The 71,257-nt window shown below is 40.6% G+C and overlaps 4 protein-coding genes and 1 non-coding gene across 6 annotated transcripts in view; 1 reads left to right on the top strand and 4 right to left on the bottom strand.

Moving 5' to 3' along the window:
- Positions 1–15,783: 15,783 nt before the first annotated feature.
- On the top strand, positions 15,784–19,360 carry LOC149948417 (protein SERAC1-like). 2 transcript variants are annotated; one of them, XM_090173419.1, is made up of 12 exons: positions 15,784–15,920; positions 15,996–16,120; positions 16,191–16,367; positions 16,434–16,558; positions 16,619–16,735; positions 16,798–17,098; positions 17,162–17,318; positions 17,374–17,664; positions 17,726–17,823; positions 17,894–18,079; positions 18,135–18,278; positions 18,340–19,360. In XM_090173419.1, the coding sequence occupies exons 1-12, from the start codon at positions 15,823–15,825 to the stop codon at positions 18,531–18,533; spliced, it is 2,013 nt and encodes a 670-aa protein (XP_090029545.1). In that variant the 5' UTR covers positions 15,784–15,822; the 3' UTR covers positions 18,534–19,360. The 2 variants fall into 2 exon arrangements, with proteins under 2 accessions (XP_090029545.1, XP_090029546.1); XM_090173420.1 differs by lacking the exons at positions 18,135–18,278; positions 18,340–19,360 and having other exon boundaries at positions 17,929–18,064.
- Positions 18,546–20,092, bottom strand: Dhpr (dihydropteridine reductase). Its single transcript, XM_090173422.1, has 4 exons — positions 19,760–20,092; positions 19,364–19,694; positions 19,110–19,302; positions 18,546–18,990 (listed from the first exon to the last, which is right to left on the bottom strand). Exons 1-4 carry the CDS (start codon positions 19,847–19,849, stop codon positions 18,891–18,893), a joined length of 714 nt encoding a protein of 237 aa, XP_090029548.1. The 5' UTR covers positions 19,850–20,092; the 3' UTR covers positions 18,546–18,890.
- Positions 20,093–20,526: 434 nt separating this feature from the next.
- On the bottom strand, positions 20,527–23,221 carry LOC149948419 (5'-3' exonuclease PLD3-like). Its single transcript, XM_090173421.1, has 8 exons — positions 22,949–23,221; positions 22,709–22,889; positions 22,522–22,645; positions 22,113–22,447; positions 21,619–21,758; positions 21,400–21,559; positions 21,232–21,334; positions 20,527–21,175 (listed from the first exon to the last, which is right to left on the bottom strand). The coding sequence occupies exons 1-8, from the start codon at positions 23,170–23,172 to the stop codon at positions 20,997–20,999; spliced, it is 1,446 nt and encodes a 481-aa protein (XP_090029547.1). The 5' UTR covers positions 23,173–23,221; the 3' UTR covers positions 20,527–20,996.
- A 17,238-nt stretch (positions 23,222–40,459) lies between these two features.
- Positions 40,460–40,532, bottom strand: TRNAT-GGU (transfer RNA threonine (anticodon GGU)). The gene has a single exon. It is a non-coding gene; the product is annotated as a tRNA-Thr (tRNA).
- Positions 40,533–48,908: 8,376 nt separating this feature from the next.
- The window catches only part of LOC149948421 (matrix metalloproteinase-21-like), a 25,545-nt gene continuing 3,196 nt past the window's right edge, over positions 48,909–71,257 (bottom strand). The window contains exons 2-10 of the mRNA XM_090173423.1: positions 68,151–68,466; positions 62,217–62,526; positions 56,938–57,087; positions 56,751–56,872; positions 55,257–55,434; positions 51,387–51,683; positions 51,067–51,315; positions 50,495–50,673; positions 48,909–50,421 (exon numbers count right to left, since the gene is read on the bottom strand). Of these exons, the coding sequence (XP_090029549.1) occupies positions 50,113–50,421; positions 50,495–50,673; positions 51,067–51,315; positions 51,387–51,683; positions 55,257–55,434; positions 56,751–56,872; positions 56,938–57,087; positions 62,217–62,526; positions 68,151–68,363 (2,007 nt within the window). The 5' untranslated portion in view covers positions 68,364–68,466 and the 3' untranslated portion in view covers positions 48,909–50,112. The remainder of the gene's footprint in view (positions 50,422–50,494; positions 50,674–51,066; positions 51,316–51,386; positions 51,684–55,256; positions 55,435–56,750; positions 56,873–56,937; positions 57,088–62,216; positions 62,527–68,150; positions 68,467–71,257) is intronic.

Here is a 71,257-nt window from a genome sequence, read left to right on the forward strand (position 1 = left end):
ATTAAATAAGTGTTAAATAAATAAGTATTAAATAAGTATTAAATAAGTGTTAAATAAATAAGTATTAAATAAGTATTAAATAAGTGTTAAATAAATAAGTATTAAATAATCAAGTATTAAATAAACAAGTATTAAATAAACAAGTATTAAATAAACAAGTATTAAATAAACAAGTATTAAATAAATAATTATTAACTAAGTGTTAAATAAATAAGTATTAAATACGTATTAAAAGAGAAAGGTTTACCGTTCCGAAAATGAGATAATGAATCTGATATCTTATCTCATTTGCGGAACGGTAACAGCCGAGATTTTATCTCTGCTTCCTTCCCCCTTTTTCCTCTCCCCATTCGCTGAACGGTAATCGCCAAGATTCTCTCTCTGCTTCCTCTCCCCATTCGCCGATATATAATCGCCAAGATTTTTCCTCGCGCAGATTTCTGGAGGATGGAATTTACCCCTCTCTACATATCTCATTTGCGGAACGGTAACAGCCGAGATTTTATCTCTGCTTCCTTCCCCCTTTTTCCTCTCCCCATTCGCTGAACGGTAATCGCCAAGATTCTCTCTCTGCTTCCTCTCCCCATTCGCCGAAATATAATCGCCAAGATTTTTCCTCGCGCAGATTTCTGGAGGATGGAATTTACCCCTCTCTACATATCTCATTTGCGGAACGGTAACAGCCGAGATTTTATCTCTGCTTCCTTCCCCCTTTTTCCTCTCCCCATTCGCTGAACGGTAATCGCCAAGATTCTCTCTCTGCTTCCTCTCCCCATTCGCCGAAATATAATCGCCAAGATTTTTCCTCGCGCAGATTTCTGGAGGATGGAATTTACCCCTCTCTACATATCTCATTTGCGGAACGGTAACAGCCGAGATTTTCTCTCTGCTTCCTTCCCCCTTTTTCCTCTCCCCATTCGCTGAACGGTAATCGCCAAGATTCTCTCTCTGCTTCCTCTCCCCATTCGCCGAAATATAATCGCCAAGATTTTTCCTCGCGCAGATTTCTGGAGGATGGAATTTACCCCTCTCTACATATCTCATTTGCGGAACGGTAACAGCCGAGATTTTATCTCTGCTTCCTTCCCCCTTTTTCCTCTCCCCATTCGCTGAACGGTAATCGCCAAGATTCTCTCTCTGCTTCCTCTCCCCATTCGCCGAAATATAATCGCCAAGATTTTTCCTCGCGCAGATTTCTGGAGGATGGAATTTACCCCTCTCTACATATCTCATTTGCGGAACGGTAACAGCCGAGATTTTATCTCTGCTTCCTTCCCCCTTTTTCCTCTCCCCATTCGCTGAACGGTAATCGCCAAGATTCTCTCTCTGCTTCCTCTCCCCATTCGCCGAAATATAATCGCCAAGATTTTTCCTCGCGCAGATTTCTGGAGGATGGAATTTACCCCTCTCTACATATCTCATTTGCGGAACGGTAACAGCCGAGATTTTATCTCTGCTTCCTTCCCCCTTTTTCCTCTCCCCATTCGCTGAACGGTAATCGCCAAGATTCTCTCTCTGCTTCCTCTCCCCATTCGCCGATATATAATCGCCAAGATTTTTCCTCGCGCAGATTTCTGGAGGATGGAATTTACCCCTCTCTACATATCTCATTTGCGGAACGGTAACAGCCGAGATTTTATCTCTGCTTCCTTCCCCCTTTTTCCTCTCCCCATTCGCTGAACGGTAATCGCCAAGATTCTCTCTCTGCTTCCTCTCCCCATTCGCCGAAATATAATCGCCAAGATTTTTCCTCGCGCAGATTTCTGGAGGATGGAATTTACCCCTCTCTACATATCTCATTTGCGGAACGGTAACAGCCGAGATTTTATCTCTGCTTCCTTCCCCCTTTTTCCTCTCCCCATTCGCTGAACGGTAATCGCCAAGATTCTCTCTCTGCTTCCTCTCCCCATTCGCCGAAATATAATCGCCAAGATTTTTCCTCGCGCAGATTTCTGGAGGATGGAATTTACCCCTCTCTACATATCTCATTTGCGGAACGGTAACAGCCGAGATTTTATCTCTGCTTCCTTCCCCCTTTTTCCTCTCCCCATTCGCTGAACGGTAATCGCCAAGATTCTCTCTCTGCTTCCTCTCCCCATTCGCCGAAATATAATCGCCAAGATTTTTCCTCGCGCAGATTTCTGGAGGATGGAATTTACCCCTCTCTACATATCTCATTTGCGGAACGGTAACAGCCGAGATTTTATCTCTGCTTCCTTCCCCCTTTTTCCTCTCCCCATTCGCTGAACGGTAATCGCCAAGATTCTCTCTCTGCTTCCTCTCCCCATTCGCCGAAATATAATCGCCAAGATTTTTCCTCGCGCAGATTTCTGGAGGATGGAATTTACCCCTCTCTACATATCTCATTTGCGGAACGGTAACAGCCGAGATTTTCTCTCTGCTTCCTTCCCCCTTTTTCCTCTCCCCATTCGCTGAACGGTAATCGCCAAGATTCTCTCTCTGCTTCCTCTCCCCATTCGCCGAAATATAATCGCCAAGATTTTTCCTCGCGCAGATTTCTGGAGGATGGAATTTACCCCTCTCTACATATCTCATTTGCGGAACGGTAACAGCCGAGATTTTCTCTCTGCTTCCTTCCCCCTTTTTCCTCTCCCCATTCGCTGAACGGTAATCGCCAAGATTCTCTCTCTGCTTCCTCTCCCCATTCGCCGAAATATAATCGCCAAGATTTTTCCTCGCGCAGATTTCTGGAGGATGGAATTTACCCCTCTCTACATATCTCATTTGCGGAACGGTAACAGCCGAGATTTTATCTCTGCTTCCTTCCCCCTTTTTCCTCTCCCCATTCGCTGAACGGTAATCGCCAAGATTCTCTCTCTGCTTCCTCTCCCCATTCGCCGAAATATAATCGCCAAGATTTTTCCTCGCGCAGATTTCTGGAGGATGGAATTTACCCCTCTCTACATATCTCATTTGCGGAACGGTAACAGCCGAGATTTTATCTCTGCTTCCTTCCCCCTTTTTCCTCTCCCCATTCGCTGAACGGTAATCGCCAAGATTCTCTCTCTGCTTCCTCTCCCCATTCGCCGAAATATAATCGCCAAGATTTTTCCTCGCGCAGATTTCTGGAGGATGGAATTTACCCCTCTCTACATATCTCATTTGCGGAACGGTAACAGCCGAGATTTTATCTCTGCTTCCTTCCCCCTTTTTCCTCTCCCCATTCGCTGAACGGTAATCGCCAAGATTATTAAATAAATAAGTATTAAATAAGTGTTAAATAAATAAGTATTAAATAAGTATTAAATAAGTGTTAAATAAATAAGTATTAAATAAGTATTAAATAAGTGTTAAATAAATAAGTATTAAATAATCAAGTATTAAATAAACAAGTATTAAATAAACAAGTATTAAATAAACAAGTATTAAATAAACAAGTATTAAATAAATAATTATTAACTAAGTGTTAAATAAATAAGTATTAAATACGTATTAAAAGAGAAAGGTTTACCGTTCCGAAAATGAGATAATGAATCTGATATCTTATCTCATTTGCGGAACGGTAACAGCCGAGATTTTATCTCTGCTTCCTTCCCCCTTTTTCCTCTCCCCATTCGCTGAACGGTAATCGCCAAGATTCTCTCTCTGCTTCCTCTCCCCATTCGCCGATATATAATCGCCAAGATTTTTCCTCGCGCAGATTTCTGGAGGATGGAATTTACCCCTCTCTACATATCTCATTTGCGGAACGGTAACAGCCGAGATTTTATCTCTGCTTCCTTCCCCCTTTTTCCTCTCCCCATTCGCTGAACGGTAATCGCCAAGATTCTCTCTCTGCTTCCTCTCCCCATTCGCCGAAATATAATCGCCAAGATTTTTCCTCGCGCAGATTTCTGGAGGATGGAATTTACCCCTCTCTACATATCTCATTTGCGGAACGGTAACAGCCGAGATTTTATCTCTGCTTCCTTCCCCCTTTTTCCTCTCCCCATTCGCTGAACGGTAATCGCCAAGATTCTCTCTCTGCTTCCTCTCCCCATTCGCCGAAATATAATCGCCAAGATTTTTCCTCGCGCAGATTTCTGGAGGATGGAATTTACCCCTCTCTACATATCTCATTTGCGGAACGGTAACAGCCGAGATTTTCTCTCTGCTTCCTTCCCCCTTTTTCCTCTCCCCATTCGCTGAACGGTAATCGCCAAGATTCTCTCTCTGCTTCCTCTCCCCATTCGCCGAAATATAATCGCCAAGATTTTTCCTCGCGCAGATTTCTGGAGGATGGAATTTACCCCTCTCTACATATCTCATTTGCGGAACGGTAACAGCCGAGATTTTATCTCTGCTTCCTTCCCCCTTTTTCCTCTCCCCATTCGCTGAACGGTAATCGCCAAGATTCTCTCTCTGCTTCCTCTCCCCATTCGCCGAAATATAATCGCCAAGATTTTTCCTCGCGCAGATTTCTGGAGGATGGAATTTACCCCTCTCTACATATCTCATTTGCGGAACGGTAACAGCCGAGATTTTATCTCTGCTTCCTTCCCCCTTTTTCCTCTCCCCATTCGCTGAACGGTAATCGCCAAGATTCTCTCTCTGCTTCCTCTCCCCATTCGCCGAAATATAATCGCCAAGATTTTTCCTCGCGCAGATTTCTGGAGGATGGAATTTACCCCTCTCTACATATCTCATTTGCGGAACGGTAACAGCCGAGATTTTATCTCTGCTTCCTTCCCCCTTTTTCCTCTCCCCATTCGCTGAACGGTAATCGCCAAGATTCTCTCTCTGCTTCCTCTCCCCATTCGCCGATATATAATCGCCAAGATTTTTCCTCGCGCAGATTTCTGGAGGATGGAATTTACCCCTCTCTACATATCTCATTTGCGGAACGGTAACAGCCGAGATTTTATCTCTGCTTCCTTCCCCCTTTTTCCTCTCCCCATTCGCTGAACGGTAATCGCCAAGATTCTCTCTCTGCTTCCTCTCCCCATTCGCCGAAATATAATCGCCAAGATTTTTCCTCGCGCAGATTTCTGGAGGATGGAATTTACCCCTCTCTACATATCTCATTTGCGGAACGGTAACAGCCGAGATTTTATCTCTGCTTCCTTCCCCCTTTTTCCTCTCCCCATTCGCTGAACGGTAATCGCCAAGATTCTCTCTCTGCTTCCTCTCCCCATTCGCCGAAATATAATCGCCAAGATTTTTCCTCGCGCAGATTTCTGGAGGATGGAATTTACCCCTCTCTACATATCTCATTTGCGGAACGGTAACAGCCGAGATTTTATCTCTGCTTCCTTCCCCCTTTTTCCTCTCCCCATTCGCTGAACGGTAATCGCCAAGATTCTCTCTCTGCTTCCTCTCCCCATTCGCCGAAATATAATCGCCAAGATTTTTCCTCGCGCAGATTTCTGGAGGATGGAATTTACCCCTCTCTACATATCTCATTTGCGGAACGGTAACAGCCGAGATTTTATCTCTGCTTCCTTCCCCCTTTTTCCTCTCCCCATTCGCTGAACGGTAATCGCCAAGATTCTCTCTCTGCTTCCTCTCCCCATTCGCCGAAATATAATCGCCAAGATTTTTCCTCGCGCAGATTTCTGGAGGATGGAATTTACCCCTCTCTACATATCTCATTTGCGGAACGGTAACAGCCGAGATTTTCTCTCTGCTTCCTTCCCCCTTTTTCCTCTCCCCATTCGCTGAACGGTAATCGCCAAGATTCTCTCTCTGCTTCCTCTCCCCATTCGCCGAAATATAATCGCCAAGATTTTTCCTCGCGCAGATTTCTGGAGGATGGAATTTACCCCTCTCTACATATCTCATTTGCGGAACGGTAACAGCCGAGATTTTCTCTCTGCTTCCTTCCCCCTTTTTCCTCTCCCCATTCGCTGAACGGTAATCGCCAAGATTCTCTCTCTGCTTCCTCTCCCCATTCGCCGAAATATAATCGCCAAGATTTTTCCTCGCGCAGATTTCTGGAGGATGGAATTTACCCCTCTCTACATATCTCATTTGCGGAACGGTAACAGCCGAGATTTTATCTCTGCTTCCTTCCCCCTTTTTCCTCTCCCCATTCGCTGAACGGTAATCGCCAAGATTCTCTCTCTGCTTCCTCTCCCCATTCGCCGAAATATAATCGCCAAGATTTTTCCTCGCGCAGATTTCTGGAGGATGGAATTTACCCCTCTCTACATATCTCATTTGCGGAACGGTAACAGCCGAGATTTTATCTCTGCTTCCTTCCCCCTTTTTCCTCTCCCCATTCGCTGAACGGTAATCGCCAAGATTCTCTCTCTGCTTCCTCTCCCCATTCGCCGAAATATAATCGCCAAGATTTTTCCTCGCGCAGATTTCTGGAGGATGGAATTTACCCCTCTCTACATATCTCATTTGCGGAACGGTAACAGCCGAGATTTTATCTCTGCTTCCTTCCCCCTTTTTCCTCTCCCCATTCGCTGAACGGTAATCGCCAAGATTCTCTCTCTGCTTCCTCTCCCCATTCGCCGAAATATAATCGCCAAGATTTTTCCTCGCGCAGATTTCTGGAGGATGGAATTTACCCCTCTCTACACAGCTCATTTGCGGAACGGTAACAGCCGAGATTTTATCTCTGCTTCCTTCCCCCTTTTTCCTCTCCCCATTCGCTGAACGGTAATCGCCAAGATTCTCTCTCTGCTTCCTCTCCCCATTCGCCGAAATATAATCGCCAAGATTTTTCCTCGCGCAGATTTCTGGAGGATGGAATTTACCCCTCTCTACATATCTCATTTGCGGAACGGTAACAGCCGAGATTTTATCTCTGCTTCCTTCCCCCTTTTTCCTCTCCCCATTCGCTGAACGGTAATCGCCAAGATTCTCTCTCTGCTTCCTCTCCCCATTCGCCGAAATATAATCGCCAAGATTTTTCCTCGCGCAGATTTCTGGAGGATGGAATTTACCCCTCTCTACATATCTCATTTGCGGAACGGTAACAGCCGAGATTTTCTCTCTGCTTCCTTCCCCCTTTTTCCTCTCCCCATTCGCTGAACGGTAATCGCCAAGATTCTCTCTCTGCTTCCTCTCCCCATTCGCCGAAATATAATCGCCAAGATTTTTCCTCGCGCAGATTTCTGGAGGATGGAATTTACCCCTCTCTACATATCTCATTTGCGGAACGGTAACAGCCGAGATTTTATCTCTGCTTCCTTCCCCCTTTTTCCTCTCCCCATTCGCTGAACGGTAATCGCCAAGATTCTCTCTCTGCTTCCTCTCCCCATTCGCCGAAATATAATCGCCAAGATTTTTCCTCGCGCAGATTTCTGGAGGATGGAATTTACCCCTCTCTACATATCTCATTTGCGGAACGGTAACAGCCGAGATTTTATCTCTGCTTCCTTCCCCCTTTTTCCTCTCCCCATTCGCTGAACGGTAATCGCCAAGATTCTCTCTCTGCTTCCTCTCCCCATTCGCCGAAATATAATCGCCAAGATTTTTCCTCGCGCAGATTTCTGGAGGATGGAATTTACCCCTCTCTACATATCTCATTTGCGGAACGGTAACAGCCGAGATTTTATCTCTGCTTCCTTCCCCCTTTTTCCTCTCCCCATTCGCTGAACGGTAATCGCCAAGATTCTCTCTCTGCTTCCTCTCCCCATTCGCCGATATATAATCGCCAAGATTTTTCCTCGCGCAGATTTCTGGAGGATGGAATTTACCCCTCTCTACATATCTCATTTGCGGAACGGTAACAGCCGAGATTTTCTCTCTGCTTCCTTCCCCCTTTTTCCTCTCCCCATTCGCTGAACGGTAATCGCCAAGATTCTCTCTCTGCTTCCTCTCCCCATTCGCCGAAATATAATCGCCAAGATTTTTCCTCGCGCAGATTTCTGGAGGATGGAATTTACCCCTCTCTACATATCTCATTTGCGGAACGGTAACAGCCGAGATTTTATCTCTGCTTCCTTCCCCCTTTTTCCTCTCCCCATTCGCTGAACGGTAATCGCCAAGATTCTCTCTCTGCTTCCTCTCCCCATTCGCCGATATATAATCGCCAAGATTTTTCCTCGCGCAGATTTCTGGAGGATGGAATTTACCCCTCTCTACATATCTCATTTGCGGAACGGTAACAGCCGAGATTTTATCTCTGCTTCCTTCCCCCTTTTTCCTCTCCCCATTCGCTGAACGGTAATCGCCAAGATTCTCTCTCTGCTTCCTCTCCCCATTCGCCGAAATATAATCGCCAAGATTTTTCCTCGCGCAGATTTCTGGAGGATGGAATTTACCCCTCTCTACATATCTCATTTGCGGAACGGTAACAGCCGAGATTTTATCTCTGCTTCCTTCCCCCTTTTTCCTCTCCCCATTCGCTGAACGGTAATCGCCAAGATTCTCTCTCTGCTTCCTCTCCCCATTCGCCGAAATATGATCGCCAAGATTTTTCCTCGCGCAGATTTCTGGAGGATGGAATTTACCCCTCTCTACATATCTCATTTGCGGAACGGTAACAGCCGAGATTTTATCTCTGCTTCCTTCCCCCTTTTTCCTCTCCCCATTCGCTGAACGGTAATCGCCAAGATTCTCTCTCTGCTTCCTCTCCCCATTCGCCGAAATATAATCGCCAAGATTTTTCCTCGCGCAGATTTCTGGAGGATGGAATTTACCCCTCTCTACATATCTCATTTGCGGAACGGTAACAGCCGAGATTTTATCTCTGCTTCCTTCCCCCTTTTTCCTCTCCCCATTCGCTGAACGGTAATCGCCAAGATTCTCTCTCTGCTTCCTCTCCCCATTCGCCGAAATATAATCGCCAAGATTTTTCCTCGCGCAGATTTCTGGAGGATGGAATTTACCCCTCTCTACATATCTCATTTGCGGAACGGTAACAGCCGAGATTTTCTCTCTGCTTCCTTCCCCCTTTTTCCTCTCCCCATTCGCTGAACGGTAATCGCCAAGATTCTCTCTCTGCTTCCTCTCCCCATTCGCCGAAATATAATCGCCAAGATTTTTCCTCGCGCAGATTTCTGGAGGATGGAATTTACCCCTCTCTACATATCTCATTTGCGGAACGGTAACAGCCGAGATTTTATCTCTGCTTCCTTCCCCCTTTTTCCTCTCCCCATTCGCTGAACGGTAATCGCCAAGATTCTCTCTCTGCTTCCTCTCCCCATTCGCCGAAATATAATCGCCAAGATTTTTCCTCGCGCAGATTTCTGGAGGATGGAATTTACCCCTCTCTACATATCTCATTTGCGGAACGGTAACAGCCGAGATTTTATCTCTGCTTCCTTCCCCCTTTTTCCTCTCCCCATTCGCTGAACGGTAATCGCCAAGATTCTCTCTCTGCTTCCTCTCCCCATTCGCCGAAATATAATCGCCAAGCTTTTTCCTCGCGCAGATTTCTGGAGGATGGAATTTACCCCTCTCTACATATCTCATTTGCGGAACGGTAACAGCCGAGATTTTATCTCTGCTTCCTTCCCCCTTTTTCCTCTCCCCATTCGCTGAACGGTAATCGCCAAGATTCTCTCTCTGCTTCCTCTCCCCATTCGCCGATATATAATCGCCAAGATTTTTCCTCGCGCAGATTTCTGGAGGATGGAATTTACCCCTCTCTACATATCTCATTTGCGGAACGGTAACAGCCGAGATTTTCTCTCTGCTTCCTTCCCCCTTTTTCCTCTCCCCATTCGCTGAACGGTAATCGCCAAGATTCTCTCTCTGCTTCCTCTCCCCATTCGCCGAAATATAATCGCCAAGATTTTTCCTCGCGCAGATTTCTGGAGGATGGAATTTACCCCTCTCTACATATCTCATTTGCGGAACGGTAACAGCCGAGATTTTATCTCTGCTTCCTTCCCCCTTTTTCCTCTCCCCATTCGCTGAACGGTAATCGCCAAGATTCTCTCTCTGCTTCCTCTCCCCATTCGCCGAAATATAATCGCCAAGATTTTTCCTCGCGCAGATTTCTGGAGGATGGAATTTACCCCTCTCTACATATCTCATTTGCGGAACGGTAACAGCCGAGATTTTATCTCTGCTTCCTTCCCCCTTTTTCCTCTCCCCATTCGCTGAACGGTAATCGCCAAGATTCTCTCTCTGCTTCCTCTCCCCATTCGCCGAAATATGATCGCCAAGATTTTTCCTCGCGCAGATTTCTGGAGGATGGAATTTACCCCTCTCTACATATCTCATTTGCGGAACGGTAACAGCCGAGATTTTATCTCTGCTTCCTTCCCCCTTTTTCCTCTCCCCATTCGCTGAACGGTAATCGCCAAGATTCTCTCTCTGCTTCCTCTCCCCATTCGCCGATATATAATCGCCAAGATTTTTCCTCGCGCAGATTTCTGGAGGATGGAATTTACCCCTCTCTACATATCTCATTTGCGGAACGGTAACAGCCGAGATTTTCTCTCTGCTTCCTTCCCCCTTTTTCCTCTCCCCATTCGCTGAACGGTAATCGCCAAGATTCTCTCTCTGCTTCCTCTCCCCATTCGCCGAAATATAATCGCCAAGATTTTTCCTCGCGCAGATTTCTGGAGGATGGAATTTACCCCTCTCTACATATCTCATTTGCGGAACGGTAACAGCCGAGATTTTATCTCTGCTTCCTTCCCCCTTTTTCCTCTCCCCATTCGCTGAACGGTAATCGCCAAGATTCTCTCTCTGCTTCCTCTCCCCATTCGCCGAAATATAATCGCCAAGATTTTTCCTCGCGCAGATTTCTGGAGGATGGAATTTACCCCTCTCTACATATCTCATTTGCGGAACGGTAACAGCCAAGATTTTATCTCTGCTTCCTTCCCCCTTTTTCCTCTCCCCATTCGCTGAACGGTAATCGCCAAGATTCTCTCTCTGCTTCCTCTCCCCATTCGCCGAAATATAATCGCCAAGATTTTTCCTCGCGCAGATTTCTGGAGGATGGAATTTACCCCTCTCTACATATCTCATTTGCGGAACGGTAACAGCCGAGATTTTATCTCTGCTTCCTTCCCCCTTTTTCCTCTCCCCATTCGCTGAACGGTAATCGCCAAGATTATCTCTCTGCTTCCTCTCCCCATTCGCCGAAATATAATCGCCAAGATTTTTCCTCGCGCAGATTTCTGGAGGATGGAATTTACCCCTCTCTACTCTTACCCCCTCCTCGTTAACCATAATTTCCACTATCGCTTCCGAACCTCTTAATTTCTAATCTATAGGCAAAAAAAAACAAGTTATTTATATTTTCAATTTTATTTTACTTTTAATATTAGACCGACAATATAAATAACGCAATTAAATCGTATTTTATCAATATACCCATTCGCTATAAATCGCAGCAGTTTGCCAGAATTAGTTTTACCTCACCGAAATACTTCATGTACCCAAAATTGGACCCATGGTTGCATGAGTTGTCGATTTGACGTGGAATGACCCAATATTATTTAATTTCATATATTAAAATAATATATTTACCCTGAAGTTACAGTGAATCTTCTTTTTTTTTATTTATTTATTTATTTACATGTGTTTCAAGTATTACCATTACATGTATAAGTATGCCTCTATACTTGAGGAATTATGTTACATATGGTTTTAAGCAATACTATGTTGCTGGCAGCTAGGGTGTTGTGTTTTTTGCTCCTAGCTGCCAGCATCTAGAGGAAGTTCTTGGTTTCTGTTTAACTCTTTTATAATTTATAAACACCGTTAAAAAAATTAGAATCCTTAAAAAAAATATTATACTATTATTTAATTATTAACCTACATTCGGTTCAATTAAATATTTCTTAAGATTTATTTTAAAAAAATTGTTTTTTGTTGATTTTTCCTATGTGACTAATGTTAAATTCACGCGATTTACGGGCCGCTAAAGCGCGGTACCCGCGATCGAAGTTGGCCGTGCTGAAGCAAAGCCTAATTAGGAAACAACTAATAGCTTAAAATGTAGGTACATTCACGGTTCGTTCGTTAATTTTCTTTTATCCAGGACAACGCCGTTACCATGGGTACCTATGGTAGACCTTTATTTATGGGCAGGGAAAATAATAATAATGAAATTTAAACAGTTGAGTTTAAAATGATAATTTGAGCCTTTTGAAGATTTCAACTGACCAAAAAGTTGGAGGGGGCAATACGATTAGTTGCCCCCCCCCCCTTTCCTACGCCCCTGCTTATGGTATCATCAAGAATGGATTCAGGTTCTTCCATTCTTGGTATCAAGGCAACTGTGACGACGTTTTACGCGTATAATAAGCACGCTAACCTAATATTTTTCAAGGGCAGGTGGGTACTTATTACTTAGTAGATTCTCAATTACACGAGGCAACTGACCAACCATCAGTAAATAACACGAAAAGAATATGATGAAAGATAAAGAACATCCCCACGGGAAGGCCAGTTTTATTGGGTACCATTCCGAATTAATTAATGGTATGTTCCCATTTATTCCAATTTTACCTTCTCCCAAAGTTATCAGTTCTCCCAAAAACATGGTGTCCCATTTGTCCCAATTCCATTTCTCCGAACCGGAGTTCATTTAACCCAAAAATATGTATTCCCATTTTTCCCAACGATCAAGTTTCCCATAAAAATAGATTCCCATTTCTCCCAACGATCAATATTCCCAAAAATATGGATTCCCCTTTCTCCCAATCATTATTTTCCAAATATATGGTAATTGCGCGGTTTTAGATCTCATCGGTATGTCGATATGTCGAAAAAAATACAGCGTAACATTTTGACGGCATTATATTTTTTGACGACATTGTCTAATAAAATAGGAAGGGGCCCAAAACGAGAAATTTACGGGTGTGTTTACTCAAGACTTTTTATATTCTCACCGCATTTAATTATTACCCGTTTTCTACTCAAAGCGTTTTTTATATATTCTTATCGTATTTTATTATTACAATTTTTTTATTGTTTGTTCATTTGCAAAATGGAGGTCGATTGGATTGAAACTTCTAAAGCGAAAATGGTGCCGTTAGACCGCGGACAAGTAATGTCGATTAAAAACGTGGTTAATAATAAAAAGTACTGGCATTGTGCTATTGCGGATTGTAAGGTTACAATGGCAACCGAAGGAAAAACTGTTTTAAATAAAAAAAATAATCACGATCATGCCATAGATCATTTACGAGTAATCAAAAAACGTGCAGTGATTGAGATGAAGACGCCAGTTGAGTCCAGCCCTTTGGAATCGGTAAACTAAGTAAGTTTACCGTTTTGTGAATATGTGAATTGACTTGGCGTTAGGTTAGGTTAGATTAGATTAGGTTAGTAGGCATATCCTAATTGTAGTAATATAAAGAATTACTTGGACTTATTTCATGTAATATATATTTTTATGGTAGGTTCATAATAAAGTTCGTTCAGAGATAATTACTGCTGCAGAAGGAAACCAAGTGTAATTTTGGGACAAATGGGATTTGGGATAACTATTTTGGGACAAATGGGATTTGGGATAACTATTTTGGGACAAATGGGATTTGGGATAACTATTTTGGGAGAAATGGGGATTGGGAGAACTATTTTGGGCGAAATGGGGGTAAGCCTAATTAATTACAGATAAAGTTGAAACTTGGGATCTGAAGCGCAAATTACTCAGGAAATCCCTTATTTAATAAAGTTTGCCATAAAAATTATTGTTTGACATTAACATATGCCTTTTTCAGATCTGAAAAAGGTAGAATCTAATTAATTAGAATTAACTAATTTGAACTAGATATGGTGATATGGACACAATTTAATATTATTAACGGATATCTGATTTCTTAAAATTGAGGTTAAGGCTTGTGAATAATCGTTTTAAACTAGCATTTTAGATAAATGATACAAAATAAAAATGGCTGTGGTATATATATAATTACTTTAAAGTTGCAATGTTCAGTCTTAAAGGGAGTACAAACTTCGAAAATTTATGGTTGTTTAATTAATTTAACATTTTAACTTACCGGCCGCCCGGTTTAACATAAGCTACATTTTGAGCTATTATTTGTTATGGAATGTTAATTAGATCAATTATTTAAAATTTGAATGATTTTGGCAGCCATTTTTCAAGATGGCGGATTTTTTCTACATTTTAGAGCGCGAGAGAGTACGTCACGCGAAAACAGCGTCTTCAAATCTATCATCAATTCAGTGGCGTAGCTAGCATGGGTGACACCCGGGGAGGATATCATGGTGTGCTACTTACTAGTGTCTAGTTGGTGTAAGTTTTGATTTTTTTCACGGTCGGGTGTCACCCCGAAATCACGCCCAAATGGGTGGAACCCGGGGCGGACCGCCCCCACCCTTAGCAACGCCACTGCATCAATTTAAGTTTCATAATTGTTATTATACTCATCCCGGTCAAACTACAGGTTTATACCAATGTTTACTAATTACGCTTTGCTTCCGTTCCTGATATTAAAGGGGAACGGTCAAGCTTTAACCAGTTAGATAGCCCTATAGCCCATTAAAAACTAAAAATTATGGCGAAAACCGCATCAAAAATATTGAGTGGTCAATTTTTAATAAAATAAAGAAATTTCGGGAAATTGAAAAGCGCGCGTCCGCCGCGGCACCTGGTGAGAAGTCGGTGAGACAGAAAAACAACGTAAAAGCGAAGACGCAAAAAATTTGTTTTGCACGCGCGGCGCATTCCAGTTATAAGAGACCTAAGCCACGGCAAACTTCGATCGCGCGTACCGCGCTTTAGCGCCCCCGTCAATCGCCTGAATTTACCGTGTATATATTTTCCCACCAGGCTTTCACTACGACCAAAATTTAACGTTAGTCAGATAGGAAAAATCCACAAAAAACAATTATTTTTAAATAAATTTTAAGAAACATTGAATTAAACCGAATGTAGGTTAATATTTAACTAATAGTATAATATTTTTTTCATGATTCAAATTTTTTAACGGTGTTTATAAATTTTAAAATAGTTAAACAGAAACCAAGAACATCCTCTAGATGCTGCCAGGAACATAGTATTATTGTTTAATACTTGAAACACATGTAAATAAATAAATAAATAAAACAAAAAGTGAAAAGAAGATTCACTGTAACTTCAGGGTAAATATATTATTTTAACATTTTGTATTAAATAATATTAAGTTAAAATATATTATAAGCGCAATAAATTATAATTTTAGGTTTCAACAAGTTTTAAGCTTTCATCTTTTTAAACCTAGAATAATATTGTATATTTAGAAAGGGCCGGTTTGTAAATTTATCTGACTGAATTTTTTTTCCATAATAAAGGTACAAACCTGAACAGAAATCATCCTCCTTGAAATGCAGGCTGAAGACCATCTATCTTTTACCAAAGATAATTTAAACTTCGTACCCGTTTAAATTATCTTTGATTATAGAGTCCATGATTTTACCGTGTCGAAGGAGCAGTGCTTCCACTTTGAGGGTATTTTACCCTTTTTCGCGTAAAATTGACCACGAGAGGGATTTTTTTTCTAGATTGAGGGTAATGGGTAAAATGAGGGTATTTTGAACATTTGACGGGAAATATAAGGGTATTTAAGAATTTTGAAAATAATCTACCATGAAATATAATTTCCCTTTTTGACAAAGTGTAACTAAGTTGGCCGTAAGTGGAAAATTGGATTTGCCTATGTCGAGACCTTTTGGAGCAGACAAAAATATTGTTTTCGTCCCTTAGTTAGCGAATTGCATACCTACCTTTTAATATGAGTGTCTTTTTCTTTGTAAAAAATAAAGAAAAAACTGATATTTTAACTACTTTTTTTAAATCGGTGTTTTTTATGGGAGTTTTCAGGGTATTTTTAAATTTAAAATGGGTAATAGTGGGTATTTTTCAGCTTATATCTGGGTAAAATGATCTTTTGGAAGTGGAAGCACTGCGAAGGAGTTTAAAATTTAAAAATGCATTACTGTTAACAAATAACAATGAGTTTAGAAGAAAAAAACAGCTATTATAAAAGTTTATTACTAAAAATTATTAAAAGAAACGCAATTTTGGCCGGTCTATTTGCTGGAACTATTGGGTAAGAATTAATTTAATTTAAATTACTTTATTTAAACAAGATGCTAATTGTATAAGTTGATTCAATTTACATTAGTGGAGGTTTGTATTTTAATTATGGGAGCATGAAGTACTTTTGGTTGGATAAAGACAGTAACAAACATGACCAGTTTGAAGAAAAACCCCAATATATCGAAATTATAACTGAAAAAGATAATCCAAGTAGTTTAATATTGATTTGGTGCTTTCATACTCGGAAATGAGAATAACATTCTTTTTTATTCTCTTTTAGTTGACTATATATCTACAGACGCAAATACAGTTGACAATAAATTGTGGTCTTGGTGGAAACACCAACCGATCACCAATAAGCAAATTCACTGGAAATTGTTAAAACTCTCCAACTCCAAAAACAAACACGTACGGCATTTAGCTTTAACTGGCCTTGTTGAATTACCCGGCCTAAATGGTAAAGTGAATGATGAATTGATGATAAAAATAATTTACAGTTATTTAAAAAAAGTATGATTAACAGATGCAGAGTGTCGTGAAATTGCTCAAGCATGTAACTTTCAAACTGCGATAGAATTAGCTAAAATTGAAGGTGTAGACGAGCGCTTATTTTTACCACCACCAAAAATTCCCCAAGAATTTCACCAAGTAAAAATTTCTGAGAAATTAAAATTTTTTACTTTTTACTCTAAATTTAAAATTTTTCAGAATGATTTGAGTATATCACTTAAAATTCTTTTAAGTAATTTGCCTAAAGAAACGCAAGACTGTTGTGCAAAGTTTTTCACTGATCTTGCTTTAGGAATTGTATTTAACGAAGATGAGGTGTGTTTAAACTAAACCGTTTGCAGCCGAGCAAAAATTTATAGTTCTTTGCAATTTAATAGGGTGGAATTTGGAAAATCTGGGGTGAGAAAGCAGTGACTGAGGGTGAATCTGGTGTTAATTATCCCAAACGGACACCACGGGATACTTCAATTATCATCAGTTTACAAGCCATTTTGAGCCATTCTTTGATTGCAAATCACCGAGACTTCATTGTAAAGTATGGTGGTTTGCAGTTAATGCAAAGAGCAGTCAATGAAAGTGTTAATGCCAAAAACCATTTGGAAATTTCCTCACTTATTGGCAAAATTATTGGAAATTTAGCTTTAGAAGCTAATGCGAAGACTAAAATTTTTTCTGCGGGTAACTTTTACACCTTCTTAACTATATCAATCAATTATATTGATTTCAGTAATACTTATTAAGGCTGGATTGGCATTCTGGCTAAATGGTTTCGCTCAGAAAACCACGAGCTTACGTTAATAGCCGCAAGGGCTTTGGCAAATTTATCAGCTGAGGAGGATTCTCAAGACCCAGTTTTTGAGGATGGAATATATATTCTGCACCCTACAAATCGGAAATGGTAATTATTTATTAAAATTAAACCAAAATATGTAGCTTTATAGCTTATTTTCAAGGGATTTAGGATACGATTTGGACATTGTGTTCATTCACGGACTATTGGGAGGGGCGTTTCGCACTTGGAGACAACAAGATAATAGGAAACCTTCAGAGTTGAAGAAAAAATTAAATCAAACTACAACTGAGGAACTTTTGTTGGCAATTCAGGCTAAATTTGCGCCCAGCTATTCATCCTGTTGGCCTAAAGATTGGTTACCCAAAGATGTCAGAAGGATTAGAGTTTTAGCCGTTGATTATGAAAGTAATTTGAGTGATTGGAGAACACAGTGTCCCTTACGAGGCAAAATGTAAGAATGTTTTTTAAAGAAATGTTTCTTTTTAATGTAAACAGTTATTTTCATAATGTAGGAACACTTTAGAAGCTCGAAGCAAAGATATTTTAGAAAAACTGTCTAAAGCGGGAATTGGAAATAAGCCAGTCGTGTGGGTATCTCATTCTATGGGAGGTAAATATGGTGCTTTAATCTTTTAAGCCCATTTTGAACTTTTTTTAGTACCATAGAAAATGTTTTACAGGGTTGATTGTTAAACAGTTATTGTTGCAATCTCAGAAATCATCTAATGGAATCCAGAAACAACTCAGTAAAAACACAAAGGGCACTGTTTTCTTCAGCGTACCCCATAGAGGATCGTCACTAGCTGAGTTGAATCCGAGTGTAGAATTTTTGGTCAAACCATCTGTAGAAGTGCAAGAATTAAAAGGTTTCAATTGCAATGTATTTGATTTTAAATAATATTAGTGGTTTCTTAATAATAGATAAACGACGACTTCAAGAAATGCACAATTCCTTTTTGGAACTTGTTAAAGCTAACCATATTGCTTGTCTTAGTTTTGGCGAAACTAAGAAAACCAATGTAGGGTTAAAATGGAATTTACTCGTAGTCCCTCCAGATTTAGCAGGTAAATCTATTTTAAAGTAATCTATACTGCAATTCCAAATAACACCCAGCATTGTTATTAGATCCAGGAATTGGGAAATACTACACGTTACCCGTAAACCATCTTAACACTTGTAAACCTTTCGATAATAGTTCGCCTAATTACATTCTCCTTGTGGAATTCTTGAAAGAAATTATGGAGAAAATGACAGTATTAGAGAAAGGACAAGCGCATATTAGTGTCGAGACAGAACAAGCAGTCTTGACAAATATATGATGACATTGAAAATTAATGCTTAACACCACATTTATTTTAAAGTCTGAACTAACAATGCATTTACATGTAAAAAACCTTGATATGAAATGCTTTGGCACCTTCTTTGTAAAATACAAACTTGAACATTTTGTTTAGAAAAAATAACATTATAAATATATATTTTCCCAACTTTTGAGCATTACATTACGTAGACACAAGTAACTTATACAAGGAATGTTTATTTGGTACGTCATCTGTTGAAATTATTTCTTAAGCTAATTTAAAATGAGTATCATGTAAAACTTTTAATTGAAAAACAATTTAAGAAGCAAAGCAATACAGATTCATTTTTAACAATTAACAAATACCATTATGTTTCTAGGTTTGTTTTAATTCCGTAACGCCTCCCGTTGTAATAAGTTGAATTAAGGTACCACTTTTTGGACGTTCTTCTCCTTTGGTCCATTTATACATTAGGCTGTAAAAATTTTAAATTTTTAAAAGCTCTTGTTTGCTTGGGGTCATAGTAAAATTACCAATAAAATACCATCTTTACAAGAATAGTATATATTGGTTAAAATGTGACATTGATTATACCTTGCTACAAAGTCTAAGGGTGTCCACGAAGTGTGATCAGCTTTGGGCATAAATTTTCTGTTCATGGGAGTGTCTAAAGTGATTGGTAAAATAGCTACAGCTGCGGATCCAGCTGGTAACCCGCTTTTATCTTGTCCCAAACTAGCAACAAGCTGATGAACTGCAGCTTTGGCTAGTCCGTATCCAATCATGCCTATGTAATTATTACTTTATAAATAAAAGTTATTTTAATTATTTTCTCTATCACATCATACCTGATGTCCCCTCTAAAGCTGCCTTAGCCCCAGTAAGTGATAGGAATCCCCCTGGTTTCAAGTGCTTCGAAGCCAATTGGGCTGCGATGGTGGATGTCCAGACGCTTTGTTTCCACATTAAATCGCAATTCTTAATAAAGTCTTTCGAAGCAGCATCTCCCCCAGCCCAGCCACCAGCCACACAGATAAGTGCATCTATTTGGTTTCCATTCAGTAAAGATTCTACTCCAGAAGCCACTTGTTCGGATTGCTCAATCCAATTATCACTGGGTTTCACTTCAACATTGCCATCAGCTTGATCATTGGGGAACATATCAATGGAACCAACCCACTTGAAAAGGTAATTTATTATCATAATATGAATAGTTTATTAAAAAGTTACAATTTATTTTTTACCCAGTTGTTTGACTTGAAAAGTGAAACGCATGCATTTCCAAGCGCTCCTTTTCCACCATAAATAAGAACTCTCCCATTTACAGCCGACATTTTAACCTCCGGGTAAATAGTTGTGGTAATTTTTTTAAGGAGAGAGAAAAATCAAGCCTGCACAGACAAGGCAACAACGAAAATGATTAAATGTGACAACTATTTGCCAGTTTTTAAGAAGTCGGGAGCTTCACCACTGCCGTTTGTATTAAATGCGATTGCAAAAAAAAAGATTATAAGACGATAATTATGAAACTAGATATCTTCTAATGATTTAATATTTTCAGGTTTTTTTAATTTTGTTACGTCGTTAGAGCCGTTCACCGCTTCCCTGTGAACTGACAACTCACTGGTCACTTTTTAGCGCCAATTTTGATTTTAGTAGCAGTTAAAGGGGGCTCCAAAGTTCGGTGGCAAAAAAAAAAAATTGAGCATGCTTATCATTCCCCCCAACCCCTCACTCGGCCTTGGCAAAGGCGGGCAGAGTCAACCGTAAATTTCGCACTTTACTGACTTTACACACATTTTGCCACCGAACTTTGGAGCCCCTTTAAAGGGCATATAACCTACAAAGCAATTTTTACAAATTTCCCTGTACAGTGGCGCCAAACGTTTTTAAAGCCAAAGGCAAGAGCGGCCAGAGCTGCAAACGTTGGTAACTTTTTGGAAATTTTTACCAAAACGACGTTGATGAAATGAGGAGTGCGTAATTGTTTGTTATTTTCAAAATGGTTTTATTTTTTTTTAAATGTCCGTATGAAAAAGTATTTTGTAAATCAGTATACTAAAAACAATGCCCATTTTAATTATTTTAGGTACAGGCAACCAGATTTGTGCAAAATGTGAATTTTCTTACAAGAGGGAATTAACAACTGCAATTAATGCTATGCGTGACGTTGCAGCTTAAATAATTTCATTTTCCCTGTAACCAGTGGTGTATTGGTATAAATAATAATCAGCTATACTAATACCCAAGGCACCACCATAGGCGTAAGTCAGCTAGTAACGTTACACACAGTTTTTATACAGGTTATTTAACCTTTCTGAGTACCTTTTCTTAAACTGTGGTGAACAATTCTTCAGGCTTTCTTCAACAATTATTCCCATATCTGCTACGACCAGCTATTAAAACACCCGAAATTATTTTCAAGCCTTGCAGACGTCACAAAGTATTTAGCACAATAAAACTGTTAACTCCCTATATCTTTTATACGTATTCAGTGAGATTCTTTGCATATTGAGAATTCCAATCCCGATCAAAAACTGCTTGCAAATTTTGAACAATGGAATTTAATTGATTATTAGTGGCACTCTTCACATGGCTTGTTACAATGAACCCAACTCCGGCGGTATTTGTGAAGTAATCTTTACTCCAATTTGAAGTCCCTTTAAAATAATTAATATTTAAGTTTCAAAAAAAGAGTTGCGCAATTTAATCTTACCAATATACGCATGCTTGTCAGTAACCATGAACTTATTATGAGCAACCCTGGCAAATGGTATCTTTGCTTGAGCTTCCGTATATGTTGGCGTGACAAATAATCTCTATAAAATACGCATTCAAATTAGCCATTTAAGAAGAAATAATGCCTAAATAATAAAGACTTAACTGTTTCAATCTTATATTTATCATTATAAATTGATGACAGAGATTGTAAGAAATTGAGCATATCAGGTCTAGTGTGATTCCAATAACCGGCTAAGATCCTTACGTTAACCTTTTTCTCAATGGCCACTTTCCTCAGTAAATCATCAATCACTGGCCAAAAACTAAAACGTTTATTCATACTTCAGTTCAAGTGTTTCAAGTGATGTATCTTAAAGCTTGCCTTGTTGTTTTATTATATAAACTAATAGGAAAATAATCCATGACAGAGATGTGAACAAATTTTTCTGCTTGATTTATTACATCAATAATACTGTCAATATCGCTCGTTCGTCCTTTTGGTAGGAAAGGAGGCGGTGAACTCTAATAAAGAAACAAGTTTTGATGTAAATCACTACAAATTCTTATGCTTGTTTTCATCATATTATTTAACAGAAGGGAAATTTAAAAGAAGACTTGAATTTACATTACATTGGACAAAGCTTAGACAGACTGTCTTAGATCTTGGACTACTAATTATTAATCCAAGCTTAAATATACATGCTCCAACTAAGGCTTACCAAATAATATCCAACGCTTACATAATAGTTGTCCTACAATAAGACTTGATAAATTAACCCAAGTTTCTTAAATAAAGCTAATATATTTCCCAAGGCTTATAGAATTCTTAAACTACAATACTAACAATGTCATTATTGAAATTAGCATTTTTATTACCGATAAATAAACACTTGAAGCCTCGTTATTGAGTTGAATATCCATGGGATTCTTTGTGTTGTACAAAGTATTCAGATTATCTGGCCATTTATCTGGAATTTCTGAATCATTTTTGCCCATTGCCCAGTAGACTTCAAAGATTTTTTGAGCATCGAAAGTTAATTTTGGGCAATCCGATATTATGGCTCCCATTTCTTTGATTTGGGTTAAGGCTCTCCAGTCCATATTAGCACTTCCAACATAAAACCTTTCACCATCAACTAACCATAGCTTAGTGTGTAATACACCTGCACCTAAAAACCGATCAAAATCTAAACTACGAACTTCGGCAGCCCCTTTAACATAAAAATTTTATTGTAAAATATATAATTAAAGTTATATTTAGTAAAGATTAAATTAGGTGTTTCACCTTTTGCCATTAATTCCTTAGTATTGTCATCAGGCATTGAATAGGTTGGTTTACTTTGAGCAATTCTAATTTTAATCCCTCTCTTTACACCGGCATCAAGTAATGCATTAAAAACAGCCTTCCCCTATTTATGAATTAATATAATTCATTTAAATATAAAAAATTTTTTGTACTGTAAAGAAACAACCTGCCAATCTGATGGGTCTTGAACTACGTCACTTCCCAATAAGGTCCAATAAAATGAAGCAATATCAATTTGCTTTTGGGCATTTTCTATTAAATCTATCCAAGCGTCGTACGTGGAATTTAGTGAAATAGATCCTTCAGGATACGTTACATTTTCTGGGATACTTTCAACTAATTGACAGCTGAAATTATTTAAAAATTAATACCTGAATTTATTAAGTAGAATTTCTTAATAATTAACCTGCATTTCGAAGATTCGTTGCCGTCAGTAAAAGGAAGATAAACAACAGGTTTATCATCCTCCCATCTTTTGTTAGTCCAAATAGCCAGAAATATAAATAATCCTAAAATGAAAACACAAGTTATACAGCAAATAACTTTAGGAATTCCGCAGTAATATTTTATGGGTTCAGCATCAAAATTTGAATAAGATTTTTCGAATGTTCGTCGAGTTTTTTTAAACATCACGATTTTGTTTACAATTTTTGAAATTAATTTTTCAGAATGAAAGTTGCATCTCCGTTTTAGCCCCTTGGTTGGTTTTAGTCATATGATACTATCCGTAGATATCATAAACAGCGCTGCCAGAAAATATTTTCGGTATGACGCCCAAATTGTTCCAAAAATCGCCCAATTTCTAGCCCAACTATAAAACAGCGAATTTTAAACTAGCCCAAAATTCAGCCCAAATAATTTTGGAAAGTAGCCTAAAACGTAAATATTTATAAGAAAAAGCTAAAAAAATTATATTCTCGTTTAATATTTAAGGAATATTTAGGTTTAATAGAAAATATTATTAAACATTCATTGAGTAAAATTACGAAGTAGCTATTTTAATGGAGTTTTTGTTTATTCAGGGTTGCCACAAGTTAGAGAAATCAGGGTAATTTGAAAACGGGCCTAAAACGTCAGGGAATTTAAAGAATTGGTAAAAATTCAGGGAAAAGTCGGAATTCAATTTTATCTTGGCACTTTTTCAAGGTAATTTTACTCTGGATCTATGTCAAATTTTATGATTATCATTTATTTAAGTTTGGCTAACTTTTTCCACATTGCAATAAACTTTTTACCGAAAAAGTTTGGCGTTAAAAAGTCAGGGAAAATCTCTTAAATGGTCAGGGAATACGAATCTCAAAATTTTGTGGCAACCCTGTTATTGATGTAGGAAAATACCAAGATTCATCATTCGTAAATGGAAATATTAAATTCTAATAGACTTGGTGGAGGGATAAATTGATAACTTTTTATCCCAAAGTCTTGACAATCCGAACCTGACGTATAAAATGCTTTCTAACAAGTCTAATCCCATGCATTTCCTATACTAAAAATAAAAACGACGTAAGTCGAAGACTGAAGAGGCGAAGACTTCTAAAATAAATCGCAAATATGAGTATGACCTAAAAACGTATTCCAGTCTTTCTTAACCCCTCCCCTATTTTCCCCCGACTTCCGACCCTATATTACTTTATTAGGGTATTTGTATGTAGAAATGAGCAATAAGGCCATGTGTCAGAATTTATAGCCCGGTGTACCGGTTAGATTTAAACCACACCACCCGAGGTCTATCATCATTAAGCCCTACGCCAGCGTCCACAAGCCCAACCAGGTAACAAAACCAGCATGGGTAGTAGTACCCTACTACTGATGGACTCACCTTTGACGCAAGCTACTCAACCCAGCAGAAGGTGCAACAATGGGATGACCAGCCTCTCACTTCGTGCACAGCTGTGGGATAGAGAGTGAATGCTATATAGCAACTCCAGCCGTCACCCTACCTGCGTAGGTAGAGAGTCAAACCATTCAGAAAGAGCGTCTAAAGGGAAACAACGGGCACACAGCGGTCCGTTTAACCCGCCACAGCTGGAACCGGATATCCCGGTGGACACCAAAAGGCTGGGAGATGGGAAAACTGTGCCTCCGAGGCGGCCAGTTTGCCCGGACCCTCTCCGTTAGCCTGAGCCGAAGCTCAGTTACCAGCGCACACCTGACTGAAGTCGGAGGTGGAAATAGGACCATTTTCTCGGAGCTAACATCTCCCAGTGCGCCACCGCCCTTATGGGTTACAAGAGCAGGACCACGAGTCCCCGGTAGAACCACCAGTTATTGAACACTCCTACCCCTTGAGGGCCAGCAATAAGGACAGCATTTAAGAGGAAAACTAAACATGCACCTGCACAGAAACATTCCACTATAAAAATGTATTATATGTATAGACCCCTTGGAGAGCCGTCTAGCTAACAGTTGTAACACATAATTGCAAACGATAGTTTTTTCAGAGTGAAATAATAAAGAAGAATAAACTCCGTTAATTGCTAAAAATTAACCCTATCCCGAAGTTCAAAGAGAGGAGTCTTTAGACTAGCCCAAAAAATCGCCCAACAGCCCAACGATAAATTTATCGTGAATGACTGTCGAAAGTAGCCCAATTGGGCTGGAAAACCGCCCAACTGGCAGCCCTGATCATAAAAAATTACAAAATTCGCTCACTGATCGCTACTAAATCTAGACGTGACGTCATAAATATTTTTTAGACCGGAGAGACACGGCCAACTTTGACACTAGCTCAATAGCGGCCAACCCATTCGCCGAAATTCCATAAACAAGGATTTTTCCGCTATAAACAATGCTATAAACTATTGGCGTTCAGCGCCACGCTCGTTTTTATATTGGCTTCAATGTAAAAACTATTCTAAAAATAATTTTTTGCTAGGGGCTCTCAACGCCGAGATATATTTTTGTTCGTAGGTTATCATAGAAACTTCAACGAAAGGGTTGGCCGCTTTGCGCGAGTGTCAAAGTTGGCCGTGGGGGAGAAAATGAATTGTTTTGAAGATAGATGGCGTCTGTATCAATTGGTACGAAATTCAAATACCACAATAGCGCGTACGCGGAGAAAGCTCACTTAAAATTAAAATTTGTTAACGCAACCGAAAAAACAGTACACAAATAATCAGTATTAACAAAAATTTAATTTACGCTAGAAATTAAATCGCCAACAATTACTAAAATGGGCCCATGCCCCACTTCTGGGGCCCCGATCTCACAAATAATAATAATAATAATAATTTTATTAGTCAGGAAAAGAAAGTGAAATACACTTATTGAGCCCTGAAACACGAAATATACGAACAAGAGAAACAATATGAAGGAAAGTGACACACAATATGGGTATACAGCAGATAGAAGATTATATATATATATATATATATATATATATATAAACATTTTTGGTTTTTTATTTATTTACCAGCCACAAAACTTATCAAGGTGGGTCTTGAACGCTGAGGCTGAGGATTTAACCTTCACAATTGTCGGGAGCTGATTCCAATCATTTACAACCCGTTGTGTGAAAAACACACGGCGTTGCGCGCTATTACAGCGCTTTTTGACAATTGTGGGGGCTTTGCGCCCAGACCATTTGACCTAAAAAAACTCGTTATATTGGACATTGTAGAGACCATGAATAATTTTGAACGTCTCAATGAGGTCATTTCTTGACATTAAATTTAAGCGTTTAAGGCGCTCTTCATAAGAAAGAGTACGCATGCCATTAACCAATTTCGTGGCTTTTTTTTGTACTCTCTCGATGTGCTCAATATCTTTGACTAGATGGGGCGACCAAATACTCGAGCAGTATTCGAGATGAGGGCGAATATATACATTGTACAATATTGTAAACGACTTAACACTGAAATGCGAAAAGGAACGGCGTAGTAAATAAAGAGCGCGGCAGCACGACTATGAGTAGCTCCAAACATACGGCCACTGAGCTTAACCCCAAGATCACGGACTACAGTTCGAGCCTCAATTAGCCTACCACCCAAACGGTACCCAAAACAGGGGTTTTTATCCCCACAATGCAGTACCATTGAATTAGAGGCGTTGAAACCCACGCTATTGGAAGACACCCATTGCTCAAGAGCTTGGATGTCATCCTGTAGGGACTTCGAGTCACCCCGTGACGAAATTTTGCGGCCTATTTTGTTGTCGTCTGCAAATAGTTTCAGAAAAGACTCTTTAACAACTAGGGGCATGTCATTGATGAAGATTACAAAGAGAGTTAGACCCAAAACCGAACCCTGGGGGACACCGCTAGTCACCTCACACCAAGAAGAACGCGCACCCCCCAAAACAACCCGATGAGAGCGACCAGTCAAGAATTCAGAAATCCAATTTACAATCGTAGAGGGGACCTCTAAAAGCTCGAGTTTACGAATAAGTAGAGAATGTGGCCCCGTGTCGAAAGCTTTCCGCGGGTCCAAATAAATTAAATCAAATGAGTCACCACCATCAAGACACCGAGTGACCTCCTCAAGAGTGGACAACATATTATACAATGCCGGCGAAGACATGATTGTAATTGATTGACGTATCATGTGTCTTTGTACCTCTAAAGTACCGCGAGAAATCGTTGAACACCGGCGGTGGCGTCGGACACCATTCGTGAAACCATAAGTGTATAATATTGTAACATAAGTGTCACATATCCTATTCTTCCCATGCAAAAGTTTTACTGAGAGCTATTTACAAGACAGACTACATAATGGTCTTCGTCGCTGTTTTGCGTCCGCTTGCTAACGCATCACGTCACTTCGTTACTAGCTCTCAGTAAAATACTAATTAAAAAGTGACAAACTTATGGAATAATATTATAGACTTATGGCGAAACTAATACACACAAATCCTCTAGGATTGTGTAAAAACCATGTATCGACAGATTATCCAAAGATCTTCAAAGGTATAGGATATTGAATGCAACATCTTAAAGGTCCATTAAAAGAAGAGTTACCTATATACGAGGGGTAAGACACTCTCAGATAACTTGTACACCGAGTTCGTGCATTTAGCACTGTTAAGGGTATGGATTTCCAAGAGTTCGCGAGTTCCATTTAGCACTGTCAAAGGTACGGCAGTGTACAACGAGTTCGCAGAGTGTCTTACCCCTCGCCTATATAGACTTGATAAATTGAATATCAGTCTGTTTGTAATCGTTGAAAAACCAAACAAAAACTAAGGATTTGTTTAGACCCAGGACCACTAAATGATGCTATACGCCGGGAGCACTATCCAATACCTACACACAGAAAAATATTATTGTAAATTTTACAGTAATCTGCTGTCAGCATAGATGCCAGCAGAATGCTGTTAATTTCAAAACCAACTCTGACTGTTTTCTTTATTGTCATGCTTCCTGTTAAATTTACTGGACACTCTGCTTTTTAAAAATACAGCAAGATAAAGTTATATTTACAGAGTATTGCTGTTTATTTAACCTTCATTCCAGACGTATTTATTACGGTAAAATTCCAGTGTTTGCCGTAGTTCTAGTTATCAAACGTATTTAGTACCGGACCTATTCACAACCTTAAAATTCCATCAAACATTTTACGGATCAAACCATTATCACATTGGTTTAGGCCTTATTAAAAATTTACAAATATTTTATTAATCAATTCATGATAGAAATATATAAATTTTTTATCAATTATTATAACAAAAACTTTGACAAAATATTTTCTTAATTCAACATAAAAACGTGGTCGAAAATATCAGAAATGACTACAATTCTAGTCAATCATGTTTAATTGTTTATCTCGAGCCTTTGTAGTTTAGAGTTATAGGGAAAAGCAAAGGAAAGAAAACTATTAACTTGGTTTCAAATGATTAAGCACACGATGAACAAGGGTTGTAATTAATATAGCATTTTGCGTGGGGTGCTACTTAAACAAAAGAGTATATAAAAATATTTTTATCGGATATTATTATATTTAAAACTAAAAGGAATCTTGTACGATTTTAAAAAATGTTTTGACAACTAAATAATAATTAGTTGTTTTATATACTAGCGCTTGCCGTTTATAACAGATAACAAGTTGGCAAGCCAAAATATACCTCTCCTCGGAAGAATGGTCCCTAGTGGTATTAATTTCTCGACACGATCCCCAAAGATATCTCCGCAATTCAGAGTTATTGACGAAAAACGTATTCTCGGTTCAAACCCTGCCCGGTATAAAATTTTAATTTTAGTTTTAAATAATTGAGACGAAACAATCGAGTTTAATTTATTCAGAATATTATAAATTAAGTAGTTACAACAGCGAGTTAGACTTACTAAAACAGTGCACAATTGAATTTAACCCTTTTTACAGTACATGTTTATCAGTTGAATATAATACGAAGCAAATTTTAATGAAAGAAATATCTACAGATGGTAATTGTATTTTTCTTGCTTACGAAATACTTGCCGCATCTTTAACGCTCATTTTATTTCAACACTCGTAGACTTCCAGTTGACGTTGTGACACATACCGCATGAAAAAGACCAATGCCGTCCAATTTCCAATATCATATAATGACTCACACACCCAGGAAATCATTGACTGCGTTAGAAATCGTGGATATCCAAATATCCACACCAAATATATTTACAAGAAGCAAAAACCTTACCATCAACAAAGCACAGAGAGCAACTTGACTAACCGCTCTTAAAGCAATAAACGTTAAATTATCTTCTTTGAATTAACACAACTATATATAGGTCGTTAAGAATACCCGTAAATAAATAACAAAAAACTAACAAAGTGGACCACCCACAGGGTCTACCCTTTAACCCTCTTATCTCGGCTGACTGAGCTAAAACAAGATTTAACCTTTAAAATTTCATTCGTAAAAAAACAGATTTAACCTTTAAAATTTCATTCGTAAAAAAACAGATTAGGCCTTCATAAATTCATTCATAAAAAAAGACTTTATTACCTATTATGCTTTAGATGAGTGTCTTAATTTCAGTGAACCTAAGCAGTTATCGGTGGTTCTGTGGTAGAGCGCTCGACTGCCAAGCCGAAAGGCCTGGGTTCGAAACCTGGGTTGCGCATTTGTTTTTAATCAATAGAGAAACGCTAAATTAGAATTTCTTCGATGCAATAATTTCATTTTCAATTCTATTTCAATTAAACCAAAATTTCGTACTCTATTAAATACGCTTCCGATAAAGCTAAAGGTCTAATTTTCAGTGAAGCGTAACAAGTGTCGGTGGTTCTGTGGTAGAACGTCCGCCTGTCAGGCAGGAGGTCTCGGGTTCAAATCCCGCCCGATGCGATCGCAAATTGATACTAAGACGAATGCCGTGTACAACTGTTGGAAACCCTGCCATTGGACGTTGAGAGGTAGCATTACACTCAGCACTCGGTCCGTCCCAAAGTCATTAAGAAGAAGTTGGAGAGAAAACGCCCATACAAACACAACAGACTCAACATGCGCAACCATCAGAACACAAATACAACAACCTACGCATAAACATTACAAAAACGTAATGCACCAAACCGTCACGACGGTGAGCGAAAAAACACAATCCAAACCAAACCGCAAATGAATCCGTTAACGCTCACCGTCACACGGTGGTTTTGCCAACCCTTCGAGAAACTGCGAACGCAGAGATCTCAAGAAACTGCGTACACTTTGCACCGAAAATGCGAACGCGTTCGCAGGCCTGACAGACAGACAGACCCACAGACAGACCCACAGACAGACCCACAGACAGACCCACAGACAGACAGACCCACAGACAGACCCACAGACAGACCCACAGACAGACCCACAGACAGACCCACAGACAGACAGACAGACAGACAGACAGACCCACAGACAGACAGACCCACAGACAGACAGACAAACAGACAGACAGACAAACAGACAGACAGACAAACAGACAGACAGACCCACAGACAGACAGTGCTGTAAGTTATTAACCGTATTTGCTGTTTTTTCAACAGTAAGTTTTGAGTGTGTACTAAAGATGATGTAGAAGCGGAGCTTTCAGTAGCTAGGTATTTCTATAAATTAGACGCGGCTTCGGGGTTTTACCAGATTCCTTTAGACGAAGAAAGCCAATTGTTAACAACGTTTAACACACGTACGGAAGATATTGCTTTTAGGCGACTTCCTTTTGGTATTTCTTCCGCACCAGAAATACTCTTCAAATAGTTCTACCAGATTTTCAATGGCCGTTACACGATGATGTAATTGTTTGGGGACGCATCTACAAGAAGCTAAGGTAACGCTCCACCCAGATAAATGCGAATTTCCATTCGTACATGGGTGAAATTCTAAAAAAAAAGACTGAGCAGCCAGACCCAGTTAAGTTAAAGCAATTGCCAGTATGCCTACTCCGAAAACTAGGGCAGAACTTGAAGTCCAAAGAGCCCTGGGAATGGTTAACTTCGTGGTAAATTTTAACCAAACCTGTCTGCACATGCGAAGTAATTAACCTGAAAAAAGGTAGACTCTGTCAATGGCTTCCAGAACATGACGCAGAGTGGCAATAGTACGTTAAAGACGTCTTGACCAGTGAACTTGTACTACAGTATTATGATCCAACATATAGGTTACTAAAGTTTCTACGGATTCTTCGAGTTATGGAATCGACGCGGTCCTTCTACAAAAACATGGCGAATTTTGGAAACCTGTAGAGAATGCCTCGCTTCTCCGACGAGTGCCGAAACCAGATACTTTCAAATTGAAAAGGAAAGTTTACGGATGTCAAAGATTTCATAGTTATATTAATAGAGCAAATATAATTTTGGAGACAGACCACAAGCCGTTGATTGCAATAACTAAAAGGGTTCTTGGTGAAGTTCCACCGAGTCTACAACGCCTGTTGCTCAAGTTGACGTTCAATTTACTTCAGGGAAAGAACTGATAATAGCAGACACACTCTCAAGAGCAAGGCTTCCAGTGAAAGACGCCGAGAAAAACCTTGCTGAGGAAGCGCATATTAACGTTAACTCTGTTATAGAAGCCTTACTGATCACTTCCAAGAGGTTGAACCCACTGAGATAGGAAACAAGCAAAGACCCTATGTGACTCAGCAATTGGAAGTCATCAGACAACAACACGGCAGCATTTGCGCCAGTGAAGTCAGAACTGTCCGAAGCAAAGGGACTTTTTCTGAAAGGGTCTAGAATTGTAGTTCCGCAGAGCATCGGAGCCAAAGTCCTCAACATAATTCATGATGGACACCAAGGAATTGAAAAGTGTCGAAGAAGGGCACTACAGGCCGAATATTAATGCCGATATCGACCGGTACAGTAAAGCATGTACATTGTACAGAATGAGTTCATTTTGAAAAGGGATAATAAAGCTAAACCCTAAACAAATTAGAAAAAATTTAAAAACTTACTAATAGCTCGTACCGATAGTCCTTCGAGCAAACAAAAAGACGCGAAACTCGGACCAAATAGATCTTCGAGTGAAAAACTAAACTAAATTAAATAGAGAGAAATTCCAACGGTAGACCGGTTTCGTCCTATTTAGGACTCGTCAGTACCGTGCGGGAAATCTGGCTTACAATGCAGTCCATAGGTGGTTCCTTTTAACTCATCATGTACATTGTACAACGTGCAACAAATACCTCTACAATCAACCGATGGAGACGTTGATAACGAGAGACGTTCCGACCGAACCATGGGGACGCGTTGCAACCTATCTTTTCCAATACCAAAGCAAGGATTAACTAGCGCTTATCGACGCCTTCTCAAATTACGTGAAGGTCGAAGTTATGAAGACAATCAGCCGCAGAGCCGTCGTGAGGGCTGTAAAAACCATTTTCGCTAGCCACGTTTAGCTGTTGAGGTTCTTTCAACTCCATCTAATTTACAGGCTTTGCTAAATAAGAAAGTATTTCCGAGTGACAAAGAAGCCATCTAGGCTAAATTGGTGGTCGTCTAAGTTTTTAATGTTCTTGACTATTTCTTAATTTGTATTCGGATTATTCACGTGCTTTTGTATTAGGATTATGAACGTTAAATAACTGGAGAGTACCCGTTTTAAAAGGGAGATAATAAATAAAACCGACGATTGGGCATTATAACTGTAAAGACGGCGAATGAAACTTCTGTTTAACTAATCAATAACTTCAATTTCTTTCTATCATCAACTTCTTGTAAAACATTACAAACCCCTTCCTTTCTGTCCGGCCTCGATTAGTATTGTATAGCAACGGCTTCTCTTGGGTACGCGTTTGACTAGCCATGGCCAACTTCGCGCCCTCACTACACTCGCGCGAAGTTGGCCATGGACTAGCATTTACATGCAACCGCTTCCCTTCGGGCCGCGCTCAAAACGCACATAGGTATCATTCCGTCAAAGAGTGTACTGTTAATTTCAAGTCTGTAGTTTTTACGCAAGATTTAACAGGTAGCCGATTCAGCCGAAACACAGTCTTTAAACCCGGCGTCGACAACTTTATTATTTAAGCTGCCAATTTAAGTCAGAGAACCGAAGCCTACCCTCCAATTCCGTCGAAATATAATCAGCTAAACTAATAGCGTTTTCCATTTTATTGCTCAAGATTCGCTCTGAATCTGTCTCAGACGTCACAGATCTCGCCCCAATTGACTAGAATAAAACTGCAAATGGAACATTCCATGAGCATGTTCCCGCGCTTTGTTGTTCTTCATCTGCTAGTAATTTGAATTTGCTCCGATCTCGATCTTGAAATCGGCAGATCGGTTTTGGGCAATCTCGGCCCAACCGAGAGCGCGAAATGGAACACGCGAAACTTGATCGGAGCAGATCCGAGCACGCTAATGGAACATAAAATGTTGATCAGAACGATCTAGAGTGCTCGAGAGCAGTCAAATGGGAAACGCTATATGAAAGCAGTCTGAATCCATGCCCTTTCGACATTGTTACTTCACTATCACTACTTGTCTTATGACTCTGAACAAACTCCCACAGCAAAAACACTACCTAATGGTGTGTTGCTAAGGTAATCAATCGTTTAAATCTTTGGGCTTTCCAGGTTTTTCATAAAGAACGCGTTGAAATTACTAAAAACTAAATAAAAAATTTTCCTGTTAATAATTAAGCCCTATGAGACGGAGGCTATTTTCGAAGAGTTGGCAATATTAGGTGGAGTTGGTGAAATTTAGATTTCAACTGTAGGTCGATTCCGAAAGTCAGTAGCCTAAACTTTTTATAATTATATTACATTTTTATACTTCTGTCCAACCTGAGGTGTACTCGAAATTATTTAACAGAAAAATACGTCAATATGCGTTAATTAAGGTATTTTAAAGGGAATAGAACCTCCAACGCGTTCTTTATGGAAGACCCCATCAATTTCCTTTATTCCCTTCACAATCAGCGATTATCAGCGCCGTCGGTGTGAAAAGCCATGGGAGGCAGCGGACGATATTGGAACCCTTGGAGGGCGACAGAAATACCAGAGGTTATATTCCCTTTAATTACCATTTTGTTTTGTGTAATCAAAAGGGGATGTACGAAAATTAATAAATTATTATATTTAAATTTTTGGAGCTAAGCCTCCGTCAGAGAAAAAAGCAGCTCTTCTTCAAAAGTGGCCAGCTTAAATAATTTCCCATCGCTCTATTTACCATTCACAGCCGGTAATTCAACAAGGCCAATAAGAGCTTTTTTGTTGGAGAGTTTTAACAATTTCCAGTTAATTGGTTTATTAATTTGTCCACCAGGGTTAAAATTAATTTTCAATTGCGCGATTCAAAGTTGAATCAGTCTCCAACCGTTAGCGCTAAAAAGAGTGAATGATATTATTAATTTATTGATTGTAGAATCCTTAGCTAGAGCGTTAGGTGGATTGGGGGCAACGCTAAAAATCTTCTTGAGTAAGTTAGTCATCCCTATGCAGCAGCAAAATTTGGGTCGGCTAACTCGCTCGGGTCGTTGGCGTTAAACTATACGAAATGTAACGGCAAGCCGCCTGGCTGATTTCTAGTCGGCCGTGAGTCGCAATGTCGAAGTAGGCCCGACGTATTGTGGTGTAGTAGGCTGTCCTGATTACGCTTGGAGCACCGGTATTTAAATTTTCTGACCACATTTCATCACTTACAATGTCAGTTTACGATTTCTCGCATCCGCCCTACTATTATTTAACAGTCGGCTGTAAGCGGCTCCGAGTTCAAAAATGCAATTGCCCGACAGCTACTGACCGACTTGTATTGATGAGGGTGGTCAGGCTGCTCTGAAATCATACAGACAACAAACTGCGACATCTCCATTCAAAAACCAGAGCTGGATAATTGATAGATTGTAAACTTGAAATGAATTGTATCGGTTTGGCCGTGAAGAAATGAAACATAAGGTTTTATCGTTTGTTGGTAAGAGGGTAGAACTATTTTCCTCAATGGCGCTTAACTATATAATTTTTATTTATTTTAAGTAATTCAATACACTAGGAAAATGAGAAATGCAAAGTAACGTGACTATTACCACCACTTATGCTATTACCAATATAGTTTTTGACTTGAAAATAGAAAGTTTTCAACTGACGTTGGCTGTAGAAGAAGTAGCGTACCCAAAAAGCCAAAATATCAAAGAAGAATTTAGAATGCTACGGGGTTGATTGAGTGAAATAAGGGTCCAACTCACTTGTTAAATTTGAGATGGTCGGTGTAGTGTTTATGTTAATCACTAAGGGTATTTCGTATTAATATAATAAAACCTATTTTAATTATTAACAGATTTTTACATGACTTCTACAAACAATGCTGTACTTCCGTATCTCCCTATCCCATGATCCTCTTAGAACCAGTAGCGGCGCTAAGGGTGGGCTGAAGTGGGCTTTAGCCCCCCTGCATTTCTGAGAGGGGCCACATATTTATATTAAAAGGGCCACATATTTATAATTAAGAGGCCCCATATTTGAATTTATGAATTTTCTTTATCTCTAGAAATTTGTTTTATTGCCAAGAAAAATTTTACTGGAAAAAATCAATTTGTTACTCAATAAGATAGTAGACCATAAACAGATAGATTCGGGAGGAAGGGAGCGGAAATTGGGAGAAAGTTGAATGGACAATAGAAAGAAAAGAAAGGGAATTTAGGGAAATACCCCGGGCGTGCACGTGTCCCCTCCAGGTCGGATACAAGGTCATAGGGGGTCCAGTAAACGCGAAGAGAGCCGCACCAAGAAAACGACCTTGCTCTTCTCGCTTCCTGGAAAATTTATAAGGAGTCACTCCATGGTTGTAAGGGCCACAAAATTCTTAGGGGCCACAAAATAATTAGCCCAACTGTGAAAAAACCTTAGCGCCGCTACTGCTTAGAACTAAAACTAAAAACTGTTTACTCTCCCGTAAGTTCCAAAATAAAAGCGGTAAATTTAAATTAAATATTACAGAATATAGATACAGATCATTACAGTCGGCGCAGAGTTGGAAAATAGTCAGTAAAGGGTCGGTTCTGACTATGATTTCACTAACCGTTTTTCTGTCAAGTGAGAAACGAATTTCAACGGCCTATTTAAGGGCTTTCGTCGACTCAACACTGACTCCGACTCTGACTCGACCATCACGGACACCATGGAGTCTAGGAGCAATAAACACAGCACCCCACACAAGGAGAACGCATCCCGTCAAAAGTCGTGGATTTTCTTGCGTACAGTTTTCATTGGTCAGACGCTTTAGCGCCTGCTGCCGTCGGAAATTGTCTTCCCGCCGCCCGTAAAACGTTCAGCGTAAAGGCTCGTCCAATGAAATTTGTAAAAAATACATTAAAGTGAAGGTGGTATTGGATTATATACAGGGTGTTTCAAAAGGTTATGCAAAAATTGTAAGGAGCTGTAGTGGGTGAGTTGAGAAGTATGCCGGTTTTTTTCCCCATTTTCCTACGATGAGTGAAAAGAGCGCCAGAGAACTTCAAAGTGTGGCCTAATAGACCCTGGAGGTAGGCTGCAACAAGCGCAAAACCAAGCAGCAGGGAAACTGGAACATTAAGGTTTGGGTTTGTGTGATAGGTAAAAAAGGACTTTGTAAGCAAATCGAGGTAACAAGCGTAAAAAAGTAAACTTAAACAGTATTTTAAGTCGTGACGGACCGCGATTTTTCAGCACTTTCAAACTGCAACAATGGAGTTCACTTCGGAAGAACTAGCGGATGGCAATGCTTTGGCTGCTCAACGTCTCTACCAGGGAAAGTACCCGAACCGGCACATCCCCGTCTCACGGGCTTATACCAAAGTCCATCGTCAATTACGTGAGACAGGCACATTCTGGGTACGTTACTTAATTTTTTACTTGAACTTCTCCGCGACTGGTTCGTTACAAACGTATTGTTATAGCGTTTTCCATTTGACTGCTCTCAAGCGCTGTAGATCGCTCTGTTACACATTTTATGTTCCATTTGCGTGCTCGGATCTGCTCCGATCAAGTTTCGCGTGTTCCATTTCCCGCTCTCGGGTGCTCCGAGATCGCCCAAAACCGGCAAGAAATTATGAGATGATTCAATAGATCCTTCATTAAAACATCTTCTAGGAATTTGCCAAGAAGTATTTCTGAGAGCCAGGACCTGCATGTTACTGTTTATATAGTGCTTGTTAAAATTATGGAAATTTTTCACCTTTACGGCAGCAACAAGCGTTCCCCATGGCGCTCCCTTTTAACCAGGTAGCTTTTTTGACATATTAAGGCTTAGCAGAAACACGACGTTCTGTTTACAGGTGAAAAGTTTCCATTATTTCAACAAGCACTGTATAAACCGTAACTTGCAGGTCCTGGCTCCCGGAATTATTACTTCTTGGCAATTTTCTTGAATAGGTTTTACTTAAAGGGAATATAACATCAGGTATTTGGTGTCTAAAACCAACGTTTGCAGCTCTTTCCGCTCTTGCCTTTGGCTTTAAAAACGTTTGGCGCCACTGTACAGGGAAATTTATAAAAATTTAAGGGATCTTCGATAAAGATTGCTTTGTAGGTTATATGCCCTTTAAGCGCTTATTAAAGCTTTTTTAAAGACAAGCACGTGCTTTAATCAAATCGATGTTTTTAACCAACAAGAATTCTGATACAATAGAATATTTTCATTTCCATGGTCAGAGTATAGCTGACCGAACTTCAGTCTAAGTTGCGAAACCTTTTCCCTTGTGTTGCTAAACTATGCAATCAAAATATTTCTTAATAATCAGTGTAAGCAGCCTTTAAAAGTGGAAGTAAACGTAAGCGTTTGTATTGAGTTTTTTCCTTGAATTTCGCTGTTTCGCTGCTAAAACAGATATTTTATGGTAACGGCTTTTTAAATAACACCGCCGCTTAAGTGGATTGTCTCTCGAGGACTTTCTAAAGAATTAAGCCCCAAATTGTCGGTAGATCTTTGAGCTTTCTAATTTGATTCAATACGTAGAAGCAAATTGAATTACGCTTAAATTTGAACACAGATGGCGTAAGTGCATCGCAAGGAGCTGGAATGAGAATTTAAAAATGTATAAATCCGCTTCATCCTGTGGCTTTTACATTAGAGGCGCTGCTTAAAGTAACTGTCGGCTCTATCATTGCCACCTGTATTATGAAAAGGCCCCTGTTATTAGAGATGGCCATGAAACTATCCGATTTTTCGAAAAAAAGCGACTTTATGGATAGAATCCCGAAAAATTTAATTTCGACAGCGTATATCCCGACACGAAAATCCCGAAGTGAAAATTTTCGCCTGGATAAAAATCCCGACTTGCAAAAATCACGACAAACGAAAATTTTATTTATAATTAAAATGGTTTACAATTACACTTGGAGGTCAAAGTTGTGTGTGATGTTTCGTAAATAGTCATGGATTGATACATTTTCGTATGTGCTAACAACATTTTTGATACGTTGTGCTTTTGAGTGGTATTTTTTCGATCCTTGAGGCTGTGTGACACCCGCAATAATCTACTAAACTCTAAGTTCATTTCCGCTCTGCTCCATCTTCATTGGAAACGCCAAATTGTTGGTAGACATGATTGTATACGAGAGGAGAATCTGCGATGCCATCCTTCGACTGCAGTATTGGTTCCCGGTAGACCGTCATTTACACCGTCGTACCATAAGTAACATAATAACAATAAGTATGACACTTCCTATTGCTTTAATGCTAATTTTTTAACCGAACCGTTTTTCGGCACTGATACTCTCTTCAAGCTGTGACTTGGACTCGCGACTTACCGTTTTGGATGACTACTTTTTGATAAAAATGTAACCCTAATATCGGAAAGCACGTTCTGGAGTCGCGAGGGGCTTTGGCTTTGTTTGGAAGCCCGCGTGAGAATCATGCGTGATAAAAAAAACATGAGCTCGTGGCGCCGAGAAAAATGTTTTTAATTTTTTATCATTTTAGCCTAATATTCCGCCTATCTAACGGAATCCAGATGTTTCGGTTTAGCGGAAGTCTCGCGTATTTTAGACACTAGAGGGCTCTGTGCTGAGAAAATATCTTGATTACGCTATAACTATGAAAATCAGTTTGTTTGTAAATCTCGTTAATTGTCATACTTATTGTTCTTATGTTACTTATGGTCGTACTGATTCCAGGACAGTTTCACTTTTGGCTACTTTCGACCACCAGGTCTGCGAGAATCCGGACATCTGATCCACGTGTCTTCAAAATATTCTACGAAGTCTTTTGTAAGTTCGGCCTTTTTTTGATAAAAATTCGTTTGCATCAATGCGCTGAATGCATCTATCACGTCGTCAGGAGGAACATAGGCTAAAGCACCCAATTTGCGAATATTAAGGGCAAAATCGGGGTTGTCTTCATAAAGATACGAAGTCTGCAGCTCGTCATTCTGATGAATTATTTTCCAGAGGCATTGCATAAAATGGAAGAAACACCCACGAGCAGTGGCGTAGACAGAAATTCCTCAAGGGGGGGGGGTCGAAGTATGTGAATGTTAAGAGGGGGGTCGAGAAGGGGGTGAAAATTTAGTACAGTCAAAGATATACCCAGGGGGGGGGTTGGACACGGAACCCCCCCCCCCTTTGGTAAAGCCACTGCGGGCCATGAGTAACTATATTTGGATAAGTTTCTGTAAACGCCGTGCGCATTGCGGTCTCAAAGTCACTCATCAAAGTTCGGGGGCATAAATTGGGATTGAGGAGATTCAGTTGTCGAAGGCCTTGTTTATACATCGGTGTATCTCTTTTTGGCATAAGAACGTAAACCAATGACACGATCGTTGATGACGCCGGAAGCCTAGCATGAATGGCAAAGATTTGGGAAAACAAAGGACGAAAAGTCTTGAGGGTTCCATCCACGAACCAATGAGTGTTTCTTGAAAGCAACTCGAGATTGCGATCAGTTGCAAAAATTACTATTCTGTTTAAACTTGTTCCACTATCGTATTGGATGAACTTCGGACCACTTAAGGAGTGAAATCTTCAAGACTAATAGGTGCAGAAGGTGGAACGTCCTGCGTCCACTACATGTCTAGCACGTAGAGCAACTTTCTTCATGCCACCTAGGAGCAACAAACACAAGGAGAACGCAGCTAGCCTTTAAACACGCTAACGAAGGGTTGTGTACGAATTTCATTGGACGAGCGTCACGAGCCTTTACGATGAACGTTTTACTGGCGGGGGGGGGGAAGACAATTTCCAAATTTTCCCCTACCGACGGCAGCAGGCGCTAAAGCGTCTAGCCAATGAAAAACGTACACAAGAAAATCCACGACTTTTGACGGGTTGCGTTCTCCTTGTGTGGGGTGTTGTGTTTGTTGCTCCTAGATGCCACTTACTGAAGGTAAAGCGATGTCTCGATTTGAAGCTTTTTCCTTGATGTTATTCATCACCTCCCTCTTAGTCCGTTCCGTCGATATAGCCACTTTTACGTTCTACACAACGCCAGTAGGTAGATACACCTCTTACTCGATCGATTTCGTAGGCATATCTCTGATAATTAGAAGTTTATTTTTAAACCAAGGAATACCTCTGCGTATTGTTCCATACCAGAGTGACTGAGAAAAATCATATCACCTCGGGCAGGAATCGAACCTACGACCTTTGGGTTACCGTCCCAACGCCACTACCATTGGACTACCGAGGCCAATTTAAGAATGACTCGATCTGGTTCACATTATTGACGGGATACATTTAACCCGTTGTTGACGGTGCTGTAGCATTTTACGTCAACTAATTTATTTATATATCTGATAAATTGGGATGTCACCGCCTTATGGTCCTTTGACGAGTTTGAGAGACATACTGTTTATTCTTAACCGCTCACTTCACTGCCGTTGAGATTTGACCACCATCGGAATTTATAGGCTATCGAGATTTTATAATTCGGGTTTATTAGCCTATCGGGATTTTTTTATTCGGGATTTTAGTGTCTCGGTTTATTTTGTCACGATTTTTTATGTCGAGATTCTGTTCAGTCACCGGAGGGCGTGGTGCCATCTATTAATGTCCAAGAAAGATAAAATTCAAAATAGCTAAATGATAACGTCGTCAGAGAGCCATTGTAGATTATTATATTTAGACAACTTATACTCTATTTAGTGGGCTTTAACCAAAATTATATATCCCATGTAAAAACTACTGTTTAAATTTACTATAATATATGTTATTGACCAATTTACAAATGATTCAATCAACGCTAGGAGTATCTATAAGTATCGCCTTTTGGGTCAAAATGTAGCTTAACTATCTTGTTTTGATGTCGACAATAGCGACATCTATTGAAAAAAGAGCGACTTGACATCGAGCTGACACTTGCCTTAATGGTTTGTTACTGAGGTAATCTCTAAGATGTTAAGGGACCGCAGAATCGTTGGAAGGGGAGGAGCTAATTGTAATTCGGCCCAAATGTTCCAAATGATTCTGTACAGGCATTTATCCAATTATTTAATTATTTGTTTTTCCAAAATACTAAATATTTAAATTTTGTATTTGCTGTTTCTATAAAATCTGCCATGTTGAATACTGAAAAAGTTTGGTTTTTAATGGACGTTATTCCTATTTCCTCCAAGCGGCGGATTTTTGAAGCTGATGAATAGAATTGGTTAAGCAGACGATATTTTAACAGGGTTTCCATACACCTATGGTTATTTTTACATCAAAGGATGATAAATGGCAAAACAGTCTTCAGGGTTACCGTAAATGTTTGGGTTTTAAATAAATAAATTAGAGCCAAAAATGCCTGGAAACCCTGTTAAGATATCGTCTGTTTTCCCAATTCTATTCATCAGCTACCAAAAGCCGCCGCTTGGAGGAAATAGGAATAACCATTGAGTTGGGATTATCGTACTTCTAGAGCCACAATTTGTAGTTGATGGCGGGGGGGCATTCTCTTGAAATCACTTACAAGTTATCATTAGTCCGTGGTGTCGTGTACCGCAAGCCATGATAATCAGGGTTGGACATAAGGATATATTTTTAGTAGTCAGCCTGACTAGTGAGCCTCGTATCTTAATTTATTTTAGTAGTCACTGACTAGTGGGGGTAAAAACAGGGGTATAAAAACCAGAAGGACATTTTGCTTGACCCGTCAGAATTAAAATAAGAGTTTATTATCACTTGAGTTACATGACTTTTGGCCGATCACAATTTTTTTTAAATAAAATGGGAATGATGAGTTTATGATACACCATATTCGCCATATTATTTATGAATATTTAGGTACATTTTTCACTAGTCAAATTGGCTAATGAGCCCCCAGATTTCGATTAATTTTAGTAGTCAGAGCATTTATTTCAGTAGTCAAATGCCGTGACTAGTGCCTTATGTCCAATCCTGGTGGTAATAATTTCAGATAGTGGCGCCATCTACCACTGGCGTGAACAGAGTATATAAGCAGGGGGGGGTCGGAATAAAGGTTTACAAGTTTTTGGTGTATATAGTGGGGGCCTTCACACCAGGCGCGCAATTAAAAAACAAACAAAACAAAAAAGAAAAATAATAAAAAGCTCGAAGTACACTGTATAAATGGTAGAATTACAGCAAAAACAAAGGAACACAAAATAAGGAAACCGAGCAGAATGTCAATGCACCGCACGTCGCAGAATAGCACAGGTGGCAATAATAATGTCCATATGACCTCCATGTACTGCTTTAAGAACTCCCACTAGAGTATTCGGAAGATTGCGCTTCTGGAGCGCTGAAACCAGAGCTGGGCGACGCCCAGTGTGATAGGGGCAGGTGAATAAGATGTGGTGAGCATCGTCAATAGCTCCACAGTGAGTGCAAGCGGCCGTCACACTGAGGTTGAACCGGTGTAGAGTCGCGTTTGTGGGAAGGCGACCTCAACCTAGTCGCGAGAGAAGGGTATCGTCCTTGCGCGAGAGTTTCAAGTTAAGTATAGTACTAGAGCCAGGAAAGGGTTTTGCCTCACGAAGAGGCCGCACTACCCTACTGGTCTGCCAGTACGTACTCCACTTAGCTGAGAGAGCCCGACGACACGCACTCTTTATTTCTACAAGAGTAGACGGGAGGAGGAAGTCCACTCTAGAAGGGCGCTGGAGCCCAGTGACCGAGGCGAGACGATCGGCCGTCTCGTTTCCGGGAACTCCCACGTGTGCTGGACACCAGATTAGAGAAACCGGATACGGGTATTTATCGCAAAGCTCCTGGTTACAGATGGCCACCCGATCCATCGACCGACTTAGCAGTTGGGTGAGTGCGCTTTTAGAGTCGGAACAGACAACTACCGGCGAACGCAGATGTGTGGACGCGTAGGAGAGAGCCATCTGGATGGCAAATAACTCGACCCGATTGATAGGATGACCTGAGTCCACTAAATTAACCGCACCAATGTTGAGGGAGGGAATTGTGAAGGCAGCACCCGCGACCTCTGAATCGGGGGAAGCCGAACCGTCCGTGTAGAAAACCATCGCGTCCTTCGCGTGAGGTTCGAGAGTTACGAAAAACAGCTGCCGTAACTGTTTGGAGTTATTGTCATCCATGGTGGGGTCGCCGCAGTGACAAGGTGTCGACTAGTAACGTGGAAAAGCCAATAAAGATTGCAGACCTAAGCCAGGCGCCAAGCTCTAAGTAGAAAAGGCAGCCTGTTCTTTGGGAAGCGATGCTCCAAAATCTCCAAGGAAGCAAGGTCCCGGCGCAGGAGAGTGCGGTAGAAGTCCGGAGTGTCCGCCGCCCCACATGGAGCAAGGGTGATTAGGTCCATATAGTCTCTCCTGTTGCTTAAGGGCGGAATGGCCGCTTCGGCCTCCATCAAACTGATAGGAGAAGACGGTGGAGTCCCGAGGATGACTCGAAGGGCCGCATTTTGAATTTTATCTAGTTTCTTGAGGGCACAAGCGGGTGCCGACGCGTAAAGGGGACTGGAGTAATCCAGTCTGGAGCGTACCAGGTGTGTATATAGAAGCCGCAAAACCTTACGACCTGCACCCCACTGGGTACCCGAAACCGCTCGCAGGAGGTTTAGTCTCTTCATCGAAGAGGAGGAAAGGTCCTCGATATGGGGAATCCAAGAGAGACGGTCATCGAAAAGATCACCTAGGTACCTGTAGGTGGATACCTTAGTGAGCGGCTGATGGCCCAGTGTGAGAGTGAGGGCCGCCGGAAAGACGTTGTCGCGAGAGTAGGTCATAAAATTGCACTTGAGAGGTTGAAAGTTGAGTCCCCAGTTTGCGCCGTAGTCCGTGATCCTGTCAAGAACGACTTGCATAGTCCGGAAAAGATTCCCCCAGTCAAAGCCGCTGGTCCAGACGGCAATGTCATCCGCGTGCTCCCCGTGATCGACCGCCTTTGGGCAGAGCGGAGGAATCCCATCCAGCATGACACTGAATAGGATAGGGCTAATGGCGCTGCCCTGAGGAAGTCCTCTCTGAACCGGGAAAGTTGCCGAAAATTCACCGTTGACGCGAACTTGAGAAGTGCGACCCGCCAAGAAGTTTTCAACCCACCGCAGCAGGTTGCCCTCCAGGCCAAAACTTTGGAGTTTGTAGAGGAGCGCGCGATGGTGGGCACTCCCGAATGCGTCTTTGAGATCCAGGAACACCGCTAGGCAATGCTTATTGGAGGCCAGAGCGCAGCTGGCCGCAGAAGCGAGACGAATCACATTGTCAGTGGCACGACGACCTTTTCGGAAACCCGATTGTTCCGGAGGGAGCACCTTGTTGAGCTGTAGATACCAGACTAGCCGACCAAGTACCAGTTTATCGTAGATTTTCCCCAGATTTGGGAGAAGAGCAATGTCCCTGTAAGAGGTAGCGTCCGTAGCAGATTTCCCCGGCTTCAAGATCGGGTGTAAGATAGCGTGTTTCCACCTCGAAGGCATCACCCCTTCAGCCCAGAGGCGGTTGTAGAGCGCCAAGAGTGCCACACGATAGGCCGGGGTAGAGTTTTTTTATGATCAGATTAGATACATTGTCCACCCCTGGGGAGGTGTTGTGTAGACCGGAGAGGACGCCATAGAGTTCTTCTTCGAAGAAAGGAGCATTGTAACTGGTAGGTGGGCTAGCCAGGAAAGAAGCTGAGATATACTCTTGGTCAGGACGAAGCGCCGGAGGAGGGTGAATGTCAGAGCAGGCAGTCAAAGCCAAAAACTCCGCGACTTCCTTCTGGTCCGTAAGTAAGTCAGCGCCAGTGTTAAGGGTGAGAAGTTTACGAGGTAAGGACCCCATTTTGCGCCATCAAACCTGAGACCACACTTGGGTCATAGAAGTGTGAGCGTGAAGCCTGGCACAGTACTGTCTCCAACTGTCCTTTTTTTTATCCTTGATGAGGCGTTTAAAAAGAGCTCGTTCGTTCTTGTAGGAAATCTGATCAAAAGAAAAACCGGAGCGCTGAGCCTTTCTAAGAGCGGCTTGGACAGTCTTGGCTTTGGCCGCGCAAGAGGAGTCCCACCAAGGAGGGGGCGAGGGGCTGAGGGGCCACCCCCCTTGTAGTGGGGATCGTTTCTGACGCCGCCTGATAGAGGAGACGCTCCGCCGATTCGACCGTTAAGGGATCTTCGTCCAGGGAGGCATCCAGGTTGATGCGAAAACGTTTCCAATCCGCCTCTTTATATTTCCAAAAGGCTGGACCCCTTTGCGACGGGAGTGAATCCCTGCTAACTTTCCGAGTAATACTGGGAGGTGGTCACTGGTCCCACTGTTCAGAACTGCCCAAGGGAGGTGTAAGGCTATATCTCGGCTAGCGAAAGCAAGATCGAGCACACCTTCCGTGCCCCCACATGGGAGTCGGGTGTTTTCACCAGAATTAAGAAGGACCATGTGGTCATTGTCCTCCAGCCAAGCTTGAATGCGGCGGCCCGCGGCGTCTGTTTTATTGCTGCCCCACAGGCAGTTGTGAGCGTCCACGCCACGAAAAAGCTGATCGAAAAATGCTTTGGGTGTCTTACCCCTGGGGTCGTAAATGTTGAAGAGCGTGATCCACCCCAAAGGGAAGAGAAGTTTTAAAACTAGGGATTCAACGCCGTCGCAAACTAGAGGTGGCAGACGAATCACCTGTACAGGCTTATTAACCGAGACCGCCACCCCACCACGTTCCCCGGTCGCTGGAGGAGGGAAAGTTTGTCGGTCCGCCCGAAAAATATCGTAAAAGCCGAAGTGGAGTTTGATGGTGGCAGAAGCCGAGATGAATGTTTCTTGTAAAGCTATAACGGTAGGATGAAGCTCCCCAAAGATATGGAGAATGTCTGGAAGTCGCGCCCGAGCACCTTGAACGTTCCATTGGAGAACATTAAGAGGAACTTGAGTCATAAGGGGGCCGTTTAGAAGACGAAAACGGTGGGAAATCTGACACATTGGGTGCCGAATGAGCCGGTATCAGTTTGTGAGTAAAGTCCGCCACAAAGGATTTCAACTTTTCCCTATCGTCGGATTGCCCATGAAGTTTTTCACAGAGCTCTGCAACACCAGCCACCAACTGGACGGTGAGTAGAGAGAGGTCACCAGCGGTGAGATACACCGGGGCCGCAGCGCCACTGGGTTGGGAAGACGGCGAGGGGTTTGACTCCTGTGGCGGGTGGCCGCTTGAGCATATGTCCCCTGCCGGACTATTGCTCTTGCCTCCCGGAAAGTAACATCCTCTGTGCGACGAACCTCTAGAACCTTTTTTTCTCTCCTTAGCGTGGGGCAGGCCGCCGACTTCGAGCTGTGTGACCCTTTGCAGTTGACACAGTATTCAATGGACGTGCACCTAGCGTCCGGATCAAAAGCATGATCCTTGCCGCACGTAGCACAGATTTCGTGGGTCACCTGAGTGCGGCATTTCGACGCGATATGACCGTAGTGACGACACTTGTAGCACTGAAGGGGACGTGGGTGATACTCCAAGACCGCAAAGCTCATGCTGTATAGAAAGATCTTCGTAGGAATATTGTTCTTAGGGAATCCAATGACATATGTGTTGGTACGACCTCCCAAATGTCGGATTGACTTAAACAACACGTTCCTTTCGCGAAGCGCGTCTTCTATATCTCCTTTTTTTAAATCCGATGGAACGTGTATGATGCGCCGAAGGGCCACCGTCGAAGCGGGGGTAGACTCCTCTACCTCAAATTTGAATTCGCCGAAAGCGCGCGAAAAGCGAATAATAGCTGCTTGATCTTCTGTTTTCGGAAAGACCAAGAGGTCCCCTTGCGGGAGGGGTTGAAAGTGAACCCCTTCTCCAAAATGCTGAATCGCCTGCTCGTGAAGCTTCTTTGTGCCGAGTTCCGAGAATTTGGCGCCGGCCTGCGAGGGCTTAAAGGGGCTGGAAAGTGGGGTTTTGAAAAACGTCATCTGAAACGAAAATTGGCGCGTAGAACTACTTTTTCTCAAGTTCGCGAAGACGTAAACAGGCACTGCTGTGTTGGGATTTTTGTATGACGTAATCCAGCGTGGTCTTGGTTAGTGTTAGCTGAGCTCGTAGGAAGTTTTAAAATTCCATTAATCTTTATTAAGAATTAGTTTAGTGAACAACGAATGTTTCACGAAAAATTCATTTGAGCGATAAGGTCTTTGGGTAGTAGTGTGTTCGTAATTTTTTAAATCATTATTTGCGAGTTTCATCGAATTTTGTAACAAAACGCTAGATGAATCGAAGCTAATTTCTCAGGGCCTTGGTTTCACTGGAGCATTTTGATAAACCTTAGTACTCAACCACCGTTCTTTTGCCTTTTCCCACTTATCTAATTCACCAACAAGAGATATTTTCGTATCATCACGTTTCCGGTTTTTTATTTGAAATAAACTCGTTCATTATAATTAAATAAATATTAAAATACTAGAACCAAAACCACGTCCACGAAGGCCCGAATATCTTAGATCACGTATGAATACCTGTCACTTGTCTCTCTCGGGTCGCTCCTCACTATTTTCAAAACATCTCCGTCAGAGCCAAATTCCTCAAGCGGGGAAAAAAGAAAATAAAGCAGGGTCCGGATTTTTTTGGAGATACTACGTCACTAGACGATTTCAAAACCCCACTTTCCAGCCCCTTTAAGGCGAATTGGTTTAGACGGGGGAGGAAGCCACCGGTCCCCCTCCTTCCTTCCAGAAAACCGCAGGGCGTCCCTCGGGTACGAGTGGTCCCTCTCGTGAGTCGCCTTTGTCCGTTTTAACGGGCGACTGTTGCGGCCCACCTCCTGAAAGTCGGTTTCATCTCCTACCTCCATCTGAGTAGATTCTTAGCCATGTGGTCCGCCAGAAATGGCCGACTAATAACGGGAAGGGAACTGGCGAGAAAACTAACTAAAGTAGCAGAAGACCATAGGCCGAAAAAAAAATTAGAGCAAGAAAGAAGAGAGAAAGGACAGAGACGAACAACGATACGTCCTACCTCTCCGAATTTCAAAACGACTTGCTCGAGTATATAAGCAGACAATATTTAAAAAATATAATTTCTTTCAAAGATAGGTGACGCCACCGACCAATGATAGATGTAAGCATCGATACATGATTTCAAGAAAGTGTTTCTCGAGATCCCAGCCACAGCAGATAAAAATTGTGGCTCTAAAAGTACTTTATTCCCAAATCAATAAGAATAACGTCCATTGTGAAAAAAATAAACCGTTGGCCATGGCAGGGGCGTAGGAGCGTTCTAGAAGTTGGTGGGGGGGCAAAGATAAACGAAAAGGGGTCTAAAGAATGGTTTTGAAATTTTAATGGAGTGTAGCTTCTCCGAGTGCATGTGTACTTTTTACTACTATGGAAATTGGTGGGAAAAGACTGAAATTTAAACACAGTTGTGGTTCTATAAGCTTTATATGAGTTTAAAATGAGCATTTGAGCTCTTTGAAGATTTCAACAGACCAAAAAGTTGGAGGGGGCAATAACATTAGTTGCCCCTCCCAGCAAAATTCCTATGGTTCCCCATGGTTCCTACGCCCCTGGGCCATGGCCATGGAAAAACAAAAGGTCATCGAAGTTTTCCCTGTAGGAATTTTGGCGGTCGTGATACACGGAACTACGGAACTATAAGCTTTGGAAAACACTCAAAATGTTTCGATGTTAAAATATTTTTTAATAATTATCGTGATTGTATACATTTTTAATTTAATATTACATCGACATTACGAAACAGGGGGAGAGGAAACTATCTTACAGCCGGGAATCATCGTGACCTCGAAAAAAACGCTCGGTTTAGTTTTCGAGAGTTTTCCCTTTGTCAAATTATCAATAATAAACAAAATCATTTAACAATATATTGGTGGTTCAATAAATAAATATCACTAAACTCGCTAATCTCGACAATAATACATCAAAAAATTGTTCTTTTTGTTATTCTAACAAAAAAATGCGATTATAAGTTTACAACTTATTTTGTTGGACTTGAGAATATTTGTACGCCTTGGTTTCGCGGGAGATTCTTCAGTTTCTATTCCTGGCTAATTTACCACGACAACTACAGAGAGCTTTATCATACGGTTTACGTAATACCGCTTTTCAACTCGATTAAATCTTCAATTTGACAACGCTAGTAGATTCGAAATATTCAGTTATCGCTGGTTTTTTCTAGGGCAAATATGTCTTTAGGTATAATAAAGTCCCTGATGCCACGAAGGTGAGCGCCATTGCGCCTATTTCCACTAGCGCGTCATAATGCACTTTTCTTTACGCACGTCAAAACGTTTGTTTGTACCAAAGTTGAGTGACGCGCTGTTACGTGGAAAAGCATAATTAGTTTTGCGTCACTGCTAACCATCGCGAGGTTTTTGCTTTAAAGTGAAAGCCAGCGCTTAAAGGCCTAGGTGGTAGGCCAACAGCAGAACACGTTGGCTCACCACCAAGGTATTTGTTTGAAAGGATGGTACATTTAAAGGTGACAGGCAGAAGAAAACCTATGCCTTTAAGGATTCGTAGCTCGCTCATCGGTGTTGCTTGGGTTCGTTACCACGGTAACGCGTCTCGGTCGGCCATGACATTAAGACGCCCATGGCGGTCACGTGATTATATCGCGGGATCGTGTATCGTTTTGCCTCGTGATCTGTGACTTCAAACTAATGTCATGGCGGTTGTTTCAAGGCGTGGCTTAGCTATGAAGTACGCCTACGACGCTACGAGCAAGCACCCAATATTAAAACTAATATTTGGGCATATTTTGGTATTTTTCAAGTTAAAAATTGTATAAATATTTCTTTTAATCGAGTTAAAAACGTGTGATCCGTAAAGAGTATTCGGAAGCATTTTTGGGAACCGCGGTCCCAGCGGTAACGCGTCTATTAGGCGTTATAAGGCTTAGATTTCAACGTTACATATGTCCCTCCATTTAGTAGCGACATCTTTGGGTCCTTTAAGTTTGTTAATTCTACGTCTGTCTCGCGGGTTGAAGGCAACGTTTTCGTAATAAGTGTGTCCTTTCAAAAAATACATGCCCTTGTCCGTGAACGAATAATACACGGCATCCAAGTTCGGCGGTAATTTAGTGTGGCTGATTTCTTCGCCGTCTTCGTTGGTCAAGGACACCGGGAACTCTTGAGAGATTTCTCTCGGATACCCTGGAAGACAACAGCCTCGGTGACCGCGTCGAGGGTCGTACGCGTACACCTGTAATTTGGTATTTTACCACGGGTGTGAGGGTTAAGGATTTTTTCTTTCATGGTTTCGGATGTTTACTTACCAAACTTCCTTTGAAGAAGTACACGTTTCCGTCTCGTTGGTCGAAGAATGCCGAGTCGAGATGGTTGGGGATGGACGGGAATTTGGTGCCCGGGATGGGGCCAAAGTCGTCCGATATGTTTCGAGGGTATCCCGGTACCACGTTCTGTTCTGTGACGTCATATTTCCAGTAGTGTCGACCTACCAATAGATCAAGATTATTGTTATTGCGGTGTGGTGCTGATGGTTGGAGAACCATCTTCCTTAGTTTTTATTCGCGAGATTAGACGCTTCGATAAAACTTTTCTCGTTGGTTTCCAGATTAGCCTTCCCAGCCAATTAAGCTGTACTCAAGTCAAATAGGTTACAAAATTCATTTTAATGCCACAATTTTGTCTTCATGACTGGTTGTTATCTATCAAATGGGTAAAAAATTCATGACGGCGAACGTCGACGCAAAAATCTCCGTTAGGCCTAAATCAATGTTTTCGCGTCGATGTTTGTTAAGAGTAGCTCACACGTCCAGACTGGGTGTTTTAATACTGGATCGGTTTTATTGAAGAGTCAACGCACATCATTTCGTGGTCATCTTACCTTTGAAGAAGTATCTAGAGTCGAGGACGGGATCCCAAACGTGTACGTACGCGTCGATTTTGTCCGGTAGCCCTTTCCATTCGGTTATGGAGATGGACAGTGGGTCGCCGTAGCGCGGTCTGCCGAACTTGTTCTCGTACATCCAGACCTTGTCGTCTCGAAAGAAGTACGTGTTGTAGATCAAGTCCCCGCCTTCGTAACGAGGACGAACCCAGTCGAACACGGTGTCGAACCGACCTCTGCATATCCCTGTAAAGTAAAAACGAGCCAGTGAGCGTTAACTGTCTTCGTGACTGATTTGAATGTCTTGGAGACGTTACCGTAGATGCCTTGTATCATTCGGCGGTCGTCGACGGCCAGTTCGAAGCTTCCGTATGGATAGACCTTGTTGTAGATAGCGTACATGATGGAGCGGTTAAGCGAGGTGTGGTGAAGTCCCAAAGCGTGCCCTACTTCGTGCACAGCCACCTTGACCAGGTTGGTTCCTTGGTCGGATCCATGAATAGTCAAGTGTTCGTCGTCATCCACGTGAATTTCGGCGCTCGTCTTGGCGCGCACCGCGTGAGACAACTGTCCACCGTAACCGTCAAAATTATTCTGACAGTTGAAATGGATCCCTGCATTCAAAGCAAAAATTTTCATAAATCCTCTCCATTTCATTTGGTACTTCATCTACTGCGGAGTGACTAAACGTAGCAGTGGTTCCCAAAGACCTTAGTATTAACCTAAACCTAACATAACCTAACCTAACCTAAACCTAAACCACAGTATAGGGGGCCCCCAAACGTTTCTGACTAAAATCGGTGCTATTTAAAAGGGCCCCGACTCGTTTTTCGCGGGGGAGGGTGGTGTTCCTAGTTACGCCACTGCTTTGTTTTTCAGAACTGTCGAATTTAATTTGCTTGACTCAGGCGCCGTGTGAAGTGTCTACCTAAGTTGGTTTTTTCGTCTAACGGATGATAAAATTAGCGAATAAGTAGATTAGTCCATTAAGAAAAGGGACAATAAAGCTAAACCTTAATCAAATTTGAAGAAATATAAAAACTTACTAATAACTCGTACCGATGTTTGTATACTATTGGACCGAATCCCGTTTGACCGAATCCCATTGAACCGAAAAGTATATTCGTTTATAGCCCAACATGGCGGGATTCAGTTGAATGGGAAATTTAAATCTGGTTCGTTTTCACTTCGGGTAGGTTAGTTCAGGTTGGGTTAGGTTAGGTTAGGTTAGTTCAGGTTGGGTTAGGTTAGGTTAGTTCAGGTTGGGTTGGGTTAGGTTAGGTTAGGTTAGTTCAGGTTGGGTTGGGTTAGGTTAGGTTAGGTTAGGTTAGGTTGGGTTAGGTTAGATATGGTAGGCAACTATTTCACGTCGGGTCTTATCAAGGTTATTTTCCAAAATTAAACCCGGAAAATATCAAATTTCAAGGGAAAAAGGTCTAAAAATACACGTCGGTACGAAATAATAAATATTTAAGACATAGTTTAGTCCAAATTAGATATACTATCGTCACGTAACCAACGATATATAAATATGTATCACTAACGGTATATTGAATGAAAACCGCGCAAAACGCGGTTTTCGGTCGATTGGAATTCGGTTGAATGGTACATTCGGACGAATGGGATTTCGGTCCAATGGTCTACAATCGTACCGATAGGTCTTCGAGCAAACAAAAAGGCGCGAAACTCGGACCAAATAGATCTTCGAGTGAAAAACCAAATTAAATTAAATTAAATTAAATAGCCAGAAATTAGTAAGTTTTTAAATTTCTTCAAATTTGTTTAAGGTTTAGCTTTATTATCCCTTTTCTTAATGGACTAATCTACTTATTCGCTAATTTTATCATCCTTTACAATGCAGTCCATAGGTGGTTCCTTTTAAATTAACATTACGTATATACTAATCTCCACCACTCTCCCCCTATTCGGCTTTCGTTTTGAAATTTTTAATGTTTAGGCTTAGTTTCTCTTTTCGGTGTTATAGTCGCAAGCCAGATTTCCCGCGTGGTACTGACGAGTCCCAAATAGGACGAAACCGGTCTACCGTTGGAAATTCTGGCTATTTTATTTATTTTTAATTTAATTTTTCACTCGAAGATCTATTGGTCCGAGTTTCGCGTCTTTTGTTTGCTTCAAGACCTATCGGTACGAGCTATTAGTAAGTTTTTAAATTTCTTCAAATTTGTTTAGGGTTTAGCTTTATTATCCCTTTTCATAAAGGACTAATCTACTTATTCGCTAATTTTATCATCCTTTAGAATGCAGTCCATAGGTGGTTCCTTTCAACTTAATTTTTCGTCTAACGCCGAGTGGGTAGGCTGCCTAGGGTTATTAATATAAAATGGCGCTGATTTTATAGGGATTCAAACTGCAACGGGAATAACTATTTTTCAGCATTGAAACTTATTTAATTGTTTAATTTAAGAATTTTTATATCAATTATGGCCTTCGAATAAGTTGATATTTGGTAAAACTTTAAGTTCAATAGGTCTAGGCATGTAAGAGGAATAGCAACTCTAGCTTGGACAACGTTTTAAAATGTATCTTTAGGCTGTAAAACTAGAGGTTTCAGCAGGGCATATCCGGTTAATATATATTTCAATGCATGAGGCTTAACAGTCCCGGACGTTAATAGGACTAAAGCGTGGACAAATAAACTACTAGACTCGAATCTAGGTGGCAGTGCTACTGGTTCTTATAGAGCCACGGTGTCCGAAATAGACCATTCTATAAAATACTACTTATGTGGTTATTTACTTTTGTGTATAGAGAGGCAGAAGGTTTGGCCCGATTTTTCGTGAACCAGGAAGGCTCATAAAAGGATTATCTGGCAGACCTGCCAACCTAGTATTCTGGATAAATAGTGGATTTTTGATCAAAATCCTACTCATTTAACGATTATAGTTTTATACAAATCATTATAAATAGTAAATTAACTATATCTCATTAATTTTGTAAATAGATCAGTTAAGGACTTACTATATTTTGAAATATACTATCTTCACTTAGGCTACCTTAGCTATATTTTGAAAATCAACTTTATGGGTGACGCTTCAGAAAATACCAATCAAATAGGAATGAGCATAAGCCAAAATTTTAAAACCAAAGAATAAATAAGATTGTAAGTCCTACTGAAGTAGCGCTATATATGTTGTCACTGTGAAAATATTTGGCCAGTTTAGCTAGGAATTTATAGAAAGGTCTATTTGAAATATTTCCCCTCAAATAATAAACACGCACGCAATATAAGCGAACGACTTGCTAGAAAAGTTTCGCAATTGCTTTAATTAGTTTATTTGACCAAGCTTCAATTACCCCTAGATGATAAATCAAGTTCTCTCTATTCCTCTTCTATATTTTCTATGGTCTAAGTTTCTTAATCTTAGTACAACGGCGGCTGTACAAGGTTTTTCAAAAGGTTATGCAAAAAATTGAAGGAGTTGTAAGGGGTGAGTTGAGAAGTATGCCTGTTTTTTTTTTCATTTTCCTACGATGAGTTAAAAGAGCGCCAGAGAGCTCCAAGTGTGGCCTACTAGCCCCTGGAAGTAGGCTGAAACAGCCTAAACCCATGCAGCAGGGAAACGCGAACATTAAGTTTTGGTTTCGTGTGATCTGTAAAAAAGGACTTTGTAAACAAATCTAGGTAACCAGCGTAACAAAGTGAACTTAAGCAGTATTTAAAGTCCCTGCTGCTTGGTTTGGCGCTCGTTGCAGCCTATTTCCAGGGGCTATTAGGCGCTCTTTCAACTCATCGTAGGAAAATGGGGGGAAAAACAGGCATACTTTTCAAATTTCAACTCACCCCTACAACTCCTTAAACATTTTGCATAACCTTTTGAAACACCCTGTATGCACTAAAACACATGACGAATAGAAGACCCCCTATAGGATTGTACTGGGCTTTTTATTGTTTTGTCAAGACGCAATATTTCGTAATTTGAACGCACTTTAATTGGGCTCTTTGTTAATGATGGCTAAAGAGAGAGAAAAAGGGGCCGAGAAGGACAATCTGCCACTTTAATTGGTGGCACTCTTAACAAGCTTCTGCCTGCTTAATGATTTTGTAATTACTGTCATCTGACTTTCGGAAGAAATAGCGCCTTTAGGATTCTAATTACCCCAAACAAAACAATTAAAACTTTATTCCGGCCGAATAAAAATTCGCTGAGTGTGAATTTTTCGCCGACCTTTTCCAAACGAAATCAGAATGTCCACGTCGTCGACCGGTGATTTGGTGTCCTGGTGGAAGAGTAACGGTATCACTTCACCCCACATTCGGAAAGCCAAGCCCAGCGCCGACAGCTGTTCGTTGTAATCCAGTTGCTCGCTAGTGGCCTCGCCGACTAGTCTCCAAGTGACCACTTCCTGATGACATCGTTGTTTTGTTGTTATTGGTTTGGATTTATATGGTTTGAACAGAAATGTATAATGTATATCTTTCGATAAAAATATCCATTTAAGTCTTTGCAATGGAACGTGCACCTTCAGAGGCTCGTGGTACTTTTCAGTTGGAGCTAATTTGATACTAAAACAGCATCGCGGCTCAACATTTACCGCGTGTATTTCTCCGTAAAATATAATATATATTTATTTATTTCCGCTCTGTAATATCATGAATTTATTTCACCATTGGGAGCTTATTTTTTGCGACTAATGCACTCTTTTTCGCGCCTTTATTTTACCCCTCTTACTTGCCTCCCGCTCGTCGGCCATTGCCTCTGCCCTCAGCGGGGAGTCTAGCATCCACTCTTTGGGTTCCCGTAATGGAGGATGGGGCTAAAAGGGGAAAATCAAACATGGACGCGCCCAGGGAAATACCGCGAAAAAGAGTGTTTATGACCATGGACTCTTTATGAAGTAACAAACACAGCACCCCACACAAGGAAAACGCAGCTAGCCTTTAAACACGCTAACGCAGTGTTGTGTACAAATTTCATTGGACGAGCTTTTACGCTGAACGTTTTACGGGCGGTGGAAAAGACAATTTCCCAATTTTCCCCTTCCGACGGCAGCAGGCGCTAGAGCGTCTAACCAATGAAAAATGTACACAAGAAAATAGAAGACTTTTGACTGGTTGCGTTTTCCTTGTGTAGGGTGCTGTGTTTGTTTTGTTGCTCCTAGGTATATTCCACGTGAGGCTTGAAGGTGCTCCACTCTCAATCGAAACCTAATGGACAAGTGGGCTTGGCACTTAAAAGGCCACACCGACGTTTGAAAAATTCAGCCCGAATTTAGCACGTGATAGCAGATATGACCAATCATATTCTGGAAACTAGCGCGTGAAACAGGTCAGATTCAAACGCCGGGAGCCTTGGTTCGAAAAATAGAGCGCCAACACCGCTTCTTGAGGCTAGAGCCCCATCACCCTATTCGTAGCTTTCTCGTGGGTGTAGCTTGTGTTCGTTGCCATGGTAACGCGTATAGGTCGGCCATGACATTACGACGCCCAACACCGTCACGTGATTATTTCTCAGGATCTTGAAGAGATTTGCCTCGTGATCTGTGACGTCAAATTAAAGTCACGGCGGCCGTTTCAAGGCGGGATTAGCTACGACGTATGCCTCCGACGCAACGGGCAAGCACCCACTCCGACCCTGAGTGGTTTCCTGGGCATATGCAGATGGATACTTCTCTCGTAAGACGTATATTATACGCTTCTGGTTTAAGTGGATCTCGCTTACCGATGGGAATGAAACGGAATTGTCCGACATCGACCTTTTAGATCGGTGTCGTCGTTTCCTGGTCGTCAGGTATCTCTGATGAACCGCTTCCCGTCTTTGATCTTCCACGCCACTTGATAAGTCTGGTTTGGGAAGAAAAGTACATTTTTGGTTTTTTAAACTAAATTTCCTCATTGGATGTTCGTACCTTGGATCCGTCGTTCGAGCCATTTTTGTCGCCTCATCATCGATTCCCGGAGGTGACGCGAATCCCAAGGACTGAGCGATTCTCTCTTTAATCTCGTTTTTCCGTGCGGACGGTGCGATTTGTTGAATTCTTTCAGTTTTTTCCTTAACCCTTTCAAATACGAACGTGTTAATATCGGTACATGGGATGATAAAAGATTTCAATTAGGACATGAACCAGAGACCTTGCCCGAATTTTGGTACAACTCAATAGATCTTTCTATGAAGTAGCGTGGCCTTCCGCTTTTAATATGGCTCTTACGTCACAGTCTCTTATTGCGTATTCCATTTAACTGCTCTCAAGCGCTCTCGATCGCTCTGATCAACATTTTATGTTCCATTTGCGTGCTCGGATCTGCACCGATCAAGTTTCGCGTGTTCCATTTCCCGCTCTCGGGTGCTCCGAGATCGACCAAAACCGATCTGCCGATTTCGACAGATCAACGGATCGGGATCGAGATCGGAGAAAAATTTTGGGTGTTCCTTTAGGATTTTTTTTGGCAAATTGGCGGACCAAGACTCGAAAATTCAAATTACTAGCAGACGAAAAACAACAAACCGTGGGAATTACGTTTATGGAATGCTCCATTTGCGGTTTTACTCTAGTCGATCGAGGCGAAATCTATGACACCAGGGGGGCAATTCTGTAAAAAATCGAATGGGAATTCGATCTCGATGCCCTATACCATGTCGAGATCGAATTCGACAAAGGTAAAGATTTCGAATAAGCATAAATCAATGCAAATTGTCGAAGTCGATCTCGACATGGTATAGGACATCGAGATCGAATTCCCACTCGATTTTTTACAGAATTGCCCCCCTGAAACAGATTCGGAGCGAATCTCGAGCATATGGAAAACGATGTAACTTTTACAAGTCTACGAGCGCGCGATACAGTAAAAATATAGGTTTTTCTAGCGCACGTGCAAATCGCGCGTGCGAAGAATATACTAATAAAGCTGTGCCTTGTGACGTGAGAGCAACATAGTGGGTCATTCCATGTCAAATGTCCCGTTTTTGAAAAAATGCCCCACGGCACCATGCGCGATTTCGACGAAAATTTACACGTTAGTAATTTAGATAATATTGTTGGGAAATCCAAATTGTTAGCCCTAAATTCATTGTAGTTTTTAAAATATGATTTTTTTTTAAATCTATGTATTAAGTGTTCATTTTCAAAACGCCGAAAGTTTCGGTATTTTCGTACAAATAATTCTAAAAGTATTAGAGCTAGCCCCCTTAAAATGTTTACGCTAAAAATATGGGTAGTAGAGAGTAACTAGGAAAAAATTTATACAATTTGTTCAATTAGTGTTTTAATTAAAAATTGTTGAAAACGATGATTTTCACTCGAATGTCGCTAACTGAGGTAAACTAAAAACGTTTCTCTCGCGAAGGTATTAAATCTGAAATAAATATTGAAAATTATAATAAGTAAAATGGACCCAATAAACACGAAAATTGCGTTGAAAAAATTCTAGGAAATTTAGTTACTTGAACCGATCCATTTTTTGAAAAACTTCAAAACATGACAGTGTTTTAGGGGGGATTACGGTATAAAGGACAAAAATATACAGAAAAATAATACTACCGTTAGAAAGCTGAGATTTCAAGCTACCAAATGCATAAATAAAAAAGATGTATATGAGAGACCTTCAACCCAAAAAATAACATTAAAAAATATGCTATTTTATCTTAAAAACAAATGTTATTTTACATTTTATAATACAGAAGGAAAAACTTTAGAGCAAAATATTTTCATTTTTGTTTGGTTTTTGGGTGTTCTATTATTACTATGGATAAATACTTAAATAATTAAGGAACTAAACAAGAAATACAAATTTTCTCTGAGAAATTTTGATCCAAACAGTGAAAATAAACTTTTTTCCAACGTCTTTCAGGAGCTAAATTTTCTTGTGATCTAATTTGCTAAGAACATTCGTTTTACCATCTGAACATATTTCAGGTTTTACTACTGATATTATATTTTGAAACGGCACCCAACATACGTCTTCTCTTCTTGGCCAATAAAGCTTAAGATCTTTTCTACGAAAGAAAGTAACAGATACGTCATTTTTTTCTTCGCAGCATTTAACAATGTTCCCAATGTACCAATCTTCGTCATATGTACATGCAATAAATGTTCCTGGCACGCATTCTTCCCAAGTTAAAACGTCCGCAAATTAATCCTCAGATATCCGTTTGATCTCAAGTTCATTTTCATTTATCGGAAGAAAAGCATGGAATTGGTGGGACAGTGAAAAGACTCGTGGCTAAGGCCAGTTTAGAGTTGACAATAACAAACCAAATACAAAAACCAGAAGAGATGTATGCCTGGTGCGTTCAAAATGTGACCAATGTTCAATTTGGTTACGTCTCTAAAAAAGACGTTGATAAACAAGTGGAAAAATTTGGCCTCAACGAAAGATATATCGGAGTAAAAACCATTCCCGGTATTCAATTGCACCATGCTTTATTGGCCAAGAAGAGAAGACGTATGTTGGGTGCCGTTTCAAAATAGAATACCAGTTGTAAAACCTGAAATATCTTCAGATATCCATAGTAACATATGTAACATATTTATTCATAAGTATGCCACTAGCTCTATTACTTCACTAACGGTTTGTTTCACAGATATTGCGTCATCCGTACCCTACGTAATATTTGACGTCATCGAATCTCAAATGCTGATTATGCCATCGCTCAATTAGCTTTCCTTCTGATAAACTGACGACCACCATTTTAGAATAGAAACTGATTTGAGCTTAAAATGAACTACAATATACTGTCAAGTGCTGTTAATGCAATTAATAAAGTTTTCGGAGACTCAGGTTCTAAAACAAATTTGCTATGTCAAATAAAAGAAGCAGGTTTATTGAAAAAATAGTTGAAATTCAGCTTTTCTGGCGCTTCTACAAGGTTGCAGATTCTTTTGAGCCTAGGCCTAACTCTTTTAGTCTTGGTATGGGTTTTAAAAACCCTGGTGGAATATCCCACTTCGACGACTTGTTCCATTTTCGGAAAGCGATCAGTTATTGGTTATTTTCCCCAACCTTTTATTTTTCAAAATTATTCATAATTTAACTTCGCCCGCACAAACCGAGCGAGTTTATAAATTTCAATAAAGCTACATTGGGCTGACTAAAATTCCGACGCAAAAAATTCCTTCTCAATTTAAAGGTTTTCCATTGGCTTAAATAAATATGCTACTAGCCAATAGTGTGACTCCCAAAATTACTAGGATAATTAAAAAGGTTAAAATCTAATGTAGTCCACCTTTTTACTGGTTCGTGGTGAAACAAACCGTTAGTGAAGATTTTTGAATGGAATAAAGGTACAGTGGCATCCTTATGAGTAATTATGTTACATATGATAGTAATAATAGAACACCCAAAAACCAAACAAAAATGGAAATATTTTGCTCTAAAGTTTTTCGTTCTGTATTAAAAAATGTAAAATAACATTTGTTTTTAAGATAAAATAGCATACTTTTTAATGTTATTTTTTTGGGTTGAAGGTCTCTCATATACATCTTTTTTATTTATGCATTTGGTAGCTTGAAATCTCAGCTTTCTAACGGTACTATTATTTTTCTGTATATTTTTGTCCTTTATACCGTAATTCCCCATAAAACACTGTCATGTTTTGAAGTTTTTAAAAAAATGGATCGGTTCAAGTAACTATATTTCAGAAACTAAATTTCCTAGAATTTTTTCAACGCAATTTTCGTGTTTATTGGGTCCATTTTACTTATTATAATTTTCAATATTTATTTCAGATTTAATACCTTCGCGACAGAAACGTTTTTAGTTTACCTCAGTTAGCGACATTTGAGTGAAAATCGTCGTTTTCAACAATTTTTAATTCAAAAACTAATTGAACAAATTGTATAAAATTTATCCTAGTTACTCTCTACTACCCATATTTTTAGCGTAAAACATTTTAAGGGGGCTAGCTCTAATACTTTTAGAATTATTTGTACGAAAATACCGGGACTTTCGGCGTTTTGAAAATGAACACTTAATACATAAATTTTTTAAAAAATCATATTTTAAAAACTACAATGAATTTAGGGCTAACAATTTGGATTTCCCACCAATATTATCTATATTACTAACGTGTAAATTTTCGTCGAAATCGCGCATGGTGCCGTGGGGCATTTTTTTCTAAATCGGGATATTTGACATGTGTTGGCCGTCTATTTAAACTGAAAAGTCTAATGTACGTACACGTGACCCCCTACTGCGCTGCTGAAATTAGCCGTTAAGGCCCAAACACACATACGGTTCGCAAGCGATTTCGCCTGCGAATTTTCGCGCACGTGCCCATGCGCCATGACTTCCATTCTATTTAAGTCACGCGACGCGACGCGATTTGCCAGCGAAATTTCGCGCGCGAAGGCTATGTGTGCATCCGCCTTTAGTGGCGCCTAAGAGCAACAAACACAAGGAGAACGCAGCTAGTCTTTAAACACGCTAACGCAGTGTTGCGTACAAATTTCATTGGACGAATCTTTACGCTGAGCGTTTTACGGGCGGGGGGGGGGGGGAAGAAAATTTCGGAATTGTTGCCTTTCCCACGGCAGCAGGCGCTATAGCGAATATCTTTTATTGTCCCATGGTCTAACCAATGAAAAATGTACACGATAAAATGCACGACTTTTGAAGGGTTGCGTTCTCCTGGTGTAGGGTGCTGTGTTTGTTGCTTTTAGGTGGCGCGATCTACAAGGGCGTATCCAGGATTTTATTTCAGGGGAGGTTTTGAGGGAAAATTTCAAGCGGGGGGGTGCTGACGGAAGTTTCACTGATTTTTATTAGGCACCCCCCCCCCCCCAGTCATCAGCATTTCGGGGGGGGGGGGGAGTTTGAACCCCCAAACCCCTACCCCTTAAATACGCCCTTGGTGATCTATCGGTTGTAATCCATAAATTTATAGTGCGAAGATCTCGCTGTCATATACATAAATAATAAATAAGTTATTTTTTCAAATTAAAGCGTCACGATTTAGATCGAATCATGTGACTAATTTGGCATTTTTCATTAGTCTGTAGTAAAGGTTACCGATAGATGTCCCTATACACAACCAGGAAAGAGTTCCTTAAGCTTCACCCCTTTTATTAACCCCCTTCTGACGTAAAGACGTCGTTTTTTTTTTCAAATTATACGCGCAAGTCATGTCCTAGATAAAATCTTTTATTGGCGGATGATCAGCGTAGTATCGCTGTCTCGAGGGGTAACTAACTTTTCCCCCGTTTGGTCCTGAACATGGGTTTGGGTGGGATATTTTCGTCGTCATCGGGGTTTCCGCATCGCGATTCGCTCATCATTCTCAGAGTAGGCGTGTCCAGAGCCCCGGTGCCAATCATGTTGTACGTCTGCTGGTACTGTTTCAACGCCCTCCGAAACGACTCCTCCGAGCACACCTGCGGGCCGTGTCCACCCGATCCCCTCAGGGCGGCGTCTCCGTTGCCCCCGGGGTGGTGTTTCTTCTTCTTGCCGTGCCCTGACGATGCACCACCGCAACGAAGGTACCCGTACCGCCGTAGAATCTCCTGTACCGGAAACGACAAAACAAAATCAGTAGCGTTCGTAGAAAACCCCGATCCCAAAACTAGAGATCTCCAACTTTTGACCCCGCCCCATATACTGATGATGGACCAATAGAACTTCGAATATTTATTGTTGCTTAAATTTGTATCAAAATCCCCCATTTTTGCATACATTTTAACGTTTATAATTGGAAATTGACATTTCGGCTTTGATATTTGGTAGGGTTATTCGACTAACTGCTTTAGTATTGGTGAAAACCTGAACTTTAGTTTTAAAACCGTTTGAGCCATCTGAATACATTTATAATAAGTCTTCTACCAATTTTGGATACATTTTATCAAAGGTAATAGAGTAGTAGCACTCCGTAGCTTTGGCCATGGCCGCCATTGTGGGGGCGAATTTTTTATGAATAGGAAAAAGCGTGGGTGACGTTTTGTGACGTAGCACTGCCATTACTCTATATTGGCCTCGTAGCCTAGATTCGAATACTGAGAGCTTTCCGATTGACGGTTTCGTAACAAAGCGATTACCCACTTCCGGCACGTGACTTCCGAAAAATCAGCCTCCGTCGGCTGCTGTAGTACGCTATCTATAGTTGGTTACCATGGAAACTGCGGAGCTAATTAGTGTTCGTAGTTGCGGCAGGAAGTGGGTAAACGCTATGAACTGCGCTCGAAGTAGTTATTTCGATTTTGTATCTCTAAATGATTTCAGAAATGCGTAAACTGATTTTGGGATTTCAGAGTACAATTTTCGTGTTGATTTTCTGGTTTTTTAGACTTTCGAACTAATTTTCGCCCAGATTTCAGGATTTTGAAGCTGATTTCAAGATTTCAAAAATAATTTTTTCTCTAGAGTGTACGGGATTTGCATGAATATTAGACCCCTCGATACGAAGTCTATATTATCTTTGATTTTAGGAACATCAGGCTAACCAAGTTTCCGATCCCAAAGGTCGAGATCGCCATGTTTATACTCGTTATTTTACTAGTTAATATTTTATTATACTAGTTAATTTTTTATTATACTAGTTAATTTTTTATTATACTAGTTAATTTTTTAGAATACTAGTTAATTTTTTAGAATACTAGTTAATATTTGAGTATATTTTCGAGATAGACATATTGAAGGTCGATGTCACCGTTAAGAAGGTCGAGATCGCCCATTCGGGTACCCTTGCTATAAATCGTTTTCCTTCTCCATTTTGAAATTTTAAATTTTGTCTTCGCAAAAAAAGAATCCTAAATACTTAAGCGATGTTGAGAACGCCTTTAAAATGTTATTAGTTGACATTCTTAGCGTGATTGGACGGCGCGGGGGAAAGAATGCAAATGGAGTGAGGTTTAAAGTTCCTTTCGCAAGAACAAAGCGGTTTTTCGACAATTTCCAAATCTGAAAAGATTATTTAAAAGTGCGGCGGCGTAGAGAGAATAAACAATGAAAATCTGTACGACGTCCTTTAAAATAGTTCTCTACGTACAAGAGACGCCGACGCGAAATCCCTTTGTCAAAGAAAAGCTGCTGCTCTCTCTAATCTACGGAGAAGGCACGAAAAGCCAACGTAAACAAATTTATGCCTTCAAACACTTCTGTAACGGGACATAAGCTTCTTTTCAGGCTGGTTACTTGAGTTTTTGTCGCTGTCCGTAAGGCTCTGCGCGGCTTATGTCGTAATTAGGATATTTTATACGTAATATAATAAGTCTATAATATTATTCTATACGTTTGTCACTTTGGGGAATTTTTAACTGAGAGCTAGTAACGGTGAAACGTCATCGCGAGAAGAAAATCTCCCCCTAGCGAGACGCTGTCAAAGGCTACGTGTGACGCGTTAGCAAGCGGACGAAAAATTGCGACGAAGCCCGTAATGCAGTCTGTCTCGTGATTAGCTCTCAGTAAAACTCTTGCGTGTGAAGAATAGGAAGTGTCACACTTATGTTACAATATTATACACTTATAATCATAAATTTTAAAATTATTTAAAGCCATGACTAAAGTTAAATTTAAAAATATATAATAATAGAGACGAGATACTTCATGAAGTATTATATATTTTTCAATTATACACTTATGGTAATATTAGCTTATTTTTCTTTCTAAATCGTATTATTTGGAAGTGGAGTTCTAATTTTAGTACCAATTGTTGGCACCAAGGTGACCGAAACTGCAGTCGAAGCACAAGACAACTTTGTTTTTTTTTATTATTCGGGATTGTAACGTGTGGGACAAATTCAGTCCGCTCGTCCATCTGATTAATCAGGGCGAGATATGTGTAACGGCCACGCCAACGGGAGGATACGTGGGGACATAGAATTAAGTATTTGTACCCCGCCGTTCCGCTAGGCACTACGGCGGCCTACAAGACTAACCAGGCTGGGACAAAAGTGCACGTTGCGAAACAAACGTTCGGCCAGTGAGACAGCTAGAAGAACTGGCTCACATATAGCAAACAAACGCCCTCATCATGGCCCAACAAAAGGCGACACCATGGGTCTGCCCGAGAACCCATCCTCGCACAGCTGAGGGCTAGAGTGACCTTATTCTTCCACTGCAACTACCATCCCCGATAAGGATATCAAATGACAGGTATGGAGCAATCAAGGACAACACCCGTCACCCCAGAGGGACCATGCAAAGGGGCTGATGCGACCTGACGAGTGAACCCAGAAATCAGACCCGGCAGCCGGAAATGACACCAGTGACCCCATTAAAGACAATCCGGATAGGGACAGGGGTGGAGACACCAGTGGCGGAAGTATTCCGACCACCCGTTGGGAGATTGTTGGTCGTCCTCATACGGCCATCCACAAACTCTGCCTCCCAAACGCTTGGGATTACAGGAGTACGCCACTACTCTAATTTTTAATAATTTTAGTATACAATTTGCGCAAGTGAATACAGGGGCGTAGGAACCAGGGGGGGCAAGGGGGGCAATGCCCCTCCCTAGAATTTTGCTGGGAGGGGCAACTAATGTTATTGCCCCCTCCAACCTTTTGGTCAGTTGAAATCTTCAAAAGGCTCAAATTCTCATTTTAAAAGCATATACAGCTTGTAGAACCTCAACTGTGTTTAAATTTCAGTCTTTTCCCGCCAATTTACATAGTTGTAAAATGTACACGTGCATTCGGAGAAGCTACACTCCATTAAAAATTCAAAACCATTCTCCAGACCCCTTTTGGTTTCTCTTTGCCCCCTCCAACTTCTAGAACGTTCCTACGCCCCTGAGTGAATAGCTAATATTTATTTATTAAGTTCACTTAGTTCGCCTTTATAAAACCTTTTTAAGATCCAGGACATCTCCCAATAGTCAAAACAGAAGAAACTTTTTGACCAGTGAGCCCGAAATGCAAAGCCCACCATAGTTTTCATAAAATCCCCACCTAAGAACTGCCTAGGAGGTGGTATACTCTAGGAAGGGACATGTAACTGTCTGTAGTCTTTGGTTTTCATTGATTTTTCTGGAAACATTTTTGCCAGCTTGTTGACGAACATTCATGCGAGTCGCGCCGACGGTTTCTAGAACGTACTGAACTGAACTCCCATCAAAGACTTGAGGGGGTAATTTTATTAAAACACCTATTCTCGGTGTATTTCAAACAAAATAATCTTAATCTGGCAACACTGTTATCTTTTTTGAGCAGCCAAAAACCCTTTTCGTGGCAAAGGCTGACAATTTCAATCTGCCTTCCGCGAAACAAATTTTTCAAAATTGAGAACTCAATCATTTGTCGGTGGCGCCATCCGTTGTAAGCGGCGGGAACTATATCCCATACAATTGAATTAATAGTACTAATGTACTTTGAAAGTGATAGATGGCGCCACCCGTATAAATGTAGAGTTGACGGCTCAGTACGCCGACTCGAAATTTTGAATTTGTTTCGCGAAACCACGATTCCCGAACGCGCCTATGTCATTCTAGCGGTACTATTCCCAATTCAATGATCTCTACATCGAAAATGACGAACGTTCGCGCCGCCGAAAAGTGTATAATAAGCTAGTCGGCGGCATCTTCGACCGTTATTTTGAATTAATACGGCTATTGCAATTTATCGAAGCGCTTAATCGGCGAATTATGCAACGCGACGCGTTGTTTCTCCACGCATCTTTCTGTTGGGATGGTGCTCGCAGAAATCCGGAATATTTTTTTATTATTATTTCGCGTCGTCTAATCTGCGGCTCCATTATTTTCGCGTCTCTATCTGAGGAAACACTTGAGTTTATAGCGGCGGGCCCGATTCTTTCTGCCATCTTCGCTAATAGAGAGAGCCTAAGGGGTGACCTTCTTGGGGTTGTTGTTTACACTGCCATAAGCCTTTGAGAAATATACGGCCATTGATAAGCCAGCGCCTTTCCCGTTAGAGTTCAATGAGAGGCTGCACGTGGTCCCAAGATGAGGACCCGACAGATAGCGTCGTCTGCTCGAGTCTGCCGATCGCGCTGTCTGTGGCCCACATTGTGATTTAATGGTTTATAGCCCTAAAGATTACCTCCGTCGTTCCTCCCATTATACTTTAGCATACGTCTATAATTATCCTCTATAAGTGTGTCAGTTAGTTGAAACAATTGCTGATAGCTACGCGTCGAGTGACGTAGAATTGACGTTCTACTAAAAAAGATAAGCGCCTCTTTACGCGTAAAAATAAGTGACTTAAGAACAAGTTATCAAGCCCTGGTCCTACGTCTGAGCGTGGCTTCTTGCACGCGCTCACTTTGACGTGTGTTAGGACTAATATCTTAGTCTCAAAAATAATATATTTATTTATATTAGGTAGAATGTTGAGACAATCCACTGGCATCATGGCCAAAGTCATCAAGCGACTTTTACGCCCAAAATTCAGGTGGCCGGGTTACAACGTGAAGGAGGGTGGTGGCAAGACCTTCATGCCACGCGAGCCAACAGTTCCCTACACTTACTATTATCAAAAGTGACATAAGACCCAAAAGTGTGTCAACTCTACCTTCGCGCCCGTTAAAATATTTACTGAGAGCTAGTCTCACAATAGACTACATAAACTATTAGTTTGAATAGTACTAGCAACATTATATTTAGTCTATGGTCTGCCGCGATTTTCTCTCGATTTATTTTCCCGTAGACATACGTTCTAAAACGCCTCACTCGGCGGCGCTGAAGTGGAGAAAATTACAAATTTTGATGACGTATTTTCAACCCCCTCTCCCACTCCCTCTTTTTACTTCGCGACAAAATCTCATTAAACATTATACACTTTTGGGTCTTATGTCGCTTTTGCTATTATCATTAACCTCAACAAGTTTTTATGGAAAGGGGAAAACCGAAGAGACTAGAAAACTTGCAAACTCAACGCGGAAAGAGTGGGTTCGAGTTTTCACCCGATGCCACAAGCTAGGGTCGAATACAGATCCTCTTGCGGCGAGGTGAAAGTGCTAACCACGCCGCCACCACACATAGTTTTAAAGTAACAATGAGATACCAAACTGATTTGTTTTTAAATAAATACATAATTGGTCTGATGTCCACTAAAAATGTGTGGTCATACTAGAATTGTCTGTATCTTTAAATATCTAACGTAGGGATAGTACCACACACTTATAAACTTATGTTCTTATAGTTTGTCCTTTCGGAGGGATTTTTTACCCTTGAACTGACCTTGGCCTTTTCGAAGGAGTTGACCATGTTCTTTTCGTCGTGTATAAGTTGGTAGTGGACATTGTCCTTGGCGGCCTGTCGGTTGCCCAGAAGGAAGACATCCTCGGAGGAAGAGGAGGAGGAGGCCATGACGTCAACGATGTTGATGACCAATAACAAGAGGGCGGCTCCCACCATCACGTGACCACCCGGTGATGGGAGGCGGCTCCCCATCGTGGCATGCGATCGCCGCCCCGGCTCCGCGACAACCACGATGGACACTCCACTGACCGCCGCGGGTCAGCTGCTTTCTTAGCTAGCTCTCTTGTCCGTTAACCTACATGCACGATAGATAAAAATATTTTTAATTTAAAATGCGACTGCCTAAGTGAAAAAAAAAACACTAGTGATGACTTAGGCCTAAGTTGGTGCCTTGGGTATTAGCCTAGCTGATTATTATTATTATTATTAGCTTAGCCTACTGTAAATTTAAAGTAACTTTGAAATACAAACGCTTCGAGGAGACCGATTTGAAAAATACATAATGTTTGTTCGAATGAGGATATTAAAAATATGCGGTTTCAAAATGATGATAAAAAAAATTCCGGAACCGATCAATTTAAGTCAGCTGGGAAACATCGAAACAATGCTTCATTTAAAATTCGTAAAATTCTAAGGATGAAAAAATTAGCGAATAAGTAGATTAGTCCATTATGAAAAGGGATAATAAAGCTAAACCCTAAACAAATTTGAAGCAAATTTAAAAACGTGCATAGCTCGTACCGATAGGTCTTGGAGCAAACAAAAGACGCGAAACTCGGACCAATAGATCTTTGAGTGAAAAACTAAATTAAAAATAAATAAAATAGCCAGAATTTCCAACGGTAGACCGGTTTGTCCTAGTTGGAACTCATCAGTGCCGTGCGGGAAATCTGGCTTGCGACTATTAAACCGAAAAGAGAAACTAAGCCTAAACATTAAAAATTTTAGGTAATTCTGTAATTTATATAAGGCCAAAACTATTCGCTCGCTTTGGGACGAAAAGAGTACACCTTTTACCCCAAACTACCAACTTCTTCCATACTATAACAGTCAAACTGTATTTTGAAGTTGATCGCTATTTCTTAAAAATTACTCCAAAACTAGCGAATATTTTGCGCCTATTGTGGAGGGGGAAAAACAGCTAAATATCAAGAGTATTTAATCAAATCAAAGTTTGATTTGATTAAATACACATGATATTTGATTTGAAAACGAATTGAACATTTAAATGGATAAATTTAGATTTAATTTCATTAAGTTTGATTATTACTAAATCTAAATTTATCCATTTAAATGTTCAATTCGTTTTCAAATCTACGTTATAAACATCAATTCGAGAAAAACCGCTATACCAATTGAGTATTTAATGAAATCAAACTAAATGAAATTAAGTCTAAATTTACGAATTTAATTATTTAATTTGTTTTATAATCTCTATGGTGACATCCCGGATATTAGAATTTATAAGATGACTCTGATAGTCTGTGATCTCAGCGGCTAATATTGTTCGAGGAGGGGCCAGCCGTTAATCCTTGTAAAATGTAGTGATGTCCTCGGGGGCCCACGCCGCGTCTTTCACACTGATTGAGCCAATAAATTGCTTTCCCTCTCCGCCTATAATAACGCTAGGTGTAGAGTTATTCCACGCCAAGCAGAGATTCAACTCCTCAGTCGCTCATTGTGGTTGGGAATCGAGCAATGGAAACCGATTGCTTCTCATTGAATTTAACAACTCTCTTCTCTCGGCCCTCAGTCGCGATTGTTCGAAGGAGGGAAAATGAGCTCGTGGGTGGCGTTCGGGATACGTTCTAACTCGCATTCAACTGTCTTGGAATTATCGGATGACAGTTTAGACTGGGAAGGCTGGTGGGGGAGTTCAATCTGAATCATACTATTGGTAATTCGATTATCACCCTCGTTTCAAGTGATGGCGTTTCTCCATCGATGATTAGGGCGCGATTCTAAGGAAACTTACAACCCCTCAATTTACAGAATTTGTTTTGTTAACGCTTTGTTTGAAATATTTTTTTTTTAATTCTGGGCTGTCTAAATCCACGTCATTTAGCCGCGCCTTTTGACCCCTGCTGTACTCTTAGAGGTGATCTAGCTTTACTAGAGTAAACCGGGTACATTTTTACATTGGTCAAAACTGCTCTAGTTGTGTTAAAGGTATAATATTTCCAGAAGTAAATGAACCGAAGTTATTAAATTATGAGAAAATCGAGTAAAATAAAAGCTAATTTCCATCCCTGTATTTTGACGTGATAAATTGCAATTGAGAATTGTGGGTATAGCTATTTCTATGTATAAAAAATGGTTTCAGAAAAATAATAACGTTTTTTTTCGGTCTAGAAGCGCGCAAAATTTCTAATTCGAGGTAAAAATTTAACTTCATAAGGAAAACGCCTCCAACATGATAACTTCGGTTCATTTACTTCTGATACTTCAAATAGAAAAATTGTCCGCCAGCACGCGTTGTTTTTAACGTAACTAGTGTCAATTTTTTTTAAATATGGCAATCTTAATTGAATTATAGTACTTTTCCTGTTCAATATATTCCGCATATCAAGACAATACAGGTATTCTATAACCTAAAACTTACTTTATCAGTGGCGCACCCGGATATTAATTAAGGTGGGCTTGTAGAATCCTGGGATTTAAAAAAAAGTAAAAAAAACAATGTCATTCCGAACTTTCTGTAGGGCTCCCGGGGGCCCTCTGGGTGCGCTACTGTACTTAATAAAATAAAAAACCGTAATATTTCTGAAACAAGGTTTCCAAAAATCAGCGTTTAATTAAAGCGAAGAGGACTGTAAATGACCCCTCCGAGAAACGCGTCCATTCGTCAAATTAGGATGAGGTCTAGAGAGAGAGAGCGAACATCCGGTGGCTTCGCGCGTCGTCAGTGCGAACGGGCCCGTGGTCGGTCTTCTTTGTAATATTTAGTTCTGTTGAGGGGAAATAGCCCGGGCTAATAAGTGCCCCTAATTAGGCGCAGCGAGTGCGGGGAAGTAATTGAAAACCAAGAGACGAGTGAGGGTGCTCTAAACTTGATCTCGCGGACTCTCAAAGCGAGCCGGTTCTTG

The sequence above is a fragment of the Leiobunum rupestre genome, chromosome 4, assembly GCF_980474605.1.
Source record: "Leiobunum rupestre chromosome 4, qqLeiRupe1.1.hap1, whole genome shotgun sequence".
Classification (NCBI taxonomy): domain Eukaryota; kingdom Metazoa; phylum Arthropoda; class Arachnida; order Opiliones; family Sclerosomatidae; genus Leiobunum; species Leiobunum rupestre.

Excerpts from the sequence above, each read along its gene's own strand:
- LOC149948417 (XM_090173419.1), top strand. The coding sequence starts at position 15,823 with ATGAGTTTAGAAGAAAAAAACAGCTATTATAAAAGTTTATTACTAAAA. Across the intron at positions 16,736-16,797 it reads TTGTATTTAACGAAGATGAG|GGTGGAATTTGGAAAATCTG; the intron begins GTGTGTTTAAAC and ends GCAATTTAATAG. Across the intron at positions 17,824-17,893 it reads GGTATCTCATTCTATGGGAG|GGTTGATTGTTAAACAGTTA; the intron begins GTAAATATGGTG and ends AATGTTTTACAG.
- Dhpr (XM_090173422.1), bottom strand. The coding sequence starts at position 19,849 with ATGTCGGCTGTAAATGGGAGAGTTCTTATTTATGGTGGAAAAGGAGCG. Across the intron at positions 19,695-19,759 it reads TTTTCAAGTCAAACAACTGG|TGGGTTGGTTCCATTGATAT; the intron begins GTAAAAAATAAA and ends TACCTTTTCAAG. Across the intron at positions 19,303-19,363 it reads AGCTTTAGAGGGGACATCAG|GCATGATTGGATACGGACTA; the intron begins GTATGATGTGAT and ends ATAATTACATAG.
- LOC149948419 (XM_090173421.1), bottom strand. The coding sequence starts at position 23,172 with ATGTTTAAAAAAACTCGACGAACATTCGAAAAATCTTATTCAAATTTT. Across the intron at positions 22,448-22,521 it reads TAAGGAATTAATGGCAAAAG|GGGCTGCCGAAGTTCGTAGT; the intron begins GTGAAACACCTA and ends TTTATGTTAAAG. Across the intron at positions 21,335-21,399 it reads ATAAATATAAGATTGAAACA|AGATTATTTGTCACGCCAAC; the intron begins GTTAAGTCTTTA and ends CGTATTTTATAG.